Source organism: Lipophrys pholis (genome assembly GCF_963383615.2).
Source record: "Lipophrys pholis genome assembly, chromosome: 9".
NCBI lineage: Eukaryota > Metazoa > Chordata > Actinopteri > Blenniiformes > Blenniidae > Lipophrys > Lipophrys pholis.
In genome coordinates, this window is record NC_137639.1 from 17,448,424 (window position 1) to 17,518,029 (window position 69,606).

At 41.2% G+C, this 69,606-nt stretch overlaps 4 protein-coding genes across 6 annotated transcripts; 3 read left to right on the forward strand and 1 right to left on the reverse strand.

Moving 5' to 3' along the window:
• Nucleotides 1-3,072: 3,072 nt before the first annotated feature.
• On the reverse strand, nucleotides 3,073-21,635 carry ago1 (argonaute RISC component 1). Its single transcript, XM_080471234.1, has 19 exons — nucleotides 21,154-21,635; nucleotides 16,899-17,085; nucleotides 13,211-13,331; nucleotides 12,431-12,612; nucleotides 11,798-11,934; nucleotides 11,374-11,508; nucleotides 11,041-11,128; nucleotides 9,966-10,113; nucleotides 9,726-9,845; nucleotides 9,478-9,600; nucleotides 9,249-9,382; nucleotides 8,444-8,628; nucleotides 8,144-8,303; nucleotides 7,622-7,712; nucleotides 5,375-5,569; nucleotides 5,143-5,277; nucleotides 4,958-5,059; nucleotides 4,604-4,803; nucleotides 3,073-3,583 (listed from the first exon to the last, which is right to left on the reverse strand). Exons 1-19 carry the CDS (start codon nucleotides 21,176-21,178, stop codon nucleotides 3,475-3,477), a joined length of 2,577 nt encoding a protein of 858 aa, XP_080327360.1. The 5' UTR covers nucleotides 21,179-21,635; the 3' UTR covers nucleotides 3,073-3,474.
• Nucleotides 21,636-26,278: 4,643 nt separating this feature from the next.
• dhdds (dehydrodolichyl diphosphate synthase) lies at nucleotides 26,279-34,632 on the forward strand. 3 transcript variants are annotated; one of them, XM_080471235.1, is made up of 9 exons: nucleotides 26,279-26,425; nucleotides 26,720-26,800; nucleotides 28,471-28,587; nucleotides 28,681-28,823; nucleotides 31,666-31,782; nucleotides 31,988-32,089; nucleotides 32,172-32,286; nucleotides 33,241-33,348; nucleotides 33,843-34,632. In XM_080471235.1, the coding sequence occupies exons 2-9, from the start codon at nucleotides 26,738-26,740 to the stop codon at nucleotides 34,083-34,085; spliced, it is 1,008 nt and encodes a 335-aa protein (XP_080327361.1). In that variant the 5' UTR covers nucleotides 26,279-26,425; nucleotides 26,720-26,737; the 3' UTR covers nucleotides 34,086-34,632. The 3 variants fall into 3 exon arrangements, with proteins under 3 accessions (XP_080327361.1, XP_080327362.1, XP_080327363.1); XM_080471236.1 differs by having other exon boundaries at nucleotides 26,279-26,335; nucleotides 33,843-34,580; XM_080471237.1 differs by having other exon boundaries at nucleotides 26,279-26,323; nucleotides 33,843-34,580.
• A 796-nt stretch (nucleotides 34,633-35,428) lies between these two features.
• Nucleotides 35,429-40,181, forward strand: LOC308115107 (uncharacterized protein; the record flags this gene model as incomplete). Its single annotated transcript, XM_080472456.1, has 7 exons — nucleotides 35,429-35,546; nucleotides 36,814-37,009; nucleotides 38,350-38,367; nucleotides 38,548-38,577; nucleotides 39,004-39,054; nucleotides 39,236-39,292; nucleotides 39,538-40,181. 7 exons carry the CDS (start codon nucleotides 35,429-35,431, stop codon nucleotides 39,572-39,574), a joined length of 507 nt encoding a protein of 168 aa, XP_080328582.1. The 3' UTR covers nucleotides 39,575-40,181.
• A 9,696-nt stretch (nucleotides 40,182-49,877) lies between these two features.
• LOC308114386 (putative transmembrane protein ZNF593OS) lies at nucleotides 49,878-53,944 on the forward strand. Its single transcript, XM_080471238.1, has 3 exons — nucleotides 49,878-49,949; nucleotides 50,159-50,266; nucleotides 51,282-53,944. Exons 1-3 carry the CDS (start codon nucleotides 49,938-49,940, stop codon nucleotides 51,426-51,428), a joined length of 267 nt encoding a protein of 88 aa, XP_080327364.1. The 5' UTR covers nucleotides 49,878-49,937; the 3' UTR covers nucleotides 51,429-53,944.
• The last annotated feature ends 15,662 nt before the right edge of the window (nucleotides 53,945-69,606 follow it).

Genomic DNA, 69,606 nt, shown 5'->3' on the forward strand with positions numbered 1-69,606 from the left:
ATGTTCAGTGTTTATCTAAGAGGCCCACTTGCTACTAGCTTTAAAGATTGGCTAGAAGATTATAAAAAGATAGAAATATTATTTATAAGCCAGTACAACCCCCCCCATAAATGTCTATACTTCTAAGTTAAAACTTTTTTCCAAACAAATTTGCACTTTCAAGTAATCTTTCTGCAGCATTAGAAGATAATTAATCTTAAACTATGATTCAAACAATTGCTGTGTGTGCTCCGATTTAGTTTTGATTACACCCAAAGCATAAATCTGATAGTATGAATGTGGAATTGGTACAAATTGTTAAAATGGCTATGGTGCCATTTATAATAGTGGCAAAATGGCCGTTAATTCGTCAAAATGGATTACCCCTTGTTTGACTTTCTAGGGAGAACTCCTAAAGAAAACCTAGGTATCGGCGAATACAGCTCCATCCAGAATGAAGGGAAAATCAGACTCACAGGGTAAAATCTGGTGGAGCCACAATAGATGTAACTCGACAAGCAGCTTGACAGTGAACAAGAGAAATAGAAAAAGGCTGCAGGTGTAACAGTTGAAGAAATTACTGCCAAAGGGGCAAAATGACAAAACATTATTAAACACTTTTTCCCTGTTGTTTATGTGTTTGGCTTTGCTCGAGCACCGAGACGTGAAACTGTGAATTACTAGAATAAAACAAAAACAAGACAAAGTAGGTCGTTAAATAAAGAGCAAAAAACCCAAGGAGTAATAAAAAACAATTTTTATTTTCTTTAAAAAATAACCCTCCCCAACAGAGTTCCCATACTATCACATACAGAGCCAAAATAATATGCTTCCATGTCCTTTCATCCAAATCTATTGGGAAGTGCTATGGTAAGGACTGTTCTTGATCAGTGGCTTCAATATTGCTTAGTCAGACCGTGAGGCTGTGTGGAGGAGGAGTGGATTCTCCGGTGTCCACATGATACATTTCCAGGGTGACTGCCATTACGTCTCCCCCCTTTGCAAGGTGCTTTGTGGCTTCAGTGAGTGAAGAACTGCATCTGGTTTCAGTGGTTGCTGGGAAATTCCCCCAGGCTGATTCTATTTTTTTTTTTGTTGTTTTTTTCTTTTTTTAATGCAGCGAACGAGGGCGCGCGAGCCCCCTCCCCCCCCCGAACTGTGAAAGGCCCGTCAACCGCCGGGCCAAAATACATAACAGGTTAATATTATATATTTATATATACAAATCACCTTGGACACAATGAAGGATCAGTAAAACGGTGTACAAAGGCATTTTGATTATGCAAGTTCATAAACATGATTTAAGAAATCAAACTCATCTGATCCGTTATCTTTTGATCCCTTTCAGCTCAAAGGGGCTTTTGACTTCTCAGACAAGATTTGAGGCGCTTAAAGGGCAACTGAGGTGGAATTTTGAGACCGTCTCCACAGTGCCCTCTCGAGGAAACACTTTGACAATAGTCACAATATTCATAATCATAATGACAAAGGAAAAAAAAAAAAAAAAAAAAGCTGTCTTTATAACTATTACACAATCGAGGCAAAACGACCGACAGGCAGTGGTGAGCGCCAAGGCTCCTACCTCTAAGAAAACCAAAGTAAGGTGGCTCAGAATATCCAGTCATAAAAAATAATTACATGCATTTTTTTTTCTTTTTCTCCATAAATCCAGAAAGTGACAAGATGTAAAGGCAGGGCATATTAAGTAGTAGTAGTAGTAGTAATAGAGGCCCACCCTGTCCAATGTAGCAATCCCCCATCTGTGCCGCCCATGCACACAGAGCACCAATAGGGATTGGCTAACACAAGCTAGAGGATTGGGGCAGGGGGGTGGCTGCATGTGAGATGAAGAAGAAAGAGAGAGCAAGGAAAGAAGGTGACCGTGGACAGGCTGATGAGTGATAGTTTGGCTTAAGGAGGGGGGAAAGAAATGGGGGGGGCAAGTGCATCTCAACAGGTTGGTCACTACATGCTAAGAAAAAGGAGTGAGATGGCAGAGATGTGTGTGCGTCTGCTTTCCAGGCTGAGTTGTAAATGCCTGCAAAGAGAAAAAGCTTTTGTGTCACGACAGCACAGGTGCAGTGAAGGTGTGGGTCTTGGTATGCAAAGAATTGCATGGGTGGTAGTGTGGAGTGCACTGGCCTGGCGTCATCTTTAATGGTGCAGGTTGGAATGTGCAGAATGAACGGAGCAAGGTCAATTGCTGAACGTGTGTTCAGCTTTGCAGCACTTAAGTGATCACAGACTTTGTACTTGGTCTGTTTTCAAATCTACAGGATAGTGTTGACCTTGCCGATTGCCTTTGTTCTGACAGCTCTGCAAAGTGTGTGTGTGTGTGTGTGTGTGTGTGTGTGTGTGAGAGAGAGAGAAATCTTCAGAGTTAGTCTGTGCCGTGACTCAAGAACGACGAGTGTCACTGTGTCGGAGTGAAATAAAATTAAGAAGAATCTAAAAAGTGCCTCAGAAATCCTAAAAGAGCAATGTATACAGAAATGGATCATCTTCCTGCTTAAGTGCCCCTTTTGTCTATTGGTTGGCATCACTTTTGGCTGGTTAATAATGCTGGTTTAGGTGCATGGGGTGCAAGTATATTTGATACACTCTATGCAAATGGCCCCTCTACTGTTATGCTAAGCTCGCCTCTATAGGCTGACTCTCTAAGGGACTGGCCAACCAGCACAGAGAGTGTGGCGGGACCGCTCTCCGGTATCTATGATATGCTACACCTGCTCTTTGTGTCTCTGCTAATATAAAGAGCAGAGGGCTCGCCTCACATGTACTAACAAACTCCATACGTGCAGGACTGGTGGCACCTACATGCTATCGCTAAGTGCTAATGTACCATACCTCTGATTCCTCGAGGCCGTTTTAAAAAAATAACATTATTCAAAAAACATTAAAAACATGAATGTAGTTCATGACAACATTAAAATGATACATGTAAGTGTGCGTGCCCAGTACCACCGCTCTGGAGGATCCCCGTACTCAGGGGGCTTGGAACACTGGCATCCGGCTCTCGGATGGGTAAAGAGGCAGCATTGTGGTGGCAGTTAAAAAAGTTGTTTTTCTTTGTTTTTTTTCTTCTTCTTTTTTTGTCTTTATCGCCTATTTTTCTCCCATCCGTATTGCATACTTACATATAGGAGTGTGAAGGTAGCGTACAATACAATGACATAATGATACCCACGTTTTCAAAAATCAACGTAAAAAGAGCAAGAGTCCTGCTAAAGTAAAAACAACAAAATGACAACAACAATAATAAAATTCATAACCTTTTGAGTGCATGAGTCTGTCGAGACTGCCTGTGTTTTTAACGGGGGGGTGGAGGGACTTATGACGATTGGAGTTGGGTGACTGAGTGGCAGGTCTGTGGAGTGTGTGTAGTGGGCAGTCGTTGGGAGTAAGGGATGGGGATGAGGTGGCAGCGAGCAATCTGGCCCGCCGAAGTCGAAATGAGGTGGGAGGAATCGATGGCGGTGATGGTTTTGGAGGAGCTCAGGCGAAGTACATGGTCCTCAGGGTGTCATGGTGAATCTGAACAGCTTTGGCCAGCGCCTGGGGATCCCGACCGTTGCTCTGACCGGACACGTGGCTGCCCTCTCCACTGCAAGAGGGACGACAGGCGCAGAAGACATGGAGCAAAGAGCAGACACATGTTTGAGGGAATAAAGTCACCAGCAGCTTGCTTATAACCAAGATAAGAAAAACTCATGGAATTAAAACCATGGGGGGAGTCGACCTCCAGTTTGTTTACATACGCTGATTGAACATGGCGAAACAACAGGTACGACAAAGAATGTGAGGCATGAGTTTCATTATACTAAAGACACAACGACAAAGCCATCGAACCTGAAGCAGTAATTGAACCTACAGTATATTTTGAAACGACATCTTAGTCAATTATATTTAGTATTTCTGCATGAAAATGAACAAACTTGCTGAAGCGAAGGATTTAAATTTCTTTGGGCATTAAATAGATTCTTTTTCTTTCTTCCATCTCCATTTCTTTGTTATTTTGTTATTCAACATTAGACTTGTTTCATGTTGGCGTACTGTAATCCATTTGTTGAACTCCCCCCCCCCCTTGTCCTGTATGGCAGCAAACACCTATTTAAATTAAGACAATAACATTTTTAAAATGTCAATGCTTTTAGAAACTATTTGGATATCAGCACCACACAACAGAAGAAAAAAAGGAACTTTTTATATCTTAGAAGTTGTAATGTCAAGAATTAATTAAAAAAAAACCACTTTGAGAGTCCAATGTAAAATAAAAAAAATTTAAATAATGGAGCAATGTTGAGGATAAACTTGAAAACTCAAAAACAAGGACACAAATGTGAGAATCTACCACAATGAACAGAAATAACAGTTTTATGTTCATCAGAAAATCATTTTCAATCCCAGGATTTAGAAAATTCTGTATTTAATGTCAAAGATCATAAATAAAAATCCTCATTTTCCTTTTTCGCTGCGTTTCTTTGTGGGCGCTCAATACACCAGTGGAGAACAGAATAAAGTCTGAACCACTGCATTTGCAATGCAAATACCCCCAAACTGTTGTCATTTGTGGCAACTCCATGGACAGAAAATCCTACGTTGTGTATTTGATAAGCAGACTCACCTGTCATGTTCTTTGTCCACCAGGTGGTAGCGGGCACGGAAGGCCACAAGACGAGCGTAGTAGGCTGGCGCGGGGATGGAGACTGAGCGGGTGCAACGCACGTAAGTGTGGCACAACTGGTAGGTTAGAATCTGCAGCTCGTCAGCCGTGAAACGATTGTCGTCCCACAGGACGTAGTAATGAGACGGCCGGCTGGTACCCTGGTGAACCGGAGAGCAGGCGGGTTGCAAACGAGATGAAAAATAGATGCAAAAATGGAAGCTGCGTAAGCAAAAGGTCAGCGCGGGGCTAAGAGGTGTTTATGAGTTAAACTGGCTGCAGGACACTGAATCATTTAGTTTGTGTTACCAATACCTGGATGCCTGCGTGGCTGCACAGGTAGAAGTCAAACTCAAAGGGATGAGTGATGCTGGTGTCCACTGTAGTCCCTGCAGGAATATTCCCACTCTTCCCAATCTGTTAAAAACAACCACAAAAACAGTTAACAAATACATTAAGGGCAACGAGAAGAGAAACTGCGACTAGGGAGAGAAACGGACCCTTTCAGATTTGTCTGCACAGAAGAGGCGTGTATGGTGGCGTTTCTGTACCACGATGTAGGTGATACCAGGCTGATAGTCTTTCTCCAGCTTTATACAAGCGTCTCTGATGGCCAGGAGCTCATAGTGGAGAATCTGCACAGGAGGGCAACATGTATCCGCACTCCAAAAAAATAAAAAATAAAAAAAGCAGTAATGTTTGATTGCAATGAGGCTTGAAGACCTCACATACCTGCGGCAACTGGCCCTCGGGAACGCCGTCTCTGTAGAAGATGATCCTGGTGGGCTTGAAGCGGGTCGACTTGTAGAACTGAATGAGAAGTTCACGCACCATGTAGGATAAGTCCTCGATGATTTCCTGCCTGGGTCTCTGGACGCGCACCGTGGCACAGTATCTGCTGGGATGGGCATCCATACTGCCTACCACCTGGAAGGCGGTTAGACGGGTCAACATCACACTGGAAGGTGTTTTCTACAGAGAATGCACCTGAAAACGTGTTTCTTTGCCCTCAATCATAGTCATTTAGGACAAAGCCACAAAGAAGATGGATGGATATGCACAGTATTTCATATGAAGCATGTGTCAAACGTATACATTCGAATACATATAAACATTGCCTCACACACACACCACCTTTTTTGAAAGCATTTGCCGTTGTCATGTACAATGAAACAGGCTGCCAAGAAAAAAAAAAAAAGAAGAAAAAGAAAATACTTGCTAAAGTTTCAGAGTCTCCTCACTTCTCTGAGTCATTTCCCCTGCAGTGAATACTTTTACATGAGCGTCCCCTAAAGGCCACGACTGAGAACGGTGTCAGACTCATCATCCGTTCTTTCTTCTTCTCCCCCCAAATCCTCGCACCAAAAACACGTCATTTTCCCCATTTTCTCTCCGATGATCGAGACAGACTCTCTCTCCTCTGCGACCCTCTTGTCTGTGTGACTCAATCGTTTGTCATGATTGCTAGGCAACAACACAGCCAACCACAGGCGAGCTGAGGTCAAGGGCGGATGAGAGTTGACATAATTTCCTTTTTGAATGTGACTCAGTGACAAGTCGTTTGTTAGCCTTACGTATTGTATTGGTCTCCCTTCTTTCGGCCTCATTTCGTGTGCAAGCGGGTCGAAACAGAACGCTGAATCAACCGTGGATGTTTCTCAGAGTCAAACTTCACGAGCAAAATTAATGCAACAAAAAATTATCATGTTGCTATATTACCAATATGAACACTAAAGGATACAAAAATGACCATCTGATACAAGAAAATAAAAAAAATGAATCACAAACGCTTGATTAACTCAAGAGTATAACAACTCATCAAAACAACAAGTCCTACCCTAATCTTTTTATGCACTACTCCTCCAAATTAGTTCAACTAAAAAGACTTACTCACAGGAAGAATTTGCCATTTTTAAACACAAAAAAATGTAATAATAATCATAACACTGTTGTGTGTTTTCACCTGAGAAGAGAGAGTTTTCCTGCCTGAGAAGCACCATCAATGGCCGCGCTTTTTCTTTCCCTTACATTAGCATGCACAGTGGCCACGGTCACCAAGCAACCACAATGGTGTGCGTTTGTGAAGACATCTTGAGGCCATTTGCAATATGTACATGCCCATGCTGAGTTTTGATTTGCCAGTAAAAGGAGAGCCCGTGAGGGAAAGGTTCCCGTATCCATTGTGTGCATTGTTGTTCTCGGTAATGATCCACCTGATAAACGTGTGTGTCTTTTACATCCCCCTGCCGCAGCTCACTGATCCCAGCTGTGTTTGGTGCTGTGAAGGAACTCCCTGAACTCAAAGCATCATTACTTCGACGTGTTGACGCATCTACACCAGTTATGTCGAATACATTTTACAAAAAGGCCCCGTGGATAAACAAGCACTGCTGTGGAGTGTTGAACCGGAGGTCGAACTCAGTTCTACAAAAGAATGAGTGTTCCACGCGTCTGATAAGCTCCTCTTCCTGATTTGATCAGTCATCTTCTTGTATTCTGTGAATGTTTGGTTTGGTAATGACAATTAATATAGTAATCCTTACACACAGCAATCTGTTCTTTACAAACTCACAACGTATCCATACAATGAGGCTGGTTGAAGGTCAGCATGACCAAGGAGAAAAATAAAGCAATCACCTTTAAAATAAGAGTAAAGCTCTTGGCTTGAATGCATCGTGAATGCTAATTTTCATTTGATTGATCCAGTTTCATTTCCCTCTGGAGGACAACCAGGTCTGATCATCACCAACATGGAACAAAAACCTATTCTTTAAAGAGCATTTCCTCCCAGAAACTCAAAACGGAGTCCTCTGCGGCTTCCCATTTGGGAGTTTGAACTGCCCACCCAGATCAGGCCGAGCAAGCCTCGCTCTGTGTAGCGAACCGCAGTCTCGTTTTCCCTCCTTTTCCTGAGATTGTGTCCAAGGTCAGTGAGTATTGTTTAATAATGAGCGGAATTGTTTCTTTTCAGACACTTACAGCAGTAATGGAGGGCTTCTTGCCATCTCCAGCAGGTGGGTGTGTGACATCTGCTCCCAGGAAGATAACTGGCTGCTGAAACACGGCTGACCTGAGAGAGCAAACGGAGGAGGAGATGCAAATTACTCACTATCATTAATGCAGTGCGTGGCTCCTTTTGAAGAGTTATATTTCCATCACTAAGTGAAATGCTGCTGGGCCAATATATCATCCAGCAAAGACTTCAAACACTTCAAACTGTCAAGGAGATGAAATATAAAATGATCAACTAGTAAAATGTATATCACATTTATTATGCTGAAGCCATCAGCACATTTTATTCTGTATATAATTCTATTGATTGAAAGTGGCATTTATTAGCGTTCCACCTGAAGTCTTATGTAAACAAGAAAAAGAGCTGTGTCAGTAGATATGAATGAATGAATGAATGAATGAATGATTAAACAAGTGTTCAACAGCAATACATTCAGGTCGGCGAAGAGGAAACGTTGTGCGGCTTATTCAAAGCGGACAGAAGCTCACCGTTGGTGAGGCACCAGGATGTTGTTGATGCCTCCCAGCTTCACATTGATCTTGAGGCAGAGGTTGGAGAGGGTCTGAGGGGACGTCTTCACCACGTTCTTCACCTGGACACACTGCGTGGCCATGCCGAGCAGAGTGTCTCCAACACGCTTTACCTCGGCTGAAGGGGCCACATGGTAAGAAATAAATACAGGTATGTCGTCACATGGTTTTGTACAACATGTGTTTTTCACGGCTGAATAAACAGCAATTTCCTTACTGGAACAAATCAAATATACCAAAGTTAATGTCTAGAATTACCATAGACTGGGGTTTTTCCCGGCAGGATGACGATGATGAGCTGCAGTCCAGAATATGTGTTCTTCAAGTGTCTGAACATGGGCTCCACGCTGTCCGCTCCCTGGGCGTATTTACAGAAGCAAGGCTGGCCTTGAATGGGCATCCCGGCATCTTTAGAGATTTTACGGAGCTGGTCTGTGAAGTTCCTGAGATTAAAAAAAAAGAGTAATTGAAGCTTCGGGGAAAAAAAAAACCCAAAACAAACAAACTGCAGTGTATCATGTTTTCCTGTGCAATCTTGACTTTGATCGAAAATGATTGTTAATTAGAATGGAATAGAGTTAGTACTCAGAGCTTTGAAATCAACATTATTACAATATTAAAGAGGGGAATGATTAATCCTGTGAAAAAGGGGAATTTTAAGTGGCCCATTTGTGTTATGAGTGAAAACGATAGAGGGCGCCACCTCATGGGACCTTTTTATGACTCACATAAAGACAAAGATCCTGCTTTACTCTCCACAATAAGATAATACAGTAGTTATACTATCCTTCCTATTCTTATAATTGTGGCCTGAGTTCTTCACCTATTTCCTTTCTATACATCAAGGTTTTGTTTTCTATCTTGTATTCTTTTGTTATTTTGCCACGTCTGACTAATGCTCGGACCCTGAAAGGGTTAGTTTGTCTGTACAGTGTGCTCTTTGACTAATTTGCTGTAGGTATTTTTTTTAATTATAATTGTTACTGTCATTATTTTAATGATTGAAAAATAAATAAAATAAAGTGAAAATGATATAACAACTCCAAAACGAAGCGGCACTTACTTGAGCACCTCTTCTCTGCACTGTTTCTGGGGCGCGAAGCAGGCAATAGCCCACACCTTGATCTCGATGCCGTTATAAAACTGCTTCCCCCTCATATCCCACACTCCCTGGTTGGGTGTAGCTATAGCTCGGTTCTGTGGAAAAGGGAAAACCACAAATCAGGTCACATCTCCGGCAAACCTCCTGTACGCTGCAGTATGCCAAGATGAGGAATATTTTTTCTTTTTACCCGTCCTCCGTACTGCAAAATAGGCGCTGGCAACACTCTGCCTGTCACCTCGGCCATGTCATCCTTCACCTTGATCCCAAACTCCTGGATGTACGGGTCCAGGTTGAAGTTGGCATTCTTCATCTGTCGGGCGTGAAAGACATGGATCATACCTCACGGCCTCTCTAACTTCCACCATAAATAACAGTCGCATATATTATTATGTCGCGGCTGTGGCCTCCAAAACAACAGCCGTCGCTACAACTCACCAGCCGGCTGATCTCCTCTTGTCGGTCGGGTGCAGAGCGAGCAGTGGCTTTGATCATGGTGGAGGTCTGATTATCCGTCAGTTTCTTGATGCATCGTTGACCGGCTACAATGTTACACACCTGCAATGAGCCAAATGAGTTTCCCTCGGATGGTCGCATCGATTATCTGGATCTAAATAAAAGCGTTTCAACTGGAATGTGAACACTGTTTAAGCTTTTAAAAGGAAAACCTTTCCATACCTCGAGGGGCAGATAGGTGTGCTTCTGCTCCTGTCCCACCTGTAGACAGGGCAGGTGGGGGTATTTTAGCTGCAAGTTGTACTTCTGCTTGAAGTACTGGGCCACTGTACATTCTACTGTCTGCCCACTTTCAAGCTGTAGGGGAAACCTGGAGAAAAACAAAACAACAACAAAAATAACAAAGAAAAGGTTATGTGTTAGGATTAATTCTATAATGTATCACTGTCCATGCAGGTTATAATGAGGTTATGATCCTCAGATACAGCAGGTCTCAGAAAATACAGATTGTTTTAATTATTTTTCTTCATCGTATATCCTATCAATGATACAGACACCTCTTCAGACTGGTTGAGAACGTACCACTGCCAAATATTCTTTTCAGATTATATCAATTTATGCTGGATTAAACACCTTCAAACACTTGTTCAAGCAACTATTAAATCATCTCTTTGTTATTCTGTATAATGAAGGTTTCTTTATCCCCCCTCAAAAAAATGATTGTAACCTTTAATAGGAACTGAAGAAAGGTTTACTTACAATTTTATAAAACAAATATAGAATTGAATGTGCTTTAATTTGGAACGTTTTTGGTAGTTGGTTGGTCCTAGTGGCGTCTTCAACTTTCAATTGGATCTGCACCAAATAAAAAGGTGCTGATAATCAATGGCATAAATGTAAAAAACATGACTTTAATAGTTTAAAATCAAATTTTAATTTGGGCAATTCAGGCAGGTGAAATTGAAAGATAAAGGAGCAATGACGTCAAAAAGGTGAATGAGGTTGAAAGATATACTTTAACAACATATAATCTTTTGTGAAGATTTGCATTTTTCCCTATTTAATTGAATTCGAAGTGAATGCAATGTTATTTTCCGAACGTATGATTGGTAATTTACAGTTCTTTGCTTAGTTCCCAAGAAGCTCATTAAGGGAGGCGGACTTTTCCAACTTGTGCAGATCTCTGACATCACGTAGCCAGTTTGAGATATTTAGGTCATGGAGACCATCCAGGGGATTGTAAATTGTACATCTGCTTTATGGAGAACAGTGCGAAAGGCTTTCCGGCTGTGTTTACGTTTGGTGGCTGGCTGGACGTCTGGTGACATTGCATACTCGATACTTTCTCTTCATTTGGCCGCAGTGGGTCACCTCCACCTTCAGACCTGCAGACAGGTGGAATACACAAGCATTTATGCAAAGAGAGAGAGAGAGAGAGAGGTTCATCCAAATAATCAAAACAAAGCAATAAAAAATAAACAAACAAATAAATAAATAAATAAATAAGCCATGTGGAACCATTTTTCCTCTGATAGGAAAAGTAGTAGAAAAATGAGGCTATACGCTTTCAGACAGGAACATTGAGGTGTCATGATGGCGTTTAAACGCAACGTTTGCGTAATAAGCCCACCTTTAATCTCCTTGGTGAAGCGGACCCTTTGTGAGTCGGTGAGAGTCTTCGGCTGCTCATCAATGTTGCGAATGTCCAAAACCTCACACATGAACTCAATTACAGGCTGGGCTTTGTAGAAGGCTGTGGCTGACACTAGAGGGAGACAGAGAGCAGCAAGGGAGTCATCAGTATAGGAGAGCAGCACAGGTACATGAATGTTTCTCAGGGACTCGGCACTTACTCTAGTATAATCTTATAGTACAATCTTGAGCAAAATTGGTGTTGAGCTAACGGAAAGAAAAGCAGGGGCCTAGATTTATGGGAAAGGTTATTAACAGTTTTCAACACGAGTCCCAGTGGTTCTGTCTAGTCACACAATCCCGGTAAAGCCCGGCTGACATCACTGGATGACTGCACACATTCTGGTGATCCCGTGACTCACCATCAATGTTAAGCATCATCTTCCACATGGCGGGGCGCACAGACTGATGGAAGCCAAACCAGACTTCCCTCCCCCCACCCAGAGGGTGGTAGTATCCTTCAGGTGGGGAGAAAAACGAACGGCCCACAGGAGTGTACCTAATTGGAGAGGGGGAGGAGATGTGGAAATGATGAATAGGCAGAATTCTGAACATGGCCTCAGCGTGAGTTCATTTTCAGTAAAGTTGGTGTTTCATGGCGAGTCATTTCTAACCAGAAAGGAACACGTAAGCGATAAAACACCAAACATGGAAGTATAATTAACTGAGCAAGTAGTGGGGTTTTTTCTATGTGGTGATATCTGTGACTTCTTGTTCAACGATTTGCAGGTCAACTCTTCCAGCCAGTTGTCATTATTCTGCAGCTCAGCATTGTTCAGACGACACTTTCACACAGGTTTCAGCTAACAAGCGTCTTTTGTTCAGCGACGGCTGCCTGGAGCTATGGGAACTCACTAACGTTAAGTTCTGCACCAAGTTCAGCTGACAAGCAAACGGCATCATGCCGGCGAAGTTCCAAACAGGTATGGTGGCGCTGTAGTGTGGGCGTTTGCATCTGTACTAGTGACACTAATGAACTGGGTGCAACAGTGTACCTCATAGAGGCCAAGTGACGCATGGCCACATCCAGGGCTTGAACTGAGTCGAGGGGGACCTGCAGCCGCCCGCTGACCAGAGTCTCCTGCAGCAAGCGCCACGACACCTTGGCCAGCCAACGGATGGACACCTTGAAGATTCGATCCTTACCCTCACCGGGGATGGTTACCTCAAAATCCACCTGGAGTGACCAAGGAAGAGAGCACACATTTTATAAAAAAAAAAGAGCGAAACAATACCAAACTTTTGATGTCATATGAGATACTTCCTTACCAAAGTAATAACGAACCATCCTGTTCTGACTGTGACGTTGCCAGACTTGTGTATGCAAAGCTATACTTTACCATCTCCAGTAGTTATAATTGTCGAGCCGATTTATGTAGCTGTGATGGCTCTATGATACACTGAACAGAAGTGCTATTGATTTTTACTCTCAATGCAAAAATAGTGTAATGTATCAAAATATATCAAACTTAAAAAAGCAATGCCTTTCAGACTGAAATACCCATGTGTGTCCAGACAGGAACTGACTAATCAAACATGGACAGTAATGTTTGTCCTTATTCTTAAAACACAACTATGAACCTCATATGCGCTCTGGTGTACATAAAAGGTACTGCATGCTTATTGCTCGACTCAAATAGCTCCTTGTCTCCCCGACAAATGTTGCAACTCCCGTCAAGACGGGGTTTTAGACTTTACTGACCCCTGCGGACAAATTAGTCCCGGACAACGACATGGTGTAAAAGTGAAATGTGAAACCACTTCAAGACAGTTACCTTCTCACTCCCAATGGGAAGTGCTAACACTGTGTAGATGTTTTTCTTGCCATCGTACACTGGCTTCCTGTCGCCAAAGAGCTGGGGCTTGAAGTGCTGCACCATGTACTCCACCACCTCTCTGCCAGAAACGACACGCACAAAAAACCAACGTGGGATTAATGTCACACACTGAAAGAGATCCCTCGCTGCCAATTAAACCCATTGTCTCATCAGGATGCTCCATTGTGGCGGAGAGGGAGCGCTCTAAAGATGATTGAATATTGATCAAGCAGGATACAGCTGCTGGGGGCAATATCTCATGGTCATGGGGGCGAGGGGAGAGGACAAAAAGAGTGAGGGTGCAGGTGGTGGTGGGGTGCACCGCTCAATGCACGGTGCCTTGGCCTTCATTTAAGTGTGGGGGGATGTGAAGTCGTCGTGAAAAGAGGAGGTCAAAGTTCTTGACCTTTGCATGCCTTTTTGGACCCTTTGTCTGAAACCTCAAACCCCCCCCCCCCCCCAAAAAAAAGGGGGCCTCAAGCTCACAGATCCCCCACGAACTCGGTTTTCAAGGATTTTTCAGAACGTCAAGTTTTCCGATGCTCAAACAGGAAATTGATGGCTCTCTGAATTTGTTTCTGTTTTCACAACCTTGAGAATTGAGGAGCGAACGCCGCTCAAGGACTTCCCTCGAGAGTCTTCTCAGCTGAAATCCATGAGGCTCCACAACAAAAGATCACTTGTTCCGTCAAAGACCGTGTTACACGAGGACACCGGTTCCGTGTCGGGATGATTTCAGGACACAAGAGATAAACAGTGTCAAGTTACTCCTTTTAAGTTTTTGGGAGACGAGTAATTAATTTGACTTCAGGAGACGCAGAAAACACATGAATTATTTAATCCACTGAAATGGCACGAGGTCCAACGAGGAACGTGAACAGTAATGAGCGCATTCATGTCAACGTAAAAACAAGTGGCTTAAAAATAACCACTCTGGCGAATGTGTCTTTTGCTAATCGTGTGTCGATGGACTGAATCACTATCGGTGATTATCTAACAACCGGGGAACTTTAGTGAGCCACTCTGGGATATTGAACTTTATGCACTTGGCTTGTGCAAAATAATATGATGGAGTTCGCCTCCATACGGTGTTGTATCCCTGCTTCCAGCAGACCTCCTCGCATCAGAAGACCGAGGAACTGAATAGCCAAGCATATTTGGTTGACAGCCACCGCACAGTCACAAGCGTGACACCATTTCAGCTTGTTAACAAAAGAGAACCGCTATTCTCGTTGTCACAAAAGGATGAGTTCTTCTCGATCATCAAACAAGACAAAAATGAATGTATTATGTGGCAAGTTGCCAATTACCCTTCATAGCAGGCTTTTTTTTTTTTGTAAGAGCCGACTCTCCGGGGAGCGATGACAAAAAAAAAAAAATGTCAAAATCCTAAGGGCAGACAAGACTGCGCACTATTCCCCACTGAACTTCCAAAGTCTTTTTAATGTGCTGTTTAGTGCATGGATTAAAGTGATGGATGTGAAGTTATGTCTGAAAAATGGCTCCGAGCCAGCGATAACTGTAGTGGAGCTGATACTCAAGTGTTCAGATACACTACCAGTCAAAGATTTCGACACACCTTCTCATTCAATGTTTGTTTTTTTTCCTTTTTCTTTCTTGCCTATTTATTAGTTTGTAGATTCTAACTGAGCACATTGCAACTATGAATGAACACATATGGAATTGTGCAGTAAATGGAAAAAGTGGGAAACAACCGAAAACCTGTTTTATATTTCAGGGATCATCACCTGAAATGGTATTCACTTCACAGCTGAGCCTCGTCGGGGTTCAGTTGTGGAGTTTCTCGCCTTCTTAATGGGACCATCAGTTGTGTTGTGCAAGTTGGTACAAAGCTGACAACTGTTAGGATTCATACTGTGGCGAGAATCAGCGAAGTAAAGAGAAACAACAATCCCTCATTACTTTAATAACCGAAGGTCAGTCAGTCTGGAAAATTGCAAAAACTTTGACTGTATCCCCAAGTGCAGTGGCAAAAACCCTCAAGCGCTACGTCGAAACTGGCTCACGTGAAGACCGCCCCAGGAAAGGAAGACCAGGAGTCGCCTCTGCTCCTGAGGATCAGTTCATCTGAGTCACTGGCCTCAGAAATGGCAAGTTAACGGCAGCTCAGATTGGAGCCCAGATCGACACCACACAGAGTTCAAGTAGCAGACACATCTCTACATCAGCTGATCGGAGGCCTTTATGCTCAAATAGCTGGTAGGAAACCACTACTAAAGAAAAGCAACAAATAGAAGAGGTTAGTTTAGGCCAGGAAACACAAGGGATGGACATTAGGCAGGTAGAAATCTGTTGTTTGGTCAGATGAGTCCAAATTTGAGATCTTTGGTTCCACCCGCCATGTCTTCCTGTGATGCAGAAAAATGTGTGTTTTTATACACACGGTTCCCACCGTGACGCATGGAGGAAGAGTTGTGATGGTGTGGGGGAGCTTTACTGGTGAAACTGTTTTAGGATTGATTCAGAACGGAAGTCGCACTGAACCAGGATGGCGGCCACAGCATTATGCAGTGACCTGCCATCCCAGACGGTTTGTGTTTAGTTGGACCCTTTATTTATTTGTCAACAGGACAATGGGCCCCATTGACAAATATAGCTCATTCGGAGAAGACCAAGAGTGTGCAAAGTCATGATTATAAAGAAAAAACATTGAACGAGAAGATGCGTCCAAACCTTTGACTGGTAGTGTATGTAAACCGGTAAGATTTAGCCGCCGCTACAACACAGTACAGTGCTGATATGTCAGTGCTCATTTAATTCCCCGTCGCTTTAAACACACTTTTTAAATGAGTGATTTTGTCTACGTTTTGAAACAAGCACCATTCAGCCACGTAATTCAAGTGCTTATTCAAGCATCCTTCTGCAGCATTAACACCAACCAAGGGGAAAAGGGTCAGTTCACCAAGATTCACTTTTGACTCCACCATCTGTCCAGTCTGATCACTTGAGTGCAGGCAAAAAGAAAAAAAAAAAAGATTACCTACTGCTTAAAACTGGACAGGAACGTATGCAGACAAGATGCTGCATCTTTTCTAGATTCTGCTCAGATGCAAGCACCGTTTCTTTTTGAGTCATAGCTGAGTATGATTTTCATTGCAGCGTAGCTTCCCGTATTGAGCAGATCATGTAACATGATTTAATCTTGTGAAAAAATGTCTGTGGTAAGCCACAAGGTACCATTAATCAGACTGTGATTTAAGGAAGTTATTCATTTAGTGTCGCCGCATATTGCTCCATATGTCGGTATTCCTCTTGCTATGAAAATGATTACGAGCAGGCAACAGTAAACTTGAACGTTAAAGATCTTTGGTTCTGCAGCAACATTTGTTTAAATTCTCTGCCTCGCAGGAACACGCTAAATAGTTGTTATATGCATTTGCAGCCTACTAAAGGACTGACAACCCAGTAATTACTGGTGGCTGTGGGGCTTCAATTATCCAATTATCAAGCTGTACCACACAGCAGACACGTTAAACCCTACAAAAAGCGCGTCTCGCTGCCACTCAACGGTTAATAACTGCTTATGACACAAAACAAGTGACAAGTTCTGATCATTCAAAATTTATTCCAACATGGGGGAAGAGAAGTGAAACAGACTGCAGGGGCTGCAGGTGCGACATGTTACCTGTTGACTCGTCGCGGGCACTTGTCGGGTTTGATGTCCACCTCATAGTGATAGACGTCCATCTTTGGGATCTCCACTTCAAAGTAGTTGGCCAGCAGCTTGATGGGCTTGCCCACGGTGCCCATACCCGGCCGGCGGGGGGCATGGAACACCTGCTGCAGGGGTGGGGGGAAGACCCCAATGGGCACTGCACAGAGGAGAGAGAGAGAGAGAGAGAGAGAGAGAGAGAGAGAGAGAGGAGAGGAAGCCATGGACAAAGACAGGTAGCGGAGGAAAGGAGGGTCAGAGCCAAGAGGGTGGAAATGAGGTCGGGGAATGTACACGGAGCAGTGGTGGGAACAGAAAACGGCCAGTTGAAAGGGCAAAGCGGGCACATGAGGGATGGAAACAGTTGTGAGAAGCAGTGGTAAAGGAAGTGGTTGTGACAAACGGCAGAGGAGAGGGCAAAGAGGGTGAACATTGTGGGCATGATCCAGGAAGGAAGGGTGGGCAGGCGACATGATAGGTGGCCACAGGAGTCAGTCAAAAAGTGACAGGAAGGCAGGCAAAAAGAAGATCGGAAGGACGAGGAAAAGGTGAAGCAACATACGGTGCGTGTGGGGGCCACGCAACAGAAACAGGGTGGTGGAATGTAATAAAGGTTGGATCAAGACAAGGTATGAGGAACAGAGGAGAACAAACCAATTACATCAAATGACAACAGGACGACAGGAGATGGGGGGGAAAAAAAGAGGACAATGAGAGGAAAAGGAATTGGTTAATAAAATCTTCAGCAAAGAAAAATATCCGGTTAAACTGTCACATAAATGTCAATTCAATAGTTTGGATAATAATCCTGCCAGGCGACACATTGAATGTCTTGGGGCTCGTTTTCTGTGTAGAGTTTGCATGTTCTGCTTGTGTATGCATGTTTCCTAACTCTGGAGTCTCGATCTCTCTATGTTTGACCTGAGTGACCTGTCCTGGACGGACCCTGCTATAACCCACAGTCAGAATCAATTCCGGCACCTCGGACCCAGAATTGAATAGAAATGAATTGAATTGAATGGCAAAAGAAGATGGATGAATTTCAAACCTCCGACACATATTAAAACAATGCTGTCAGAATAACTGATCACACAAGCTACCTAGAATTAGGTATTTCCAGCTTGTTGCAGCTTTATTTATTTGTTGTTTGTTTGTGTCCCAAAATTATGCAAATTCAGAGGCATCAGAGGGCTCTGTAAACATGTAACGCATCCCACTGATTTCAGTCAATATACCAATTAGGCTCTGAATCAGAACAAAAAAATTATAATAGGGCTCAAGTGATTAACTGCTTCGTGAAAAACTAATTTTATTACTATTTTGAGACTTAATTCGTTCACTCAGCGGCTTGCCAGTTTGGCACTTTGAAAATAAGCCTTATTTCTGCACCCAACAAACTCCTCATATGGGTTAGGTTTTAGCATTTCCTAGTATGATCCATATCAGCACTACACAGTATGGAACTAACTCCACTGACTAGCAACAACTGCTTTTCATACCAGCGTCACATTTTCAAAACAGGACTGATTGAGTCAGAAGGTCTTATATCAACTGGGTCCTAGACTGGGTGTGAGGTGCGAGATGCAAGACGCGGTGACTCCTGCCTGAGAGGGCCCCTCTGCCTTAACCTCTGAGTCCCCAGAGACCAGCCCTCCTCCACCACAACAAAGACCCCAGCTGCCCTGCTCCTCCATCACAGACGCACACACACACACACACACACACATATATACGGGTGTACGGCTGAGGGATCGCCCTTGCTACGACGAACACACTCATATACACACAAACACAGGGGGCCCCCCTCTACATTCCCAGCCTCACCATGGAGACACCACGGCAACACAGCATTGTCATGGATATCAGGGGACCTGTGTGTGTGTGTGTGTGTGTGTGTGTGTGTGTGTGTGTGTGTGTGTGTGTGTGTGTGTGTGTGTGTGTGTGTGTGTGTGTGTGTGTGTGTGTGTGTGTGTGTGTGTGTGTGTGTGTGTGTGTGTGTGTGTGAGGGTAGGGCTGTCTGTGAAGATGGGAGAAGGGCGGGTGCTACTACGGTCATGCTGGGGAGACCTTGGCCTTTTTGCTCCTGCGATGAACACGTTCCCACATCGGACACAAGGCGCCCATGTATTCTAAGATCGAAAAATCTAACTTCTTTCCAATGGAAATGTTCAAGTTAAACATATCACTCAAACATATTTTCACGGGGTCTTTGTGAAATGTCAAACTGACGGGAGGAGCGACAGCTACAAAACCTAGAAAGATACTCCACTATGTGCACGTATGTGTATATGTGAAAAAAAAAAAAAAAAAAGTCACACTTTTCTCAAACCCCGTCTGACAAACAGCATAAACAGACACTAGGCATGTGGTGAGCACATGCACTCCCTGTGCAACACAACATGCGTGTGCGAGAGTGTGAGCATCCCAGTGCGTGTTGTGATTGTTGCACAATCATACACACAATGACACACACACTTCGCCCCTCGTGCCAGTGAAGGCAGATGGTGAGAAGCGGAGCCAACGCTCTCACATATCCAAACACAATAGCCGTCTTTCCCGGGCAGTGGGACTTAAATCAGAGCTTCAGGGCAGCATCACAACATCAAGGCGCTCAGTGGTTAGTGTCGTTACAATGACGTAACCAGCAGTAACAAAAAGTCACACGAGAGTGAGCATTTTAAAGTTTGGATGTTTTGTGAACTTTGTTTTGGTTAATTGCCGACTAGAGGACAACTTCAAGCCATTTACAAAATCTGTTGGTCAGCCTTGGGGTGTGCTGAGTTTTAGTACATTTTAAAAAGGTCTGATATTGAATTACTTGTTATATATCCGAGACCAGTATGAAAACTTTTTAACAATTTAACTTTTAAGTCTGTGAAGGAAGCAGGCTTTTAATTTCACATCTTTACAAAAACATGACTATATAAAAAGAAAATGTAGCGCTGGGTAATAGACAGAAGATCTCATCACTTATCTCAACAACAAGCCAAGTACACAGATGAAACAGAGGGGCTCAATTATGTGTTTAATTGTTTTTGCCAAATTAGTTGTGTCTGAATATTTGGCTGTTGACCATGAGATAAACATGGCAATCAGATTAATCGGAGAAAATTGTGCACTGAATCATCACACTTCAAACACAAAAGCAGACTTTGAATTGAGGGGCCCCTAGGGGCCCTTCCCCCCATCCCCAAAAAATAAAAACAAGCCTATTCAACTGAATTCAAGGTTCAGGATTAAGAACAACAATGTGATTTCAATCTTGGCTCGAATTCGCCAATGAGGCCAGTTTTAAGAAATTCAAAGACGATCTGGAGCTCAGAAGTTATCAGAAAGTTCTCAATTACATAGATGTAAATCTGCAAAAAGTTTTTTAATTTCTTTAGAAGATTCAGGGTTGCATTTTTGTTTTAAACAAGGATTCGAATTTTGCACAAAAAAAGATGCGCTTTAGCCTCAGATATGCAGGCTCACACTACCTGCTCTAAGTGGTTGCTTCCAAACATCACAGTCAACCAAGGAAACAGGAAAAAAAAAAAAAAAAAAGAAGAAAAGAAAAGAAAAGAACAAGCCTGGCTCTGGCACTGATAAGCACTGGCTGCGAATCTGAAAGCATACAGGGCGAAAGTGCTTCTGTGTCCAAGTCTAAAAACAGGATCAGTCAAAGTCCACATGTGCAGATATGACAATTGAGAATCCTTTTTTTTTTTTCCTTCCCTGCAGATGATAGGCCTGAGACTGTTCTGGGTGTGTGCATAGGAGGTAATGGTGTTAAGCAGTATGTGGACAAGCTTGCAGAAGCTGTCAGTGGATGGGGAGGTTGTGGAGGCTGAGAGGGCTCTCTGAGGGGAAAGCGAGGTGCAGCCAGCTGCTGCTGCTGCTGCTGCTGCTGCTGCGAGAAGGCGGGCTTCATCTCGTCCCTCCTCACCGAGATTCCCACGACCTCGCTGGCCCCACGCAATGGCTGGGGATATTGTCAGCTTCCCAACAGGCTCGTCCTCGGCCATGAATCTGGATAAATAATGTGCTTTTCTACGATTGTCATGCAGGCAGACTGCAGGAGAGCCCTCTCCATCCCCTTGCTCGTACGTCCCCCGCCCCCCCTCCCCCACCCCCCTGACGCTAAGGCCAGGCTCCGGTGTCCCGTTATTTCAGTCGCAGTCTGCGTCTGCAGCGATAACCCCGCCGTGCTCGCATTTTCAGACAACGGAGGTAAAAATCAACTTACCAGCGCCAGACGGTCCCGGCTCCATCCCATTCACTTAGCCGCGCGGGTACAAGCTAGCTAGTCCTGGGTGCTGTGGCCAAACCGCCGGCCCCTTCAGGCTGGAAGCGTCTCAGACTTCCAGCCCCCTCCTCTCGGCGTGGAGTCCTCTCCCTTCTCGGTGTACCCCCGCCCCCTGCCCCTACCAGAACCCCCCCAGACCTGCAGAGGAGTTGAGGCTAACGGCAATAGCTGCCAGCCGCTCGTCTGCCCGTTGACCCTGGAGCTGGTAACGGCAGAGCTGCAGGGCGATGACCGTCGGATCTCCACCGGCTCCTGCTTTGGCGGCGCGGCGGCTCCCCTCCTGGCGCTGTGACTGTGGCCGATGGTCCGCGGCGCGGGGCTTTCTGCTCGGTCTGTTGTGCTCCTGCTCTCCGTTCAAGCAGGATTCGCCAGCGGAACAAAAAAGGCCAGCCCCTCACCCCCCAAAAATCTCAAACTTCTTCTTTGCCATCAAAAAGTGCACAGGAAACTGTTGATGAACTTGCTGTCACACCCCAGAGGTCAACGGTGGAATTACACTGCAGATATGCAAATCGTGCGCTCAGACATGTGTCAGCACATTGAATGTGCGCCCACCTCTATTAAAATTGTTCTAAAACGTTAAATATTGGATGTATTGTGTGGATCCGTCCATATATTTTTTTCTTGTTAGGTGTTATGGGATGCTGGACTTCAAATACAGAAAGTAACACACACATACACTAAATACACTTACACACTCAGGGGTAAATTAGGGTAAACAATTACCTTGATATGCATCTTTTTTGGACCGGAGTAACTAGTGAATACCCATGTAACCATAGCGAGAACATGCAAACTCCACCCATGATATTCTTGCTCTGAGATGAGAGTCCTATACACCATCTAGCTCTTTTTAATCATATTTATTAGCCTTGACTTGCAGAGCTTCAGCTAAAAAGTGCTTCTCCGCCTTAATTTCCTTATGTTTTTCCTCATATATTATTGTTAACATCTGTTGGGAACTATAAAAAGCATAACTGTTGATGAATTTAAGTAATCTCTTCTTTGCAAAAGTTGAACATGAAGAACCCACAATCAGTTTGGGAGAATTCAATTCAATTCAATTCAATTCAATTCGATTCAATTCAATTCAATTCAGTTCGTTTATTTATATCACACCAAAAACAACACAATCATTTCAAGATACTTTTACAAATTAAAAACCAAGTATTCCACATTAGCCAGCTTAGGTGACAGTGGAAAGGAAAAACTGCCATTTAACAGCAATAAACCTACAGAACCAGACTCGGAGGTCGAGACTCTCTGCTGTTGAGGTTAAAGAGGTCATATCATACAGCTTTTCAACACTTTCACATGGGTCTTGTTGGTCCAAAAACATTGTATTCAAGGATTAATGCTCTAAATCCAGCTTTTCCTTGATTTTAATTTAAATTTTGGATCATATGAGCTGCATTCAGAATCTCCTATGTCTGTGAGAACTCGACTATCTCCCCCCACACATGTTCATCTTGGGAAGAGGAAGTCCTTCCCCTCGTGGTGCCATGTGCCAGAGCAGAGCTGCCTAATTGTGGGAGGGTCAATGAGAGGGCCTACCTTAATTAGGAATGGCTAAACCCCTGAAGACCCTAAATACGGTTTGATTTGTGATTCGTTGGTTGCGACACACACTTTTTAAAAACTGAAACAAGCCAGGGAGAGAGATAACAGATTTCCTTTATTTCTGGGGCGTATTTCCCAAATATGGAGACGCATATTACTTTTGGAAAACCATTGGAAAATTTATTTATCATAATATGACCCCTTTAAGAGATCGACACAGAGAGAAAAAACAACAAACAGAGAGCAACAATCAACACACAGATTGTCATGAATCCACTTGCTGCAGGAGATTCAGACCACGAACTTTCTGTTCCACTGACATAAATTCTGCAGGCAGAGATAGATGGATAGAGAGCACAGACTACAGGAGAGAGAAAGAATGTTTGTGACATGTAACAGTAAAACATCACTGTATGTGACTCAGGAAAGCTCAGTGTAGTAAAAGTCCCCCAGACGTCTAAACCTAAAGCAGCTTAACTAGAAAATGGCACAGCGTGGCCCAGCTGTAAGTTTTACTAACTTAAAAAGTCTTAAACCTAACCTTAAATGTAAAGACTGTGTCAGCCTCCTTAACTGAAACTGAGATCTGGTTCCACATGAGAGAAGCCTGATAGCCGAAAGCTCTGCCTCCCATTCTCCAGTTGTAAAACCCAGGAACCTTCAGTGAGCCAACACTGAAAACGAAGTGTTCTGCTAGGGTAACATGAAACTAATATTCTTTAAGCTTTTTTAAGTTAAAAGAAGGATTTAAAATTCTATTCTAGATTTAACAGGAAGCAACAAGGAGAAGCTAATATTGGAGCGACGTGATCTCACCTGCTGGTTGCAGTCAGGACTCTCGCTGCTGCATTTTGAGTGAATTAAAGATTTCTTAAGCAGTTATCAGGACACCCTGATAATAGGGAATAACAATAGTCCACCCTGGAAGTAAGAAATGCATGGATTCATTTCTCAGCATCACTCTGAGTCAACATGTTCCCGATTTTAAAGACATGCCCTCGAGATTAGAGAAGTGGATTTGGAATTGAACATTTGCAGGTTTGAATCCCATTGCTAATGGTTCACTATTGTGGGTCCCTGTGGCAGCCCACCCACTGTAACATGACTAGGATCAGTTCAATGCAGCAAAGTGATTCTCCAGCAGGGGATCGATGAAGTACATTTTCTTATTCATTTCTAGCATGCTTTTCCTATGCATGATGGATGATTTTCCTCCAGTTTCCCCTTGTTTCCTCCCACAGTCCAAATAAATGCATGTGAGGTTAATTGGTGATCCTAAAATGCCCATAGGTATGAATGTGGGTGTGTGGTTGTCTGTCTCTGTGTGTTTGCCGTGTGCTAGACTGGTGACCTGCTGAATTGAAAAATTACAGAATGAAAGTTTGAAACTGTGAGTTGAAGCAACACCAGTCCAACAAACACCCCAAGATGGTGTTGTAACCCCAAAGTGTTTATATTCAGAGTAAAGGAACACATTTTTACAGAATATAATAATGAAATTCTATTTTACATATAGTGTGCTATGAGGTTCCTTCAACTTTTTTTTTTTTTTTGTGTACTGGGTGTTGTGGGGTGTCGCCTACGTTTACAATGGTAAAAATGTGGGTCCCTCAAGATAAAGGTTGGGAATCACTGCATAGAAGATGAATGGATAGGCAATATTCAATCTCATATTTTCCAGTTATCAAAGCCTGTCATGGAGGGCCACTGTCAAACATGTGTTGAATGTCTCTCTGCTCCACTGTATCTAAATCTAACAAATTTGTTATGATGATTCATTATAGGTTAGTTACCACATTGGAGTGGAGAGAGATTAAAAACCTAACTTTGGCCTCTTCAGAGCCAAGAATAAAAAGTCAATCTACAATCAAACATGTAAAATGAAAAATGAGGACTGTACACATATCAGCCATAACGTTATTACCACTGACAGGTGACGTGAGTAGCAATCATCCAATCATCATTGCATCTGTCATTGGTTTTGCTATATATGCATAGGAATATTTTGTGCTCAAGTTTGATGTGTTTGAAGCAGGACATATGGACAAGTGTAAGGATTTGCCCGTCACTATTACACTTGTGGTTTTGCTCTGAATGTAGTTTATCATTAAAAATAATTTCCATTCCATTTATGAAAAATGTCCACATCATGGTTCCTTCTCATAATCAAAAGGGAGGAAAAAAAACATGCAAGGAAAATGAACCTCTCTGACCCACAGTATTTCCAACTGTGCAACCTGTCTTCAGCTCTCTGGCGCCCCCAAGAGGCGACCAGGACCGATACAGCCCAAACGCACAGTCCAGTTCTTGTCCATTATTCCATAAAATTGCTCGAATAGGCATAAAGACGTTTTTTTTTGTTTGTTTGTTTGTTTGTTTGTTTTCTTTGGTGTATGCAATTTCTGGTATAGTATTAATGCAAATGACAAGCCTCATCACATAGTTACCTTTTGCCTTGTTGATGCAGACCAGACACTCAGTTTTTGTGTTATTCCTCCTAAACCTTTTGTGTGTGGTATTTATTAAAACTGCTGTTGATGATGATGTTGTCTAGATTTTTGTATCCCTGCAAAGCACAACTCATCTTGTCATGGTCACACTAATTCTCGTGGTGACATGCATTTCCTTCTTTCAACAATTTAAAATCAACATAACAAAATAGTTTATTGTTGTCCAAGCTCGGGTCGTTCAAGTTTAATCATTTAGTTGTAAGGTAATTTACACAAAGCGTTGAAATTTAACTACTTGCATCAAGACATGAAGTAAGTGCTTACTCTTATACTAAATCGTATACTAAATCTTAAAAAAAACAACAACAAAACCTCAACAAACTAAAACAAAGACATGGAAGCATTGAATCAGGAAAATAAATACATAAAACCCTCTCACTGAAACTACTTTTACTCAATTAAATTGGGAGACAAATCTAGAGTGAAGTTTCAGGAATGACCATTTATCAGTTTGTATAATTGTGATTTAAACCTGGCCAATACTTATTGTTTCTACTCATATCAGAAGAAATCCAGAATGAAAAACAGATTATGAACGTGTTTCATAGGGATAAATTCTCCTGCCTTTGTAAAACGTGTACAGAGCAGACGTTCACAAGTTGAAATGTGGATCTTGTTCCTCAGTGACAGCTTTGGGACCTAAAAAAGCCTTTGAAAAAATGTTTTTGTTATATACCTCGGGAGGTAGATACTTGGAATTAAAAATAGTGTTCTGTATTCGTTCACTGTTGACTTAAAATATAAATTTTTTGCACTACTTTTGTTTATTAATTGACTTTCATTATACCAAATTTTTTTTGCTCTTAAAAGTCAAAAATGTACCCCTTACATTTTATTTTATTTTATTTTATTTTATTTTATTTTATTTTATTTTATTTTATTTTATTTTATTTTATTTTATTTTATTTTATTTTATTTTATTTTATTTCACAGTAGTCCATCATCTTCTTTTGAAAATCTTTCTCTCCTCTGGCCGGAAGTCGTCATCGCCGGACAGCGTCACCTGACTCTGATGCGGAAGTAGTCGTCATCGCAAGGCTGTGAGTTGGAAGGTCTGTGAAATGTGTTAAAAAGGGAGCAAAATGCGCAGAGATCCGCTCTGGCTTCAATAGTTTGAATGAAAGAAACAGTTTCCTTTGAGAGTGAGTGTCTCCCGCTCGGTTCGTGACTCAGTTTGTGTTTTTCCCCCGCCTCGGAGCAGTTTAGTTCATGCCATGTCTCGTGTTAACGGTGAAATCGATCAGAGGCTCATCTGGAGATCAAATATTTCTATTAACACATTGATAACACACTCTTATCAATTCGCAGTTAACGCAGACATTTGATTGTCATTTTTTTTTATCTCTCTGATTTACAGCAACAGTTTCTCGGCGAACATTAAGAAACCTTTTTTTTTTTTTTTTTTTAATTTAAATCGTATAATAAACCTTTTTCAGATCAGTCGAAGCCTGAAGATGTCGTGGATAAAAGAAGGAGAATTAAACCTCCTGGAAAGGATTTCTGCTAATGTCCTAAAGGTAAGCCTGTATTTGTGTATTTCAGATGCTTGCCAAATAATGTGTGCCACTCGGGTTATGTCAACACTTCCCCGAATAAACTGATTTTTATATCAAACAAAGATCATCGCACATTAAAGAGCACCTAATGAAGTTCTTGTTAAGATAGTACCGAGAAATGTTTTTCCCTTTTTGTTCAATCGGTGTGGCCTGAAGTGAACCTGTTTTGATTTATTGCAGTATTGCAAGTCGTGTTGATATTTCTACACAAACAAACCTGATTATTGCAACACTTTATTGCATCATTTTCTACAGCACATGATCTTTTTTTTTCTCCTTCTGTCTCCTGTTTCATCCTTCCTCACACCAATCGCCTTCACGTTCTTCCTCTCTGTGTCCATGAACCTCCTCACCAGCCTCCCTCTTCTCCTCATAATTCTCCCCACATGGGCTTTATATGTCACTTACATGCATCACCAAACCATCTCAACCTCTTTCGCTTTCACACCTTCAACTTTTGACATGAGCTGACCCTCTAATGTACTCATTTATAATCCTTTCTATTCTGGTCTCTCTCTGTGAAAACAGCTCTGCCGCCTCCAGTTCAGTCAAATTCAGGCTGCAAGATATTTTCCATAAATTGTGACGCGCTAAAAGATGATTGATTATTACACCTTTCACGCAATATTAAATGCTCATATTTGTTAAAGATTTAGGGAACTGAATTGCTATTTGATTGAATAATACAAATATAGTTTATCATTTGATTTAATAGGGTTAATATACAACCCTTCAGTTTCCTCTTGATGTTCAACTGGCATAAATTCTCCTACATTACTCAATAATCCAGTACGAATGAGTTCTTTAGTAGAAAGAAGGACATATTTTACAGCCCATCACTGAAGTTGCCCATCCCTGCTGCAGAGCCTTGTCTAGACCAGAGGTCTGCAACCATTATGAACCAAAAGAGCCATTTTTGTCACTTTCCACCAAATCAAGTTCATCAGGAGCCACAAAACACGTTTTAACCTTCAAAATAAGGCCGACAGCTTCTAAAATTTCATGTAGAGTTTAGAAGCAAAAACTGCTTTCATGAAGTTTCAATTACAATTCAGGATGGTAAACATTTCCTTCCATTTGACCCTGTTCTATCTGATTTGAGCAGCTTCAATATTTTATAATTTTTTTGGGACATTTTAGCTGTTTTTCCTCTTTTTAAGCAGTCTTTTTTTTTCTTCTTTGCTTTAACAAATTCTAGTCACTTCAGGGTTGATGTTTTATCCCTTTTTTTCCCCCCTTTTCCACGACTCTGCTGCTATATCCAGCAAGAGAGGCATTCAGCCACAACAAACAAAGCTTTTTCTTAAACCACTGTGTTCCTCTTTCAATTAAGGAAATCCGCGGATTCATAAAAATGCTTGTAATTGATGGAAACTGTTCATTACAATCACCCAAGGGTCAAGCTGAGATCTACTTTGTCATTTTTTAATGGAAAATATCTTTTTTTCTGAAGCTTTTCTTCAGTTTTAATAGTAAACTGGGAGTCGATTGTCAAAATTACTATTAGTAGTTTGGATTGTTTTGTCAACTATTTTTCAAATTCAATAGTCAAAACACTTCTTCTCTGTACTATCAGAATAAAGTGACATGTTTTTCTTATATATATATATTTCTATTCTTGTTTTTCTCAGGCGGGACCTATGCCTAAACATGTGGCCTTCATCATGGACGGAAATCGACGCTTCGCCCGTAAGAAAAACATGGAGCGCCAGGAAGGACACATGCAGGGCTTCAACAAACTGGCAGAGGTGACTCGAGACTTGAGATCTCAAACGTACACATCGTTCTAAACATGGCCCGGTTCCTCATGCGTGCGTCCGCCCTCTTCTCTTCTGGCTCAGACACTACGCTGGTGCAAGCACCTGAACATCCCCGAGGTGACGGTTTACGCCTTCAGCATCGAGAACTTCAAGCGCACCAAAGACGAGGTGGACGGCTTGATGGAGCTGGCCAGGCAGAAGTTCGAGAGGCTGCTGGAGGAACGGTGAGTATCAACCTTCCGCTCCGCTGGTATTTGTGTGGGACAAGTCACATTTTGTGGATCATATGATTCACAGCTTCCTTAAAGTAAAGCTGAGAGGAACAAAGTGCGGTTTTCAAGCACAGCGGCACGCTCAAATCCGTTTTCCACAGTCAGACTTGAGTTTTCAGGGTTGGTTTTGTCCTTAAGGTCACTGTTGGCGTTTCATTCTCAGTATATTTGAATTTCTAAACATCCACAGAGATCTTTTTCCAAAACCACTAAGATACCGAAACACTTCTCCCTACCCTCAGTCAGATTCGATGTAAACTGTTGGCTGGAAGGAAAAGCTCAATAGGAAGGGACAGTATTTGTTGTTTCCATTGGTATCTCGAATGACGTTGACTTTCTGTTTAATTCACAAGCAACAATTTTGGCTTTTTGTCTTTTCCTTCTATTTTTTTCAAAACTGTTCAAACAAAATATTCCCAAATCTTATTTTTCTGCACTTCCAAAAAGCGCCTCTAGATGTTGACCAAGACTTTTATTTTTTCAAAGGATTTCCCCATGCACTATTAGGAATAGTTACTTTTGCAGAAAAAAACCCCAATGTTGCAGTCATTTATATTTCCTTTTAGCGAAGCTATACCATTTCGGACACACCCCGGACCAGCAGCCACTCCGTACATAACAGAAAATTTACAGTCGCCAGCCAACCTAACTTTGGATTGTGTGAGGAAGCCCCAGAGGCAAACAGTCACACAGAGAGAATATGCAAATTCCGAGAGGCCCCGGCCTGGGTCTGGTCCAGGCAACAGTCGCTTATTTGAATGTCTTCCACCAGAGGCCATTTTTTTTTAAATGTGGATTCAGCCATTTTTCAGTGACGCTACTCTACAGCTTTTACTTTGTACAAAAACATGTCACATGTATTGCGCATAATCACAATTAGCCCCAGAATACATGTCTCGATATACTGCGTTACATCTTCAGGAAAAGGGGTGAAGTCGTATTGCAAACCTTATGAACATCGTATGACGACCATCAAAGACGTGGCTCACGATGTGTTGGGACTCAGTGGAAACTGGTTAAGACGGCTGTAGAACACATCAAGACGCTTCCTCTTCACTGTAACAGCCTGACGACATTCATCCAGATTGTTCAGCGACTGATCAACATCGTCTGAGCAAGAACTGTGATCTGGTGGCACGTCAGCAGGCGACAAGAGAGGCCAAGGTAAAAGGTGGCGCATCCAGATTTACTGGTTTTCATATCCCACCACGAGCAGGACTCTAGGGGACAAAAACGGCTTCAAAAGCTTGGAGGAGCGAAAAACCACTTAGGAATCACATGCAACCTCAATGACGTTCCAACCAAGTAGGTCATTTCATTGATTGATTTATTTTTGGGGAAATGACACTTTCTCAGCACAATACACACGTTTACTTGAAATGAAATATAGTAAAATAAAATCAAACGCCACATTTGGAGTAAATTTATTGTTTGACTAAATTTTGGTGACTTCTGCCGAACAGGATCGAAACCCACCGGTTATGAATCCCTGATTTATTATTCACTTTTTTAAATACTTCATTTCAAGAAGACATAATGAAGTAAATAAACACCTTTACATGCTACTTGTATACAATAATACCTATTTGAAAGAGTAAAACTGAACACAATCGAATATGTCAATAGATTTCGGTATATTTTTTTGTTTATTACCTGCATACTTTATTTTGGGAAAAAAAGGGAACCTGTTCCTACTTACAGTATTGTAGCGTGTACTGTATTTAAACTGAGTTTTAAATGGTTTTTGTCTCACAAGGAAAATGTTGCAATCCGATGCAGTGCAGCGCTTACTTTGAGGAAGGGAGGCTTTCCTGAAGCAAAGAGGGACAGACAGTCCGCCGTATGCGATTATGAAACTCCTTCAGCAGAAATTTGGTGCGTTTCGTTTTTTTTTTTTTTTTTTGCACAATCTTCCAAATTCCTGGAATAAAACCAAAACAACACCCCTCCCATTCGAGAGCAAGAATATTTAATAATCCATCCTGTGACGGGCATTCATTTGTGACACATGGTTTGAAATAAAAAAGAAGAAGAAGAAGAAATGCTTTGTTTCCAGAGCGATCTGACCAATATAGCAGCATAGTTACAACAATACACACAATTCATAAAAATACCCACTTCAGACTCGTTGGGAATTTCTCCTGGGTCGTGAGTTTTGATGGTTTTAAGGAGGGAAAGCCTTTTGTGAACCCGCTTCACTCCTGTGTATGTTGGGTTTTCTCCATCGACAGTCCAAAAACAGGCACTGCAGTATCATTTCCAATGCAGTATTAATGATACTTAAGACCAAAACGTAAAAAAAAAATGTCACGTAGAAGAAAAAGATAGGCGTGTTTTTAGGTGAGGAAATACATAAGTCCCAAAGCAGCAGAGGTTGGGAGACTATCCCAGTCAAATGTAAAACCTCATCCAATTTTCTTACAAACAAAATCAATGAAGTGGTGGAGAAGGTGGATGTGTGGGTGAGCAGCTCTGACTCCTGGGATCTGCACATGTGCTGAACCTGTCCACCTCATCTCTTGCTGTGGGACCGTTGATCTTCAAGAACCTGAACGACTTGTTCGTAAGGCTTCAGACCTTCTCGTCTTTGTTGAGACGAGCTTCCTCAAACGAATGTGACTGGACTAACCGCCGAGATGATAAACGGCAGCGCGGGACCACCGAGTGTTTGAAGGGACGAACTCACTGATTAGTCAGTGGAAATCCCTTCGTGTCCACAAGTGCGGATGCAGTCAATAGCCGGTTCTTGTTTTTGTTTCCTTTCCTCAGCGTTTGTCTCCTCTTTGTCTTGCAGGGACAACCTGGAGAAACACGGCGTTTGTGTCCGGGTGTTGGGCGACTTGAATATGTTGCCGCTTGACCTCCAGCAACTTATTGCCAAAGCCGTGATCACAACCAGGGATCACAACAAGTACGTCCGTCGCCGTGCGCTTCTGTTATGGCACAAACAATAAGGCAACTGACACACTGCGATAGAAGTCTCGATACATTTATTGTAATCGGTCACGAGGATGCAAATGTGAATGTGTTCAGTGCTCTCTCGCAGTCGACACACTTTATTATGTTTTGATGTCGATTTACGACCGCAGTGGCCGCGAATTTCTTGCTTTTTCCAGATGTTTTCTCAACGTGTGCTTTGCCTACACGTCGAGATATGAAATCACCAATGCAGTCAGGGAAATGGCCTGGGGAGTGGAGCAGAGCTTGATCAAATCCAGGTAAGACCCGGACGAAGCACCCGTAGGAGAAAAAAGAAAAAGCACCCGATGACGAGCCGCTTGTGTTTCCTCTGATGCTCAGCGACGTCTCGGAGGCGTTGCTGGGGGAGTGTCTGTACAGCAATAACTCCCCCAATCCTGACCTGCTCATCCGCACCTCCGGAGAGGTGCGCCTCAGCGACTTCCTTCTTTGGCAGGTGAGGACTGAGGAAAGAAAGAAAGACAAAGACATTTAATGAAGACGCTTTCTTCACTTTGCACATTTCCACTTTCCATTGTGTCAGATTTATGCGCTTCGTCAAAGGAGGAGGAGCTTGTTCCAGATTTGATTCACATTTTCAGCAGCCTTGACTCGGAGGCAACGTCTGCCTCGCCGGAGGTTCCTTTTTAGACCCCGAGAGATGATCTTGCAAAGAAAGAAAATCTTAAATTAATGCTAATTTTAGTTTACCTACTCAGGTTTTACTCAGGAACAGCTGCAATGACAGAAAGAAGAGCCAGTGCAGACGACAGGATTTCACATCTTTTTGTAGATTGACCAGAGAAATGTTGAAGTTTGGAAACAAAAAAAACAAAAAAAAATGAAGCTACAAATAGAAAACATGACTTTTTTTTTTCAGAATCTTACTGCTGTTTGCACCAGTGGGCATCATTTAAAAAGAATTAACTTTTTGTCAAGTGGTATTTAAGTGAGTTGGTGGGAAATATTGAATATAACTCCTCTCTTACATAGATCAAGAAGCAAATGGCCAATAATAATACAGACTATCAATAAACCTTAAGCATCTGTGAGAATGTATTGAATAATTTCACGAGGATTTGAAGTGATGAATTAGTCCAGAGATCTTTACCATTTTTTGGGGGGGGAAAGTCTGAACATTTCCCTTTTTTAAATGGGAAAGCATCTGTCAAAAGATATGGGTTAAAGTGATCAGCTGTAACAGCCTGATCTGCCTTTACCGATACTAATACAGGATTTCAGAGTTTTCTGAATCGCTCCCAGCTTTTAAAAATAAAGAGTTTTCCCGCAGTTTGAGGGTGAAATTTATGACAAAGTGCATTAACCCCTTTAACGATAACATGAGCTGTGAAAGCGCCTTTCAGCGAAACACTTTGACGCTTCATGTTGCTTTTCTCTCCTCCGTCTGCAGACCTCTCACTCCTGTCTGGTGTTTCAGTCGGTTCTCTGGCCCGAGTACTCGTTCTGGAACCTGTGCGAAGCCATCCTCCAATATCAGTTAAATCACAAATCCATCCAGGTGAGGCGCATTCGTCCAGCTGTTTTCTCAAAGTGAGACCTTCTACATTCGGAAAGTGCGAGAACGGTTTCAGATTATCCGACGGGAAATATACATTTCGAGAAGATCAATGTGTTTGTCTGCGGCCTCGTTACGTGTCGACTGAGCAACAATTCTGTCCAGTTTAGGACTTCAGTGTAAAATCTCTTTACTCCGTTTTAGCTCCGTTTTGCTGGGAATGATAATCCCTGCTGGGATTATCTGTGAAAACGGAAAATGTTTATTGTTGTAACGAAGTGGGGTCTGAAAACAAACCTAAACATGCTCAGCCTCATCACAGTTATTTCTGCAGCTCCATTAGTGTTTTTATTTTTTGTTTGTTTTTTTACATAGTGTATTTTCTTCAGGTTTGTGCTTCTAATTGTCATTTTCTTGGTCTGACGAGTGTATAACACGGGTCACGCTCATAAGCAGCGACCGGGTGTTGACAATGTGTTCTTGTGCGCGTGTTCCAGAAAGCTCGAGAGCTCCATCGAGAGCATCAGGCCCTCCAACAGCTGGAGGCAGACCGAGCCTGCGTCGCCGAGCACTTGCAGCATCACGGGAACGGAAAGCCCGCCGACGCCCAGAGGAGACAAGAGGCGCTGCAGCGCTGCGCCGCCTGCCGGGAAGAGCGAGTCCGAGACTTCCTACAAGCACTGAAGCACAAGAGAGACTCCTTCTTTAGCGACTTATGCAGTGAAACCGTCTCGGCCTAGGAAGGCCAGGGAGAACAGATCCTCCGTTTTGAAGTGGGGATGAGACCTCCCCTGTCCTCTTCCCAAAGAGGGTTTTTGTGTGGAAAAGACGGACGAGCACATCAGGAGCAGCTTCATCTTCACACAAGACCAGAGGGAGATTTTACCCCTATGGGGCTGTAGAGTAATCGTGATATTTATGATTGTAGATTTAAAAAAAAAAGAAAAAAAAAAGTCTAATCCGTGGAGATGTCTGGTCAAGATGTAGTTAAAAAAAAAAAAAAACTGTAACTTGTGAGTCAAATGCATGCTTTTGATTTGGAAGGTCAGCTTATGAGAGTGAAAGCTTCTGATTGTGTGTTTTCAGAACTTTTTCAAACGCACATCAACAGAAGCGTGTTCAGTTTCGGTGAACGAGGCGAGTGCTGGTGTCGAGTGTGATCTTGGTGAAATAACTATATTTTGACCAGCTTTCATAAGCAGAATAAAATGATAACTATATGTCAGCTATGATTGAAAGATGTGTGCATCATTCCTTTGTCTTCGTACGTATTAAAGTTCTTAATTCAACCATCTGGACAATCGGGTGGGCAAGAGCGGCACGTTAAAAAGAGTAGGCACGTTAAAAAGAGTAGGGGAGTAAACTAGGTTATGTAGAGGCAGGCCTGCTGCCAGTGACTGAGTATTGTCTTTAAGTTTGAAAAAAAAACAAATGCACATGAGACAATATCGTAAGTATCACAGCTTTAGGTGAGCTGGGACGTTGTCCTCTAACTGGAGGTAATTTCATGGTTGGTGTGGGACAAAAAGAAAATGCACAATTCAAAATATGTGTCGTTTCATTTCAAATATTGTAGAACGATACGAAACGGTTAGTGTTGCTCGTTTTTCCACATTTGTAAATGTCTAATTGAAGCTTTTGAATGAACTAAGAAACGATCAAATTGCTCCTGGCTTCTGGCCGGACATGACGGCAATTATGATCAGATTCACTTCAGGAAATAGAAGCAGTCAACAGGTTTTTGTCTGATGTTTATTCCCTGTGATACAAGCGGAAACATATTGCATTGGCCTGATATGACGACCAAATGTAGACGAGCAAAGTAAAAATGTCGCTAAGGTGATGCTGTTCAAGCAGCCAATGAGAAGAAAGTGTGGGACCACCTTGAACTGGTGGAAGTTATGTTCATTCTCATCATTTCAGCAGGGATGTGGTAAAAAAAAACAAAAAAACATTGTGTCCTTGAATGCACTTTCATGGGGGAAAACAGTGATTTTACATAACTTTATCTGCTAGAAGAAGCTCGGAGATACATTGATGAAAGCAGCAACGCCACAGGATCAAAATCCTCTTTCATCCCATTATGACCCGGGACTCTTCAGCCACCCATTCATCGTCTAGACCCGCTTTAACCAGATTAAGGTCGCGAGGGTCTGGAGTCCACACCAGTAAAGACTGGGCCCAAAGGCAGGTCATGCCCAGTATGGTGCTTTGAAAAGCCGCCGGAGACAGACGCCGCTCACTCAGTCTTTGCAAAGGGGAAAGAAAAGGCTATCCAAATAAAATCCAGACCAGTGCAGAGGGAACATGCAAATACCAAACTGAAAGAACCAGAGCTGGGAGCAGTGCTTAAGTGTGCGCGCAATTCTTACCCAATTTCTTTTTTTTTTTAAATAACCAGTGAGCATTGAAATGCAGACACATACACACAAAGGTGTGTGTCAACTTTCATCGCATCCTGCAATAAAGGGAGAAGAGTGAAAGGATGGGGATGCAAGTGTTACCTGAGGGATTAGACATAAGCTAAAAATAAATCAAACGTAATCCCATCTGTCTTCCATACCAACAAAAACCATGCTTTAACCAATGGACAGGTCGGCAGGGCAACACACACACACACACACACACACACACACACACACACACACACACACACACACACACACACACACACACACACACACACACACACACACACACACACACACATACCAGAAAACACACATGGAGAACATGTAAACTCTGCAGTACTCCAGATGTTCTCGCTGGGACATTGCAGCGCTGACCTCGCTTATTTGTATTCAGAGATGGGAAGAGTGTGGAAAATGTCTACTCGCATATAGCTCGTTATGTTTCTTAAATTGTACTCAACTAAAATGACTGCTCCCAAACAATACTCAGGGAGAAGTATTCAAAAACGGCGTCGTTTCTCCATCCATTGTCGACGGAAGGCATTTGATTTAATTTGATGGTCTGGAAAATAACAAAAAATGTTAAATGGTGGACCTTGAAAAACTTTCTCAAATATATAAATAGTACTTCATGAAATGTAATGTGAATAACTTGAAGTTGATACCTCCAAACCCTGACAACAGATCAGCTCTGATTACTCATTAGACAAACTAACTGCTGTTTGATGTATGTAAACATATCCACTAATTATGCAGCTTCCATTAGATAAATAGAATCAGTAAATAGAATCAGGTTGTACAAGAGAATTGATAAGTACTTGAGTAGATTTACGTAGTTTCATTCATGTACTCGATACAACAGTAACTTCAACAGGACGTGCTTCTTTCTGCACGAGATCTTTCAATGACGAGCCTACTCACTAGAAGCTGTTAAACACAGCGCCCCCGTGCGAAGCCACGCGGTACTGCTCCACTCGGTCCCCTGCCTCTTTAACAAGTGGGTGGCGCCTCAAGTCACGTGACTCAGCCCCCTCCAATGAGCGGTGGTCGAGTGCAGAACCGGTTCAGACCGGTTTCGTTCTTATATTTCACTGTATAAACTACAAAAACATTCGTTTGCATTACACATTCGCCATTTTACGTTCAGACCTGTCGCCTGTCGTCGGTTTTCCCTCCGAAAAAAAGCCCGTCTCACGGTTATATTTTTGTGAGCTTTTTGTTCCTTTTGCAGCAGCAACATGGGAAAAACAAAGGTAAGATTTTTTTTTATTGAATTTATTCCATGCTCGGGGTCTTGGTTTTGTGGGGAACTGGCGGGGATGAATGCTTTTCTGCGCCGGATTTTTTTCTGCATCAGAGGAACGTCATCATGCCTAATAAACGCTGGAGCAATGGCGCCTGATAACGGCGCTCTCTACGAGACCTTGTTGGAGGGGGGAAAAAAAAATAAAACATAAAAAAAAAAAACCGTAAAGTTTATTAGCAGGTTGAAAACGTCCGTTGGATCGTGTTGAAGTTAACCGTCAGGTCACGTTAAGCGTTGCGCAGCCGTTGACATTGCGCTGCGCTGTGCAGCGTTTCTGTCACCGTGTTTTCCCTCCATGGCGGGAGGCTGGGCGAAAATATTGACAGCTTTTAAACGCAGCAGCGACGCTTCCACGCGCGCCGCCGTTTGTGGTTTTAGTTTAAGTCTTTGCCTCAACAGAATTGCATAACCTTCCGTTAAAAATGCGTTGGGACCTCGTTGGGCGAACGCTTATCAACATATTAAAATAGATCTGAGCGGACAACCTGCGAAATAGAGGAAGGAGTTGGGGGAGGGGATTTTTTTTTTTTTTTTTTTTGTAATCCGTTTTGAATCGGAAAAGTCGGCTTGTCCGTGCATGTTGCTTCAAAACAGGGTTTTCGACCCAGATTTTTCTTTTAATCTCGAGTTGATGCGACACACTTCAAAAGGAATCGAAAGATATATTATTTAATGATAATTTCATTCTATTTAGCAGTTAATTAAATAAAAAAATAATTTAATAAAAGGCAAAATTGCAGAGCGATTATATTGTGCAAATGCAGAGACGTAATACGACTCGTGTCAGTTTGCATAATTAGCTTTTTTGTTTTAAATGATGCACATCATGTCGATGGGTTTCAAATGCATATTCGACGTTTTATGTTGCGTCATCACACTAAATGAACTATATATTTTGTGTTTTAATGTAAAATGCGACCGTGGTCGTCTCCCAATCTGGGCAGGCTCGCGTATCGCTGCATTTATTGTGCAGCCACAGATTAGTAACGTCCTAATCTTATCAGTTGGCCCACAGCTGTCTGTCGGCGCGCACTGATACAAAACAAAGGAAGCTGTCAGGGCGCCAAGGCGTTGTCATGGTGACCGCTCTGCCCGAATTCGAATTCAAAAACGCGCGGGAAGTTCTTTGTCGCCTCAACAATCAGGAGGCCAGTTTTCTTTTTTTACACGCAGATGTTTTCAGATCATTTTCGCTTGTGCAATTAAAAACACGATTAGGTTGTTACTTTTGGTTTTTGTAATCTTATTCACAATGTAATTTTTGTTTTTCTTTTCTTTCTCTTTCAGACAACTGTGCCCCCTGAGGTTTGTTGGATATCAATTGACTGTTTAATATTTATTATGAAAAAAAACTAAACAAAAAAGATACAAAAACAAATCAATTTAGTTGTGATGTTTGGTATTATTCATGCATGTTTATGTAAACTAAAGCTCTGTTGTTTCAATGCACAATAAAGCAAAGTCTATTTTCTCTTGTCCCCATAGAACCAAAGACGCTCCCCCCGAGTGGCAGCGGTAAGTTACTTACAAAAATGTGAAATAATTCAAATGGTTCCCAAATTAATCCAAAAGTAGTAATTCAATAATATATTTAAAATGTATTTTCTGTCATTAAAAAATATATTTTACCTTGAAGATGCTGGTCTCGGTGAATGTCGTTCATGTTTAAATACAATGTAGGCAGACAGAAAGGATGGTCCAGATAAAAACAGTGCACTGTGATCTAAAGTGCAATCAATTCGAATAGTTCGTCTCTATTATCTTTTTTAAATAGTTATTCAACTGCTATCCATAGTCTATATTTCAAGGATTCTCTTTAATACATAACTCCTCCCTGTTAGTTTATTCATTTTAGGAGTCAGTTCATTGTGCTAACAGCCAAAACACTTGAAATAACAACTTTTGTTTTCAACTGAATGTATGTATCTCTTTTTTCTTTAGCAAAAACCTAGAGCTACTGCTGTGGAGACCAAGAAGAGAGCCGCTCCCAAGGTAAGAAAAAACTAACAAAGAACACCGAAACACCATCAACCACTATATAAAGCAAGAATTTAAAACCACCAAGTTGATGTCCCAATGTTCGAGTCAGTGTGGCTCATTGAATATGCAATAACTGAACACTAGATGGCGCTGTGATCTTTTGGTCTGGTCTTTGTGTTGTGGTTTTCTGCAGAAGGCAGCCAAAGCTAAGAAGGCCAAGCCAGCTGAGAATGGAAGCACCAAGGCTGAGGTTTGTACTTTCAAAGAGACTGACCTTCTGTTGTAAATGTAAAAACTTTTTTAAATACATTTGAAAAATGTCATTTTATTCAACTCAATAAAACTGAAGAAAATATTCAATTACAAAGAAAGTAAATATGCACATTAACTTTTTTTTATACATCTTAAAATTGCAGCTACTGTGAAGTTGTGGTTGCGTCGACATAGTGAGTTATAGTCATCTAACATTACTTGTGTCTTGCTTTCTGCCTCCAGGAGCCCAAGGCTGAAGCCACTGAAGCCAAATGAATAACAGCTCACATGCTCACTCTGTGTACTTGGTGATTGTACAGTTTTAAATAAGTATTTTTTACCAAGTTTTATATTACAAATGTCATTTATAGGTTTGTTTTCGGCTTGCACTTGATGTAACAAGTTTGTTTTCACGTTCATATCTCATTTTATATCCATTTTAAAAACAAGTTCCGTCCATATCTTGTAGACGTGGCATTTATAGATTGTCTAATCCAGTTTTTCTTCTTTTTTTGAACTGCTGATTAATAGTTATATTCCAACAAGTTGTATTTTGAGTCTAATTTTAAACATAAGGCAGCTAAAGCAAATAAAACTTTGCAGGAGAAGAGAAATTTTGGCTTTGTATCTTCTTGTATTTTGATGTTGAACTAATAAAAGAGTTGCTTACCAAATGTTTTGAAACACTGTATGTCCATATAAGACTTAGTGAGTAAAGAAAAGAAAAATGCCACGACAAACTGTTATTAGGTCAAAAGTTTGCATCCCAAAATCATGTAATCTGTAAACCCGGTCCTCTGAAGGAAGCTTCTGTTAAGTTATGTTTCTGAAAGCTTTTCTGACTTTAATGGTTGATCTAAGTGTTGAATAAAAATGTCAAAACGTGACACGGTGATCTTGAATGGTGTCATCCCAGACTGAACCTGAGCTGCTCCATTTTGTCTGGAGATCCATTTTAGGTGGTAGAAAACAGGTGGGTGCTGTCAAGTGTTCTATTGCAATATTTCTGCCCTCGAGAGGTTTTGATTAAATTTATCTAGAATACTTGTAAATGCTTAAAAGTCAGCTAAAGGAGCCATTTAAAGTGGTAAAATACATGAATTAACAAAGCATTTAATTGCATTATTTGGAGTGTGCAGGATTAAAGTGTTGCTCATTTTGGTGGCAGGAACTCATCTTGAAGTTTGAACAGGAGTGACTAAAGGTTGAAAAAGTAACTGGCACAGACTTTAAAAAAAAAAGAAAATGGAGCAGCAGTTGATAACTATTTGTAAAAGGTTAATAACATGACTGTAAAGCAGTGTTTTAGAAAATGGAACAATATGACCAGAACTTTTCTCGGTGTAAAACTACAAAGAAGTAAATCCAGATCAGCTGTTCCCTTCTGCAGCAAAAAAACATTTTAAAGTGCCATTTAAATCCAACTCTAGAATGAGCAATTGACCTGGAATGAACGTTTTGGACTGAGGAAACCAAAAACAGACTCAGGACAGGGATGTTCTCTGAACTACTCGGACCAGTCGGGTCAATCAAACCTCCACCTTGATTTGGAAACCACAGCGTTCAGATCAGAAGCCTTGAATTGCTGAAGTGACAGGGTGATGTCAGAGCAGCATACACATCAAGGGTTAACGCTGAAAAGTACATTTGGACTTTAGTGAAACATGTACTTTCATCCAGAGGCTGCATGTCAACCTGCTGACATTTCGGCTGTTTTCAGAAAACATTTGCTGCTTGATGGAAAGAAATATCTCAGAATTGAATAAAACTTTTCCCCCGCCAAACCCCCAACAGGTTCCATCACTTCCCGGACTGTCAACGCGTCCCTGTCACTAACATTTTTGACAGGTGTCGCTCCTATCAGATTCAATTTAAGCTATTATTTCCCAATTATTGGTGAAATCTCTCAGTTTCAATATCTGATATCTTGTGTTCTATTAGAAATAAAATGGATACTTTTACATGTAGTACATGTAATTGATTTGGACTTCAGGAGGAAGTATTTGGGGATATTTTCCTGTAATTCCACCAGAAAGTATCATTAAAAACTGCTTGATATTGAGATCGTAGTCATTTTCTGTTGTAATGTGAAACTAGACATTTTCATCATGTATACTCTCTGCAGCAACAAAGAAAAAACTTTAAAGTTCAAATTTCAAGGTTATAATGGCTCTATTTTACAAGTCCATCCCACTCAATATGAAATTGAGAGATGTGTGGCTCCTGGACTAAAATGTGTTTGACGCCCACGTGTTAAACACTATAAAAGTTCTACAAGCTATGGAGGTTAATTAGAGACGTTATGATAATAAATAAATACTGTGCTGTATCAAATATGTATGTGAGCACTTTCAGGTTTTTTCTGTATTGAAGATGGAATTTTATAGTAAAATAAATATTGCTATTTGGAGCTTGGTGTTGATTGCGCTCATTTAAATTGAAGCCTTGGCTCCTCCTCGGGATGCTCCTTGTGCTGCGTTTGCTTGATGCCACCAGTAGATGGCAGTGTCTCATTGCCACAGCGGGATGAGGTTGGGCTTTCAGCTGAGGTTTCCCTCTTAACGTCTACAAATTCCTGGAAGTAGGTCAAATATGACGCTCAGTGTTTGCAAACACGGAGCGCAGTTTATGGATGCATTTAACCTTTTTATGAGCCTCTATAAAGATTCGCGTCGGACAATAACCATGGTATAAGGGGTCAAATGTTACTCAAACAAATGGATTGTTCAAGTGTAAATTCATTAAACACATTCATTAACTCAATTTATATGACTATTTTGTTATATTCAGACAAGAAAGGTCATGATCAGCTTCACATCTGTAGAAAAGTAGTTCTTAAGGTTTTTTTTGTTTTGTTTTTTTTAAGTTTTTTTAAAGTTTTTTTTTAATTTGATGTGATATGTCTTTAGACTGTTGCTGCACATCACCTGTTCAAAAAAGTTTGTTTCATTTCTGTTCGTCTGTTATAAATCTATATTGGACCGACGTGTCAAAGTATGACTTCCTGGATGGAATTATTGGAAAATTACCGAATTAAAATTTTGTTGAAGCTCAGTTTTTCTTTATCTTCGGGAGGGGCTTCATCACCACACATCACGAAAACCTGCGATACCATAAAGTTTGTAAACTGCAACTGTCCCATATTACTAGGATGATTTCAAGCAAGCAATTTTGGAATACCTCCACCTTGTTTAATAGAATCAGAGAAAGTCATGTGGGAGGGCTATCGATCATGAAGCACCAGGTGTCTCCCATCTACAACACACCTGATTAAAATGAATGGCTTGCTGGTGATCCCTTCACAAGCGTGGGACTCTCCCTTTTGAAAGGGTGTGTTCAAGCTGGGATATGCTCGGCAGTAAATTCCTGAGAGTTCAGCCAGAAAATGCTGCTGTCGAGGAAACACATGCCCATGAATGTTAGGACCCTGGACGGGGGAAGAGAGTTACACTGACCATCTGAGCTGTAGATATTGGGTTGTTGGAAGCATGAATGAAAGACATTAGACACATTGGTTAAAGAACACAATCAAAACATCAGGAGCCACTAAAAGATTCTTAATGGAGGTCGACTGGTGGACCAGCAAAGGCGTAACAAATCAAGCTCAACGAAAAACACGGATCTCTTGATGATAAATCTGTTGAGGAAGACCGAAAGCGAGAGAGAAGGATTTGAAAATGTCACAAGTTCTCCACTAATATCATCGGCTTATAAGCCAACCCGACCAAGAAAAGTCCAGGAGATCTCAGAAAAGAATCTAAGACTTGCATCCTGACTTGGATGTAGCGGCATGATGCATCCTGAGGATGAAACAAACTGACCTGCAGTTTCCAAACGTTCAATCTCAGTGAAACCTGTTTTGGAAATCTCCCACAGCAGGATGATAGAACACCTCAGCAACAAAGAAAACACAATGCAACAGCTTCTGCATCAGACCTCTGCAGACCTTGACGACAACTCATTTCGTGGAGCTGTGGAACATCTAACATGCAGGCAGGAGCAGGACTGAGAAGCACGGGTGGGTCGAAGCAGATTCAATTCCCCGTCTCCCATTCCCCAAGTGTCCTTGAGCACCAAAATGCCCCAAGCCGAGGGATCGGGAATTCACAAGTCTGAACCCCACAGCTGACCACGGATCACTGTAATTCCCTGACTCTTGACCCCCCTGACCTCAGCATCCTAGAAATAGGTTGGGTCAATGCAGGAGAGAAAAAGGAATTTCCCAAAAGAGATTCAGAGAGCATGATGGTTTCTAGGACCATGAGAGTTCTGTTCTGACCGCTGCTCTCCTCAGAACAGTGGGGATTCATCTGCAGGGGGAAGAACAAAAGCTTCACGGGAGAAACCTTAAAACATCAAGAATGAAAACATGCAAATGTGTCAGGAGGACTTTGAACTGTTGAAATGGCCAACTTTTCGCCACCGGCATTGCCTGTCTCATCCCAATTTGACAAAGATTTCTCAACTGGACCATCAACTGAGAAAGATCAAACTGACTTCTATTGTTTCCATCATCAGATATTTTCTTAATATGCAACACCTTACAAAAAAAAAGATAACAATAGAAAAACAAAATACCTTCTATAAGCAGCAGTAAGGAAGGCTTGACCAACCAGTCCCCTTTTTCTTCAACCTTCCTCTACCAATTCTCCAGATCCAGGTTGGCTGTTAACCTCATACCTCCCTGCACATGACACGTGTGGACATTAAACATGACAACATATAGTGAACGAAGACAAAATGTTCCCACACGTGAAACCGTAAAGCGGACGAGCCCATTTGTGAAGATCGTGGGGGGGTGGTGGTGATCCGTGGCGTTTTACACGCTCTCGAGCATGCCTCCTCTGTCTCGTGCAGTGGCAGCAGTGCCCCACCCCCTTTTCTCCATATAGAACATGTGCGGGTCGGCCTCCTATAAAGACTCTACTCAGTGAACACAGTGTACTACTCACCCAGCGCAGGCTCAGCGCCCCCAGAACTGCCCCCGGACCCGCTGCTGCTGCAGGTAACGCTCACGTTTTACACTTCAGGTACTTTTGGGGGGTTAAACTGTACTGAGAGCTGATTATGAAGCGAGCACAGCTGGGCTGTTGGTCATATAGGAAGCGTTGCATTGGCTGTGCTCGAGAGTTGTTTGTTACTTCAATTTTTTTTATTATTGTTACTGGAAATTAAAAAAAACCCTAAACTTTAATTGGAAACTTGTCAGTTTTTACTTTTTCTGCTCAATCAAACGGCATTCTTTTTCCTCTTTAAAAGCTGAAAGTGTCTGATCACCTGATTGGTATTGCCGGTTATACTTCTGTAGTTTTTTTTATTTATTTATTTTTAAACTGTTGCATTTATCTGCCTCCTATCTGTTTAAAAGTTTCCTGCTGAGCTTTGAACTAGGAAAAAAACCCAACAAAACTTTAAAATGTAATTTGGAAACGGAGGGGTTTTCTCTAACGGAATAGCTGCATGTAAAAATCCGTCAATCATGACTGAAATAAATGGACGTATTTTCTAATTAGTATTTAATGAATTCCTTTTAATTTGAGGTTTTACCTGGAAATAACGTCAATTTAAAGCAGACCTCCGTGGTTAAAGCTTTTCTTTGTTCATTTTTCTGAAACAAATCGTCTCTGGTGGATGATCAGCTTTTGTCTCTCTCATAAACAGCTTATGATGTGTAGCTGCTAATTTCATTTGAAATAATCAGGAGAATCCCAACAATTAAGTGATGTATGTGTTTGAGTAAAACATTTTTTAATTACTTGTACCAGGAGTGATGAAGGCATAAGCTCAAATCCAAGTAAGAAAGCACGTTTCATTGCTATAGGCGCCTCGAAATGTGGTTAAAAAGTAGTATAATCACTTTAATATTCTTAATTATGTATAACATTGTGACTGACTTGGCTGTATTACCCGCTGTTGCCGATGTGATCTTCTCTTGGATAGCCTGTGTGATTGGCAGGTGATCTGAACATTTTGTTCTCTGACACTAAAACTGAAGCATCTTTGTTCTTTTGGTGTGTTTTCTGGGAATTTGAGTTAAATGTGGGGTGGAAATGGTATAAAGAGGTTGTTTTTTTTCTTCTTCCTGTATTTCGGAGGGTGGTCTATTGACTCCAATTTGTGTCAGCTGTTGTGACACCAGGTTTGGTTTAAAGCGTCCGCTCCTTATTTAGAAGTTTCTTTTTACTTGGTTATTCTAACAGTGCGCATACGTAATCGTACCTAGATTTTTAAGTTATTAAAAGGGTGCATGTAAAAATCATAAAATTAGTGTGACTTTCAGAATATACCCTGCAGATCGCTTTTATAACTGCACTGACTGCGTTTTGTCACCTTCTTTTGACTATTATTCAAGGTGTGGTTGGTGAACGGGGTATCGCGATGCTCGTGCACCTACACGACGTTTTGCAGCGTTTTTTTTTTACAGCGCTAAAGATTGGATACTTGATTTTGCATTGTAGATCTTTGTCGATGCACATTGCAGGATCACACCAAAAGCGTCGCGAAACCTGTCACGGTCGACGTGTCTCGGAGAAACCATGTTACCAACATGCCATGACCATGAATGTGGAGGATGCTCAGACTGGTGTGGATGTGAGACCAGACATTCAGTTTAATGGTTATGTAATCCTGCTGCTGCTGCTGGAGGATTTAGTCAATAGTTCGGCTTCAATTGCTGATGTACACGCAGAGTGCATGCCAAGCTGCAGAGTGTATGTGGCGCTGGCTCCAGCAGCACTGACACAAGGGGGCGGGGCTTAGGATGGAAAAGAGCATTTGTGGAATTTCATTGGCCGTTTGGAGCAGAGGACACTATGTACCAAGATGATGTTTCAATCCCAGTGCATGAAAAGCTCTATTGTTGGTACGTCTCAAACGCCTTTTATATAGGGCACTTCTATTTTTTTATTTTTTTTTGCCTAATTTCAATTAGAAAAACATGCATTTTCTGGATAAATGAGAAGACGTGGTTGTCTGAATGTGTCATGGGTGTGTAAAGAGTCATGTTCTCACCTCATAGCAAGAATGTTCCTTCAGGTCCTGTTGGGAGTCATTGTGTGTCAGTTTTCCTCCAACAGTTGACTCTCCATAAGGATGACTGGCGACTCTAAAAGTGGCCTTATTTAAAAATAAATAAAATAACTGCTTGGTTCAGCATCCTGAGACTTGAAATGACATCTAACTCTCATTGCATGCAACTAAGTATGCCGTGCAAGTCAATTTAAATACATGAATGGTCCATGACAAAAAGTAAACATTAAGATGGATAAATTAAATTCATTTGATTACAGACAATTTTGACTTGCGTTGATGGCCAAATGGATACACCGTAGACGGATCACCAGTCTCTCACTTGGAAAACACATCCACCTATAGTCAATATGAAGACACCAACGTGTTTGTCTTTGGACTGTAGGCCACCAGAGTACCTGGAGAAAACCCACTGACACACTGGTCTTGCAGACTTCACACTGAAAGCACCCAAACCAAACTCGTTGTTTCTGTGGGGTGACAGGGGAAGCCACTAAACCACCCTGCCTGCATTTTCTAAAATAATCTCAGCTGTTATGGAACCAGTCCAAGATTATCAACTGACTGACTTATGAGCTCAGTGCTTGCACTGAGTCAAAACCAATTATGCCGGTGGCTTTCAGCTGTTCCCTTTTGAGGTATGATCGCAAGCGAAGCGTGAATGGGTAAACGCCCGGTTGTTTTCATGGATGGCTCAAAGGTAAACATGAATAGTTTTCATGTGATTCACCTGGACTCTAGTTTAAGCCTGCTATGTGGGCCACACCTTGATACAGCCTTAACTCAACCAGCAACCACAAAGAATCTGCCGCATGCAGAAGTTGCCTCCCACAAGAGAATGGTGTGATGCACTGCACACATGATCAATACACAGCTGAGGGGAAGACTGTGGAATATCCTGTGACTAAATGGAAAATCTGCAGGATTTGAGTATGACGCTATTTCCTGTACACGCTTCAATAATGTTTTTGGCCAATAATGCAATTATAATTGAAGTTAGGCATATGAAGACAGTTGTTCAGATGAATTTTTTTATTTATTTTCTTTTGCACTCAAGTTTTCAGGCCTGATTCAGCATCAGGAAATCAACTTTTTCTTTTAAGAATTACAACAATGACTTCAAAAGCACTGGCTCTATACATCTCACAATGCACCACAGCGTTGTTCAAAAGAGCCGTCATGTGAAAAAGCAAGCTTTGGAAACCCAAACCCTGAGTGTACAACATTCTTTTAGTTGAGGAACTCGGTTTTGGAACAGAAAATTGTATACTGAACCTACTCCCTTTTATCGAAAGAAAATTCTGTATTCCTTGTAATGGAAATATGTGTCAAGTTTTTACAAATGAATTCATAGTTCAAACTTTAAAAGTTGCTTAAACCTAACTGCAACTTTATTTCAAGCATACCAAGTTTAGTAGCAGAGATGCTTAAGTCAAAATGACTTTTCTCAACCTTTGCTCTCTCCTAAGAGCCTCATGAGAAACAGTAACTGTGCATCTCAGATGTTCAGTGTCCCTTTAAGAGAAATGTATAGCGACTCTTTGGTGTGGTGACGGTTCGCTTCAGTTCCATTACGACGGGTGATACCTGAGCTGACATACAGTAGGGAGGCTTGTGGTTAACAGAGCCCAAGCATTCAAACTATCTCCAGTGTTCTCCTTGTACTTTCACAATGTTTGTTTTCATCATAGTAAAGACCAGAACCTCCAAAAGGACCCCTTGCTGGACTGAAGACTCAAAAGTCTGGGTTTCAGTGTGTTCATGGAACATTTATATTTAAAAGACTTGGAGGAACCAATGGTCGTTGAACCCCCTCTTTAGCTTTGACCGTTCTGCAGGTGGTTGATGTAACTCCCAATAATGGTATATTAATGAACCACCGGTGGATGATTTTTAAGAAAACCTCAAGTGCCCCTTAAGAAAAACCTTAACAGATTAAGGTTTCCGCCTCATATGGGGTCATTGTTGTTGGGATCGGTATAACAAGCTTTGGCTTAATCACTTAATTACTGACTTCCAATAATGGGCTTACCTAGTTGTTAATGTGGCTCAGTCACCAGTTTGTAGCAAATGTTTGGAGGGTTTTGAGACTTTTTCCACTTCTGTCGGCTTATCTAAAGCTCCTTATTGGCAGGTCTGGTAAATGGTATATTCCAGCTTAACAAAGTTTTTTTTTTTTTTTAACCACTATGCTTGCTTGCATCTACGTCTCTTGGATTGCACGGTTGTGAACATGTTTTTCCCACTGACATTAGTCAAAAGGAAAGTGGTTATGTAAGACACACATCCAGTGTTTATTTAGGTTTTTTTTTTTTTTCTAAACGCAAACCTGAAATAACCAGATGAGATAAAATAGTTTAATATTTCGAGTCTTTAAAGGCTTTTGATGGACCTGACAGTTGTTGACATTTAATACAGCAGGTTGAGATTAAATGGGAACATCCTCATGGTTATGCAACACTTGGCCATGCAGAGTATGAGAATGTCTCTCAACGTTGTTTGTTTCCTTCACTCATTTTCTCACCTTGTGTTGGTTAACGCAGCAAGTGGTATTGGACAGTTCTTGTTTTGGGGAGGAGTGGATTTGGGGAAAGCGATCCACTGAGAGTAATGCATTTCGACAACAGTGTGTGTGTGTGTCAGGAAGTGGGCGTGCGCTATGAGTGAGCCTGAAGATCTGGTTGGGTGAGAAGAGGGCAGTATAAAAAGGCGGAGCGCAGCACTGAAAGCTCTCAGTTGTTCAGGTTCATCACTGTTTGGCATCGGTTAGGATTTTCAGCGTGGCTGCGAGGTAGAAGGTCCTCCCCGGGCTGCTGGATTGACATTTCCTGCCTTTGCCTTTTTTTTTATAATTTTTTTTTTTTTTTCCAACCTTCTATTGTAAGGTGAGAAATTACAAGCCACAGGTCTTCAGAACTCAGGCCGACTTTTTGACGTGTGGACCAACTTTAAGTTTGGATTATGTTTCTTTGCTCTCCTGAGGCGTGTAACCCCAACCAGGTCAACGCGCTCCTGCCTCACACGTCTCGCATTGGCCACAGTCCTCTTCCTCACTTTTATATTGGAGCCTTCATCTCAAATGCATCCCAAGAGACCCTTAATTCCATGATATAATTGGAAGCAAACGCAAAAGGGTTGCATCTTTGCACAACTGTTTGTGCATCATCTAATTGTGTTGGGATGCTTTTCAAGATGACCTCCTCTAATCTGTTCCCATCCTGAAACCAATAAAGGCAATCTACTTTAAACTGTTAAATTTTGGGTTTCAACGTGCTGGGTACATTTGAAGTAAAAGATGGATAGCTGACCACCCTTATAGATTCTTTCCATTGGCGCTCTCGCCTCTATATTTAGTTATGTAAAGCGCCACATTCTTGCTTGGTTGCATATGGAGTTGCCCAATGTGCGGATGAATGAAATGGTCGTTTTCTGCTGTGTCGGCGGATGACGCAGCTTGAATCCTTGCTCTGCTGCGGTGGTCCAGATCTGGTTCAAACATGATGATTTCATAAGATAGAAGGGAGGAGGGGCAAATCTACCATTGTTTCAGATGTGAGATATTCAACATAAGCACGGACATACTTGGTCACATTGAATTTAGTCATAACGATTTCATGCCAAGGAAAGTAATTTCCTCATTTTTTTTTTGATCAGATGGTTCTGGTTTATTTGTAATCCAGCCTCAGCATTTCTTCTTCTTTTAATATTGAAACTTAAAATCGATTTTATCTGTTGTGGTCTGAAAGTCAGTTTCTAATCCCTCCAAAGGGAACGCGAAATGCCTTCAGAATCTGTTCTGTTATTAATGATTGCATTCTTTTTTTTTCCCTTGCAGGTTTTGAGGACCACCTCAGTTCCTCTGTCAGTTTTGAGCCACCTCACATCAGCAGATATGATCATCAGACTGGGCAGACTGACACCCGGATACTTCCGCCTCCTCCAGGTCTGTACAGCCGCTTCACACTTAATGTCTTGATCGCAAAAAAACATTAAAAATACAAACTCCAGATTTTGATGCATTTGTCAGAGAACTGAATGCCAGATGTTATGTCCTACCAGAACTTAATGGCACCTTCACTGGTTTGAAGGAAAGGAGCCCCCAGCTCTCTTCAGTGCCCCTTAAACTGCTTTCATTCCCAACATAATTAGGGGTGACACTAATCACCATCAATATCATCTCCCCTCAGCTTCTTTTGATCCTTCTGCCGTCATCATAATCTGCTCATCGGTTGTGACCCGCCATATGTCTGGCCATTGTGTGAAGTTTTTGTTCGCTTAATTGCACTAATGTGGAGACAAAGACTGTCCCTTTCTATAGATGTACAGTGACTGAAAAGCTCAGCAGACCAGAGAAAAGTGACTCTTGTTACATAAGATCTGATACATTGACTTAAACAAGCCTGAGTAACTGTAACTTAAAGCTACCGAGGGTTACGATTACAGTTGAATCACTTTTAAGAAGAATAGGTCAACCTCTTCTGGGATATTTACTCGATATTTTTGCTTCAGTGAAGCGTTGAACAAACAAATCCTTTTAACGTTTGTTGCCTGAAGCTGAAGGGTATTTTCTACTGTGGGCAACGATCATAAATTCTTGAGCTTATTAAATGCCGACATTCCCATCTCATCTCTCCAGGCCTTAAGGGAGGGGCTGTACATTCGGAGGGCACATGCAAACCGCTTCAACTGAAGCCATTTTTATGAGGCAGAACTTTCTATTTTTTTGCCTGTGGGTGCATAGCTGTTGCTTTATGCTCCATTTTGCTTTTTCCCTCCTGCTGAAACCGCTTCTCCTCCTGAAAGTTTAATCACTGTTCCTGCAAACGGCTGTGGAACAAGACCTGCAATGTTTGGTCACTTTGTTTTGAATACGCCGTGAATGTTTGCTCTCTCACAAGTTTGACCAGAGATTGGCATCTTTCTTGACCGTTGTTTGTATTTTGCTTGTGTCCCTGCAGAGGCAGGTCGCCGGCGAGGTGCAGACACAACCACAAGACCGTGCCGTCAATCAGATAGCCATGATGCTGGCCATCATGGGACTGAGTTTGTCCTACTACAGTGCCAAACAGATGACGGAGAAGGTCAACGCCCAGCCCGCACCCTGAAGAGACGAGGACCCTCTGGTTCACAGATGATGGACGAGCCGATGAGACGTGGAGGAGGCGGAGCGAGGGAGCCGACGTGTAGACACGGCAGTGTCTTTCTGGACCGCACTTTTCTCATCCCGTAGTCAAAGTCACACTCGGACACTAAAATTCTGGGACCCCTCACCTAACACGAGCGGAGCTGTCCGGGTCTCTGCTTTGTGTTTTCTATACTTTCTGTTGTCAGGGACTTCGGGGATTAGTGGGGCTCACTCCAGTCGTGGGTTTATGGGCAGGGTGGATGATTAAAAGAAACGTGCCAACTGGGTCTGAACATTAGTTGTTAGAAAGGTACGGGTTTGCAAGATGTGGTCAATGCTGTCCTCGGCTTGAAAAAGGCGAAAACACTTACTGTGAAAACTCTTGTCCGGCCTTTTTCAAGTTGCGCTGTACCTTGTAACGAAGTGGTGACAGGCCCATAGCGTGGTTAAAGTAGATGGGGGGGGGGGGGGGGGAGAAACGTTTTCAGTAAAAAAAAAAAGTTCCTCCTTCAGCAAGTGAACCTTGCAGAGCCTCTAGGACAGATGTGGAGCTGTATTTAAACAACTGTGGGTACATATATAGATGTAGACTGTATCTGTCAGGTGTCTTAAGGCTCAGTGATATTTTGCACAAAACTCCAGAAATGTTTTTTAAGAACTACAATGGCATCTGCAAAGGGACTTTAAAAATCACCTCCTCACTACTGTTTCTTCTGGTGATTTCAATTCAACATTTAATTTACTTTAGTCCGGTGTGTGTGTGTGTGGCGACCCCGATAAGCACTCAAAGAACTCTTTTTGCAGAGAAATGTAAAAATATTTTACTTTGAAATGCATGAGTGTGCAGATTTTTGATCCAAACAAAAGCCGAGTCTGCTTTTATCTTGTTTTTATTGATGAATGTAAGTTTATTTTGTATTGATTTAATAAAGCTGTGAAATACTTTTGAAAGATATAAAGTGAGTGTTTGAAAGTAGAGTTATTGAAATCTGATTTTAAAAATAACTCTGGATTAGTATAAGAAGAAACTCTTTGATTGGGGGGGGGGTCAAACAGGCCTGAGTTGGCACTTTATGCACATATGCCACATTATTTCCTGCATCAGCGAATCTGTGGTCTCTTCAACAGGATGCAGTCAGCCTGTTGCATGTAATCCTTTAACTGAGGCGTCGGGTTATTTATTTTTTCCCCTACATATTAGCGAGTCCCCTGTACACGCGAGCCCGAATTTATAGTGAAATTGCAAAAAAAATGTGGTTGTGTTGGGCAGGTTTGAGTGTCTCCGTTGGGCGTTAAAGCCTTTCAGCAATCGGCTGATGGCAGCTGGCATGTTAGGAAAGGAAACTCGGTTGTCAGGAGATCATCTTCAACTCTGTCGCTTCCAAATTTGAAGGATTAGGTTAATTCCTAACGTAAGACAAGAATATGGTTTTCTCATCGTTGTGAATTCATATTGCTTCAAAAGTGTAGAAGACCTTTGCTGGTCATACAAACTTGCTGTGTTTCATTTCCCATCTTTATATTAAAAATAGGTCTGCGGCAGATTGGCGAATGTATTCCTGCACGTCCTCCCTTTTCTTATGTTGAGGTTTAGAAAGTGCGCATGCCTGCTCACAGGCTGATGCTGATGTCCGCTGACAAGCTGAGACCTTGTTGGGCGCCACGTGGCCCCTCTACCCACACTGCAAGCTCCTCCCATTCGCCCACTCTATTCGCTTCTCGCATGCATGGGGGGGGGGGGGGGGAGAGCTCAGTGATGCTAGCATCAGGACATAACCCTTAACGAAGTGCGCCTATTGGTTAAGCGGTGATGCGTCACCAAAATCGTCCTGTTTCTGAGCCACCGAGACAAAAGAGTGGAGATAAGGTCATTGGTGGGGAATGTGGAGGGGAGGATCACCAAATGGGACAAAGGCAGGGGTCTTCCTTCTGTTTTGTTTTAATATATATCAACTAACGCACTTAAAGAAGTGGCCTGACCGGTCAGATCCATGTGAGATTGTTAGGATGAGGTGGGTTCGTGAAGGTTTTTGAAGGCACAGCAATCTTTCATTATTGCAATTTTTTTTTCTGAATGACTCGTGCTGGAAGCCACAGACGGCTTACACAGACTGTGGGGTTCAATCTCGGATAGACGCCACCTTTTAGTCAACCACCGAGTTACAGATTCTCCGAATGAGCTTTTAATAAGACTCTTACTCACCTTGCAATCATGCATAGAAATCATTGTTTTGTGGGAGACTCTGCATCTCCCTTTTTGTTAATTATAGGTTCAAAACATTTTGTGCGGTAGCAAAAGACAAAATTGTCTTCAGAAATGTTTGTGTGCTGCTGTGCATTGTATAAAGCAGCTTCATTTTCTATCATAATACTCTGTGTTCCACTGTATGAGGGAGTGATTGAGTCTCATTGAGCATCCCCTCTTGCGTGTCAAATTCATTTCTATCTTTTGTGCTGCTGAAAGATCAAATAAAAACAAATAACAGCAAAAACCAAGTTATTGTGTTGTGCTTTTCTTTTTATTAACACATCTAAATGAACATTTGCATTCATAGACATTGTCTCCTAACGTGATACTAACTTGGACAGAAGTAAAAATACAAGATGGATATAAACTGTGATTGGTTCTGAAATAGGAACAAGTTGCAACCTGTCATAGTTATTATTTTCTGTACTCATGCACATATCTACTTCTCTCAAATTTAAAACCATGATGCAGGTCTGCTTAATGCTAATTACCACTTGGGCAAAGAAAAGATTTTAATCTCTAAATGTAGAGAAAAGCAGGTGACATATAATCCTCATCCCCAATGGTCTCGGGTGAAAGAAAAACAAACTGGCATTTATCTATGGTGGAGAAAAACAACAAGGAAACACATCTACTATCTCTTTGCTTTATGAAAGCAGTAAAGAAGTTACCCTCCATGTGTGATGTCCAGAATGATTATGTGTATATAACCATTGTCAGGATAGTCTTTATGTTCTAAATCTTCTTGCCTTAAATGGACATTTCGGCACATTTTCTTTTTTTTATTTTAATAATAAATAAGAAAGTCCATGGGAATGCAAGGTGAATATGCTGATTGAATTTGGTAGATAAATAAACATACTGTATCAATTCTGAATCCAGAATCCGATGCTTGAGGGGCCAGGGCTTCATCTGTTAGGCCACTGGAGTTTGTCTGGTAGTTGCAAATTGCAAAGCATCAAATGACACGCATTACACGAATCTATATACCTGCACATGGTTTTTGTGCAAGTGAGAAGTGCATGGCAGCAAGTAATTAGGGTAATTGATTGAAAGTGTGGCAGTCAGTATTGAGTAGAGCCACACACCTCTTTGACCTCTCCATATGGTTCTATTTTGGGTATCAGGATTGTTGGAGGACATTTGTGTTTAAAAGTACCAAGTAAACAAAGTGTGAGAATTATCCTGTGGATTTACTTTGATTTTGGTCATATGGAGGCTGATTTAACAAAGCGAGAGATTAGAGAATCAAGCTATGGCTTTATATTTCCATTTGGAAACGGACACACATCAATACTGATATAAAATAAAAGTACTGACATCAGAGAAACTTGGTGTGTGTGTGGGTTAATTTCATAGCATCATTGTTATGTAGAAAAAAAGAAATAAAACAAGCTTCTTAAGTGTTTGTACTTTCAGTTTTTTCAAATGCTCATACAAAAAGGGTTTTGCAGAGGTAAAATGCTCATACAAGATATTATAAATCTACCTTATCTGCTTTGCATGTTTTGCCTCCTGCTGTTGCTTTGCCCCGACCACGTCAGGTCACTGGGCGGAGGAGATGGCAACCGGGCACGTGCCTGGATGGAGCATGTGCTGGATGGAGGGGGTTCAGACTCAGGGAGCCTCTGTTGTGACCGGTGTCCAAAGTGCAGACTAGCGAGAACACGGTGTCGCTCACATCCCAGACACTCCCTGCAGCACAATGTGCCACATCCATTTTTATCTGCATCAATCGATGCCCCTCATCTTTAACCAATACATCTTTAGTTTACAGGTTTACAAGAGCAGTTATGGGTCCATATCTTTTAAACGGCTGGGTCAGTGATATAGGGCACCATGTTCTCTCGTTTCTAATCACAGTCTGATTTTTTTTCCTTCTCTCCCTATCTCCCCGTGGGCACTTTTTGTAGGGATTTACTGAAAAGCTGCTTATCTCCAGATTTGATGGCTGTTTGTTTCTCTGTTTATGGGCCCAAAGGTCCCTCTCCCACAAGGTTTAGCACAATTTTATTTAGCTCTGTTAGATGATGTCATCCCTTCACAAAGTAGGTACAGGTCCCTGATCAATCTGTAAGAACTTCTTTTAAGGAAATGTTTTTAATTCTTATGCTCTGGTATGTCACCGCCCAGGGGTTATGTTCCGTACTCTGTGTTGAGTCTTACCAGTTTTTATCATGTTTTTACTGCCTTGTGGTTCAAGACATGCATTGTTCTATCTATCTATCTATCTATCTATCTATCTATCTATCTATCTATCTATCTATCTATCTATCTATCTATCTATCTATCTATCTATCTATCTATCTATCTATCTATCTATCTATCTATGGTATGTCCCCTCCTCGAGTGTTTTATGCGTCTCACCTTCATGTGATCACCCTACATTATTTTTCGCTGTGCCATGTTGTCTCTTCACTCCCTCTGCATGTACAGTACATTCCCACAGAACAAAAGGTACACTTTGCTAGTATGAGGTGCGACAGCGTTTACAGTCACAACTGTCTTCATTATATGGTGGCAAAGATTCAACAAGTTTCTAAAAGCCCTCCTGAGATTTTGGACCATGTTGAGGTGTCAGCATTGCAAATTCAAAGATTTGTCTGCAGAACATCCATGATGTGAATCTTTTCCATTATCTCACAAATGTGCTGTTTTATGGACGATGGAGGCCTTTTGAGCCTGGTGAACAGACCGTCAGAAAAAATAAAATAAAAATCTGTGTCCGAGAAGGCTGGAAGTTAGTGTATGTATATGTGCCAACTGTCTTGGCAGTTCCCAGTTCATCTTCTTATGTTGTGTAACTTTGGGCAATGATTTATTCTGACTTTTTGTTCCCACATCTGCATGTTTTCCTCCTTGCTTTTACACCCCCCTGGCTGTTTCGGATATTGTGTTTGTTTTTGGGATTAATCTTTATTAAAGATCGTCTTTTGTGAACACATCTTCTGCCTTTGGATCCTCCTTGTTTGTCGGTTTATTTTTCTTTGTCTATATTTCACTGTTGAACAACAATAAGACTTATTGTTATGTCATTTCAAATTGAAGAAGGTGCTCAATTTGGCCACATTTAGTTAAAATACCAAAATGTTTCATATCACATTTCCATCCATTAATCTTTCGTACGGCTTCATCCAACTTAAGGCCACAAGAGGCTAAAACTGATTCCACAGGGTGTATTTCAGATTTGGTTTTAAAATACACATTTATCTGAAAAAATCCTCCTCGTGTCTGGTTGCTGCTCCCTGCCCTGATGTGTTTCACCTGTGCCTGAGTGTGTGATTGTCTTCACCTGGTGGCTGTGGTATATACCGGCCGTCTTTTGTGTGTGTTCTGGTTGTTGGCTCATCCTGTTTCACCGTGTCGCTCGCGTTCCTGCGTCCTGTCCTGCGTTTCCATCTTTTCTGACTTTTTTGTTTTCCTGTGAAAGTTTTTGTAACTGCTCTTTGTTCATCTTTGGCTCTTTTTAAAAGCCTGCAATGTGACTTCAAACTTCCTCTGTCTGTTAATCAAAACCCACTGCCTGGGAATGTTGTTTTAGATCCACACATGGTTTTGATGGGCACAGATTCTGCTGAGCCTCCTGTATGAGGAGAGCGTTGACGCTGAGCTGCTGATTTCCTGTCTGGATTGTTGAGGAATGCTCGTGAGAATACCAGCGGCAGGGAGACAGAGTTGCAAATAGGCCGCGGCTTGGGAATTGCAGACTCACCCACTCTCGCCCTCTGAGAGTTTTGGTGATTGTATATAATAAATAAACAGTGCTCTCATAGAATTCTTTTTGCAAGCTAAAGGTGCTGAATTTAACTGCCCAAACCTTTGTACAGGAGATATATTGAGGTCTTTGCATCAGACAGCCCGTCTACTTCTTTTCCAGCGTGTACACTTTTACTTTTTCTTCCATTTAGTATTCTCTTCTTTTTAGTTAAAGATTACCTGACCTACATGTTTGTCATTCTGCAAGGCGAGATGACGTCTCCCAGCTACATGTCATTATCACGCTTTGACATGTAACAGCCAAAGGGGCAGGCCTGCGGTCACATGGCCTACTTTCAGGACAGCTCTGGTTAACATATTGCAAGTTGTCACATGTTGAAGTTTGCATATGCAAGTGTCCTGTTTTCCAGTGCTGCATCTGTTGATTCCTCCCAAATAAACACAAAAACCTGCTTGATTGAGTTTTGAAGATTCAAACTTTTACTCCCATCTTAAACAGAACCACTTTTTTGATTTTTAGTTGGAATAAACAAAGTCAAGGACACTGTCCACAAAGAGACATAACATAAGTTGCACAAATAGCCATGGGACACAGAATAAACAGAAATACATAGAAAGTGGCCTCACACAGACTGAAAGAGGCTGAAAACAGAGCAGGACAAAGCCAGACCAAACTCTAATCTCCTTTATCTTATCACTAGTACACAGTCCTTAATGGAGTTGTACCCTTTTTAGTTGAGTCGAGACAAGTGAGCCCCTGCACATTGTCTTCCAACACTGATTACTAAACAACTTGGTAAATATTCCACTGATAATTAAGTGTAAGAGCCAATGCCAGGTTTTATGGTGTTGGACATCCATATTATATATTATTAAACAAAACATTTTCAAATTTACTGATCGGGTATTTATGACACAAGAGGGTACAATTTTTTTATTTTTTTTGCACACTTCATTCAATGAGCAAGTCAAATAAATATCTTCAGTATCACAAAACTGCCTAAATGATCATTATTAATTAGTAATGAATGTTTCAGTCATTAGGTTCAGATAAAGTTACTGTTATTTGGAGGAAGACGCTCTATAATCTGGCATTGAGGTCCCACAATGTGATGACAGTGAAAGGAAGCAGCAACAAAACAGCTGTACGAAAATATTAACATGCAGATAGCAAAGGTAAGTTAAAATCTTAACTGTGGATACACGGTAATATTCAATTTTTACTTCATATAAAGTGAACAATTGACCAGACCTCAAAATATTTTTTTGGACAAAAGAGAACATTTGGTCATCTTAAGGCTAATCGGACTGAGTTAAGGGTTAATGAGGTGCTGCCACTTCAGTAAACAGTAGTTCAGTTGAATAGTAACCTCGCTGCTCTTAAATGTAGACAATGGCTCTGTCAGCTACAAGAGCAGGATAAGAGAGAAACTTGGCAGAAGTGGCTTGGCGGTTGCCCAACTATTTTCATAAAGAAAGGAAGTGTACTTCATAAGTCCCCTTGGGTAAATTATTTATCGACACTTAACCCATCACAGTCATGGTAGGAGCAGAGTAGTGTGCTGCTGCAGTGGGAAGCAGCCAGGGTGAAGGACTCACAGCCTGTGGCAGCCTGTCAGCAGTGGGATGACAAGTTGCCACTGCCCAGTATTGTGCAGCCAATAGTTGGAGCTGCTCATCTCTCAATTGGAAGGCTGTATGTTCGATCCCCCGTCTGTCCAACAAAACACTGAACCAAGCTGCTCCCAAAGAATCAATTGAACGTCCTGCAATGGTGTGTGAATGAGTAAATATGATTTACACTGTAAAGTGCTTTGAGAACTGTTCAATCCGTGGAAAAGCACATTATACAGTAAGTCAGATCCTCATACGACATAAAATAACAAATAAAAAGCCTGACAAGCTAAATTTCAGTGGTTGCTATTATGTTTTTAATTTGAAAACAAGAACCAGTTACTAATTCATTCAAATATTTGAAAAATATGGTTTAGGGATTTTCTTTCTTATACACTTAGAAAGCTACGTACTTTTCTACTACCTTTCAATACTAACTCATGTGCTCCAGCTGTTCTGAGCAGCAAAAATGTGCTTGAAAATCTCTAGTATGTAATAACTGCCAAATTTTAACCGGACGGAAACCTTTCATCTACCAAACCGGGGATCATAAAGGTATTACAGCTCTTAAAGATATAAATGTAGCAAGCACGACACTCATCCAGCAGCTCGTCTCCTGATCTAAGGTTGGTCAACAATTTCAGAGTAAGGTCAGCTTGTACAGTGTGCAATCCAAATATCCAAGCTTTATACTTATTGTACGCCTTTATGCTTTTGTTTGACCTTTGACATGCTTTGGTTCTGTGGAGGGAAACACTATTTTGGCCTTGTCTCACTTTAACATTAGCACTGTGTCAGCTGCTGATACCTGCATGTTAACGCGTCTCATTGTGTGAGCTTGCACGCTGGAGTGTGTATACAGAATACATGTTAATCTCAAAAAGCACTTGTAAATTGGTTTACATAATACAGATTTGTTTACTACTATCTCCATCCGCAAAACATATCTCACTTCCTGTTCCGTCCCTGTTGTATCACCCAACACCTAAAATAAAGTAACGGCAATAACTTCACACCAGAGCCTGCCGTCAAGAGGATTTAGTAATGAATCATAGCTGTTACCATCCAATCTTCTTTTTTCATCTTTGACTTCTCAATCTTTGCTTGGCAGAAGCTCATGGTCTCATCTTTACTTACCAACCAGACTGGTGCAGGGTAATTTTGGAGGGGACGTTAGAAGACAGGTGTGGACAGACAGCTGAGAGCCTCAGGTTTAGAAAGAGTCGCTGCCGAGCCATGCACGAGGTCGTAAAACTGTGCAGCACCGTCCAGTTAAAACTGGCAGGGGGCTCGACTCAACGTGAGAGAATTTACTGCCAAACCTGAACTTTGCTCCAAAAAGAAAGAGGCTCCTCATTGGTCAGACGAGCCGTCCGAAATGTGAACTATGACAGACCGGAGCTCGAGGAACGATGAGGGTTCGCCACCATGGCAGAAACGGACGACGCTATAAACCTGGAAGGTCAAGACGAGCTGGAGTTACTGTCTCTTTTTACCTAACAATATTTTTTGCCCTTGTCAAGTTTCCAGCGGTGTTGCTCTCACAGGATGCACACGTGTTGGCCGTAACATGTAATCATGGTGGATGACATTACGAATCCTGATCATTTGTACTTCAGGACTGTTACTGAATGTGTTTGGTGTCCCTATGATGAACGTATGAATGTCATGCTCAAATGCAGAGGGAACAAACTCCTGGCCCACGGCCCTCTTCCAGCCCACGCACTCTCCACTTCCGGTTCACGGCTTGAAGCCAAAAATATAATGCAATTTGGTTACGTTTTTCCTTGTTTTCTCACTCACAATTACATTGACCACTCATTTGGCAATTTCAAAAAATTCAATATAACTTTAGAAAAAAAGTTGACTTGACAGAGACACAAGTCACTTCTACAAAGAATGTATTTTTTTAAACAAACTAGTAAAAATCATTTAAATTGTTCAATATCAATGTTAATTTTCCATACCTTGTTTAAAACGGATTCAAATGTCTTTTTTCTGACTTGGAAAGCACCACAGCATTTCTTTGTCATGGAAGCCAGGTTAAGGCAGTTGTCATGAAATTTACTTTTTTTTTTTTTTTTTTAATAATGTATGTCCTTTAATCATTGCATGAGCATTATTTTGTGTATATAGTGAGTGTGTGAGATTTTTACATGTGTTCAGCTACACAGTTAAATTCTCTTCATTTTGTCGCTGTCCGTGCATTTTCCTCTCGATCTTATATAAAAAAAACAAATAGAAAAAAGGAGGCCTCCAGCCGGGATACTGCCTCCAGCTCTGCAATAATAAAAACCTGGTTGTTGCTGCTTCACAACCGGTTTGAACAGGTCAGCCTGGGAAAGCATGCATGTACATACAGTTTGAGAAAGGGGCAGGGTTGTTCATGGCTGGCTTCTAGGAAATAGCTCCTCAGTTTCCTGAAGATACCGCCTGACGGTGCAATAATGGAAACTGGTGGATGTGCATTAACGCAGAGGCACACAAACACAGGTAAATACAGAAACACGGCTTTTTTTGTTCATATGGTCGTGCCTTGTGTTTAGCCTGGTAACCTGTGCCACCCACCCACGGTTCGTTTCCCGCCCTCTGCGACCCACGAACTCCCAGAAGCAATATAGAAGATGGCAGGATGAAAGATTGTAGCCCACCTTCAAACTTATGTGACCCCCGATTCTTCCAACCAAAATAAACCAACTGTGTCACACTGCCAATATGGCCCATCCAAAATGCCAGCTACATTTCGACAGCGTAAATAATCCTGGCGTGAAGACAATCTGGAGCTCTGAAAAGATTAATGCTTCCCTAAACTGTAGTTAAAAAAAAAAGAAGCAACGCTTTTGATGAAAATAGTTTTATTGTTTCATCTTTAGTATTCACTCACCTCTGTTCTTGTAAACAACCATCCCATTTAGGGCCACAGGGGGTGAAGTAGCCAGGGAAAAACATGCACAGGGGAGAACATGCAAACCCCTCATATACCTGCACCTCAGTCGCAAACTACTACACCAAGCTTGTTTATGGTAAAGACACTGATAAAATCTCTGTCTCTTCATGAAGTGCCAAGACCGCTGTAATTGTGCTATAATTATGTGGAAGCACCAACTTGTTTTCCAGAGTGCAGCTTTGCTGCCGCTCGAAAGTAGCTGTTGTGTATCAGAAATAAATGAGAAGAGTCCTGTGGTCCAAGGGGAAGTCTCAAAGACACACATTCACTGCGCTGCCTTTGTCTGATCATGAAGGTTTTCCTCATACATGACTGAATACAGAGTATCTGAGCAGAGTTATGAATGTAACAGAACTCTGCTACCTGCCTTTTTAATCAGACCTATCAAACGCAATCATAACACTCCTGTTTCTTCACATTCTCATTATGTCTCAGGATAGATTTTTAAGATTTCAGTGATAACATAAAGCCCTTAATGGCTTCGCTCCTTCTATATATCACCGTCCTGTTAGCGCCGCAAGGTACACAGGATGTACTTTGACATCCCTCGGGCAGAGGGCTTTTGACTCTTCTACACACCTGGATAAAAACTAAGCGAGGCCTTTTCAGATATTGTCCCCAGGCTATAGAAACAATCGGTGAGGAAATCAGATCAACTAGGGCAGTCGTCTCCTGTATTTTCTCCTTTTTATGTTCCCAAAGATTCTTAAAAAGACGTTCTTGTGATGTTTTGAGGTATTGTGATTAGTTTGCTTTAATAAGAAATCTCTTTTTAATTAATGAATAAAGAACAAATTTCACTGTTATGTCGATCATTTCTTTCATTTTATGGGAGATTCAGTGTCACATTTCGGAAAATTATGAGAGGCTGGATTGTCTGACTGTAGCCAGCACTAAATAGTTTGATTAATATATTCATTCAATCACGTCAACTACGAGCTTAAACTGACTTGAACTTGCCACTTCCGTGTCACTTTGTAATCTCGCAGTATAAAATACATGTTTTCATGTATTTTTCTGGTTCATTTTGTTTGGATGGTCGTGGTTAAAAAGTGAAAAGATACTGCTACTCCTGACAGATACAAAAGACATCAGGATAAACAATGTTTTACATCCTGTTATTGTTATTTGTACTTCACTCTAAAGAGTGTCCAAAAAAACAACTTAATTTGCTCAAACCATTTGGTTCCTGTTATTACAAACAAGCTATTTTAAGAACAGCATTGCCTAAAAGAAGTGTCTGATTGTTTGTGGTCGTATCAAAACCAAGTCTCCAGATGAGGCCTTCAGCTGTGTGTGTGTGTGTTTGTTTCTGCATTGTACTAGGTTGTGACTAATAACCTTCAAAGCTCTTATGTAAAACTTGAGCCCGAAGCCCAACATGGTGATGGAAACAGGGCAGACTGTTTTGGACGTTAAGAGGAACTGGGAATGTGCCTTTTTATTAGGAGTTGCGCAACACCATGCAGGCCAGGATGCAGCAGCTCCGTAACGTATGCGTCTGCAGGGCCTCGTAAAACACGAGAAGAGTATAGACGATTAAGCGTAAGTAAGCAGGGTTGTTTGTGTATCGCCCATGTGACAGCGTTACGTATTCCTCACTAACGCAAACACAAACGGACGAAGTGCTGCAGGTACTAGTCCTGCTCGTCCCAGAGGTGAAGCGCAAATGTCATTATTAAGTTGTGCATTTCATTGCAAGGTGGAGTTAAATCATAGTATTTAAAGAGATGCAGCTTGACACACCTTACCCATTAAACCCTGTGCTTGAATTTACATTCAGTCTTCATTTCATTTGTATGAGTAAACAGCATGCCTCGACGTTAAAGAGCAAACACACCCCTGTGCAGCACTTTTTTCTGCTCATTGTTCACTTCATTGTTGTTGAATCTTCTGTTCCAGTCTTCGGGGCCTTTCTGCATGGAGTTTATATGTTCTCCCTGTGTGTACTTGGGTTTTCACTGGGTACAGTCCAAAAACATGCATATTTGATAACAAAGATGATGCAGTCATGGTCTAATGACTCCCAGATAATCACTGTATTTTATCTCGGGCTATAACAACAGATAAGAATAGTATCAGCCTACCATGTTGCTTGTAAGCCACCTTTACTTCTCTGTTGGGCCAGTAGCCTCTTATCAATGACGTGAAAAGCTTTAGGCCTATGGCGATAAGTGCTCGGGACTTTAGTCATCATTTTAACAACGAGTCTGCCATTTTGGGGTGTATATGTGTGGGTGTAATGCACTGATTGGTCTTCAAGGGGGAATATTGCACTGAATGGAACCTCCGTATATTGGTAGGAACCTTTGTAGCAGCAGGTGTTGCTTGACAGAAGGCGCACATGTGGTTTCTACGCAACGCAACACCACAACAACCAGACAAACTGTAAGAAGTTTATGTGCATCGGATTATGGATAGTTGGAAAGGACACTCAATTGTGTGAGTAAAATAAAAGAAAGAGTTTTGTACGATTCACAAAGTCCAACTTCATCTTCAAGACAGCGCAGGTGCCCAGCGAGCGCGTTATTTACTATCTCAAGATAGTTGTAGCATTGTGCTGGAGCTACTACAGACTCCTTTGGTTAAAGTAAGGAAAATACTGCTCAGTGGCTTGACTATACCATAACAAGACAAATGTCCCTCGTTGTATTGTCGGTTTAAATTTCATGATCGGCAGCCAGAAAATATTAATCTCCATTTATGGTTAAATGTCTGTGTGACTAAAACCATTTGAACCTTCTGGCTGGTAGTGGAAGCTGGTGGACAATAGATAAGAAATAGAAAGCCAACCACAGGAGTGGAAATAAAACAAAAGACAGGCAATGAATCGTCCCGACGAACATTAGAAACAGGAACTGCTGTGGTTGTGGTTTTAAAACTGCTTTCAACAAAACAAACACAAGGCTATGAGTTTAGTACGAGGGTCATCGATCTCAGTGAATAAGGCCCCGATAACACACCAACAAATTTCAAGTGTAACCGGAAAACTTTGGTTATGTTTTAGGGCCTGTTTGCACGACTTTGCTGGGAGACACTGAAAACGCAACAATTTTGAAAAGGTGGAACTTTTCGAAGAAATGCTGTGACTCCGCCTCATTGTAAACGATGCACACGCACGAAGGGAACAACAATAACAACTTGGTAGTTTTATAGTTGAGACCTGTAATAGTAATAGTAATAGTAATAGTAATAGTAATAGTAATAGTAATACTGTGGCGATGTTACAGGAACCAAAGTAGGAAATGTGTTTTGGTTCATTTTATTTGATATATTTATCTGACACTTTTTTTTTTGCTTTTCAATGATATTTTTCCACTAAGCTACTTACATTGTGATATTTTACATTATATTTATAGTTTTATCTTGTGGTTTCCTTCATAATGATATGTTATCTTACTTTGACCATTCTTTTCAATAGTTTTTACCTCATTTTGATGTTTGATCTTGTTTAGATGTCTTTTATAGGTGTTTTTAATCAATTTCTTTTATTTTGATATCAATTTCCGCGCTTATGAGCTTTTCAAATTATTTTAATCCTATATTCTTATCTGCTGATTTATGTTTTCTTCTGTCTGTCCTCGATTTGTCTAGTATCAGTGTTGAAACACTTTCAATCGTATCGTTAAAAGTGCAATATAGATAAAGCATGATTTAGATTTTAGTGTACAATCTTTTTCACCTTTCCAAAGATATCGGATTCCAAAGATGAACATTCCGGAATACTGTAATCTAGAGTATCCAACCATGTGAAACTTGACCCAGTGTGTTGTATAAACCTATAGCATGCCCTAGTGACCCACATACTGAAATCTTACACAGCACAATGACTGATCAACAGACTTGCAGCCGAAACGTCACATGATTTTAAGCTGAAATATTTGTTTTTGCCCCTCGCCGCCACAGCATGACATCAGCGCCTCCTCATGCTTCTCACAGTGGGGGAAACAGAGGCTGCTGGGATTTATGTTGCATGCAATTGAAGAGAAGCCAGTCTTCATCTCCACATGGCTCAGTCTTTACATTCAGGTCTATTTTGGTATGGAAACTTTTCGTCTGGTAAGCATTTGGATCAGCTTTATTAAGCCCTGCCACACATGCATGCACTCACACACTCACACATACTGTGTCACCATAGGAGGTAGAAAAACAGATACTGTAGATGTACAGCTGGATGAAGGACGAGCTCAGTGAGGAATGATTAGCTTGTCGTAAATCACTTCTGGATCCGAATTAGTAATGCATCTGATGTGTTATGGAGAAGGAGTGCGTTGGTTCCCCTGCACTGAACTCTCCAAGTGCTTTTTGTCGCGCATGCTCAGTACACATGAAGCAACATCAACCTTAATTCAGGACACAGAGAACCTGCGTTTGCCCTGTGTTGAACCGGTGATCTATCCTGGGTTTACATGGCAGTTGCCCTTAGCCACCTGGAATCAGTTGCAGCATCTCAGTCCCCCGAAGTTGGATCAAAAAATTTAGAAAGTGAATTGTATCCATGAACGAGTACTGAGAGGATTTACTCTTGGTGGAGTACTAAACTATTGATGTAACTGTGACTTACTGTAAAAAGTTAATGTCTAGTTTGTGTACCAAGATTTGAGACACAAAAATCGACTGAATGAAGAAAAACCCATTGATATATTGATCAATCCATTCTTAGATGAACATATATTTTTTTGTGATACTAATATTAATAATAATATATTTATTATTAAATGAATGATACCATTAAAAAAGTACAAAAATCTTTTTATGATTTAAACAAATCTTGTAATTTATTTGTAGTTTAATCTCTAAAACTAAACTTTCTCTTAAATTTTGTTATGTTTCTCCGGATCTTTTTTAGTACTTTTTTATTTGTTTTTAGACTTTACTTTTAGCCATACTCTATATTCATCAGTTTATATGTCTTGTGCATTTTTGTTCTTTTTGTGTATTTTTGAAAATGTGATATATATACTTTTAGATATTTTGACACATTCCTTGTTTTGTACTGTGTTGTATCTATTCAAGTAGTAATGATTCTATTCTATTCTATTCTATTCTATTCTATAGGGCAATGGTCACTACAGTGTTTCTCTCCACACAACATCTTCTTTGCCTTAAACAAACAAACAAACAAACAAACAAACAAACAAACAAACAAACAAACAAACAAACAAACAAACTTCACACCCAAGAGAGGGACATATGGTTGAAACTTTTTTTTATTCAAGCCAGGAAACAGTTTAAATCTCATCTCTTAAAATAATAATTTGTATCCAAGTTATTTTTCATCCAATGAGGTCAAAAGGCCAAATGAAATGGTTTTAAAAGAAATGAATAAAAGATTATTCACAATATTAGTTGGATGGATCAATGATTAGGGAACGTGAATGATAGTTGCATAAGGACAAACAAGGGCAAATGGAACTCAAATCCAAGCGATCAGGCCTGTGTGTATATATAACCTTTATGGTGGCATATGCTGGAACCTTAACTACCCCCTGGAGCTCCAAGGCAAGATGAACTCCTGCGTGCAGGAAGGGAGGGGCGAAATTACACTCATGGGGTAATCATCTAATGGCATTTCTTTGATTGTATATACGGCTGCTGATATGTCTACAAGGAGAATCTGTTGGAGAGAGGTGAAGAAAGATGGCCTCCATGTCTACTTGGAGGGAACCAAAGAGGCTCTGCTGGCTTCCTTCAACATTCTTGTGTGAAAACTCTTCATCTTATCTCTAGGACTCCCCAGACTGAAATGCCTACTTTTTATGACAGTCGTGATCTTTGACGTTACAATGCCAAAGTGCAGCGCAGTTAACCCGTCTGGAAAAACTGCACAGCTTTGACGATACATTCCGATCCAATGCCCCAATGAGGCTTCCGTTATGTATGCAATGCCCCGCAGATGTAGATCTTCTCTTGGGACCCTTTGAACACTGTTGAATGTTGATACTGTTGCACTGAGTGTATGTGGTTGTCGACACGATGTACACTGTGACGAGTACATTCTGTTCTTGAGCTGTCCAGGGACACATCAGAGGAGGATTAATTTACTGTCACCCCCCAGTGGTCAACACAGGAAGACCACAGTGATAGGACGACGCCAAAAAAGGATACAGAAGACACCCATGTAAAGGTGACTCAAGCATCTGGAGACATGATTGTTATTGATTATTGATAAAAGACGATGGCAACAAAAACATCATTCCGAAAAAAAAAAAAAAACTACCACGACTACCACTATGACTATACTATTAGGAATAAGAACAAGAACACAAATAAGAATAAGAACGTCCATTATTAGGGAAACATGACTAAATCTATCAAGTAAGCTAAATAGAATTTGGGTTATTATTGTTATTCTTATTAATACTATAAAAAAAAAAAAGATTAATCAGTCCAATGTTAAAATCGATTTAATTGCTTAATAGTGATATTAGTCTCTTCACTATGTTGTAGCAGTCAAAGACTTGACTGATCAGTCTCAAACAATACTAATTCATTTCATATTTATGTGAATTCAGTCTATTTTTGCATCTGAAATCTTGGCATACAAAGCAAATAATCATACAAAGTAGCAATTGAATGAATAAATATTCTACAGGGCACACGAGTAAAGTTACTCAGTACCTCCATCACAGAGGAAATCAGAGTCCCTGGAAAGACTTAGGCACACATGGAAGAACATGCAAACTCCACACAGACAGGACTCAAACCATATACCTTCTTAAAGTAAGTAAAGCCCACTGCTGCAACAAGGAAATCCTAACAAAGATCTTTTGTTTAAATTCAAACAGGGACATAACTTTCCTGGATGAATACTCTAATAAAATATAATGCAATCATTGAAAAGGTGGCTTTTATAATAATAATAATAATAATAATAATAATAATAATAATAATAATAATAATAATAATAATAATACTAATAATAACTGTTTTCAAAAAGGACTTTATGTTAAAAAAACATGGGTTCTTATAAGTGACAATGCTATCTAATCTCTCCAAATAATTATGCATTAAACAAATTCTATACACAGAGAATGATTTTTATGTGGTTAAATAATTTTAAGATATTCTTTTTATTTTTTTTCAAATTTTGATAATAAGGTAGTTACGGTTGCCTCAATACATTGTGCAGCAATATGAAAGACGTTTCCGCCATCTAGTGGCAATCTCAACTTTTGCGCATCAGCTGCAGGACCATCAAATAGTGGCGGAGGTGTACAATAAGGAAGATTAATACACATCATGTTCTCACAGTCTTTCAGAGATTTATTGCAAAGTAAAAATAAATCCTACATTAAAGTTCATAAAGCAGGCAAATACAGTCACAAAATGACATCAAAATGTCCATTTCAGAAGAAGTCCTCATATTCAGTGTATCCAAGCAAGGTTATAACTAATCTCACATTATTTTCCCCCTCTAAAAAGCCCTCCACATGCATCAGGTGTTTACAGGATATAATTTAGCATTTACAGTATATTTGTCATGAGCTAAACTGTACCATCCACTTACTAAAAAAAAAACCAACAAAAACTTGGGTGTGACCTTTCCAGTGTGAAACCTGAGCAGCTCTGGTCACAACCAGACTGGCTGCTCTTCAGATACCCAACATGCATCAGGCTGCATGTGTAAAC

Bases quoted from the DNA above. Each gene is read 5' to 3' on its own strand.
- ago1 (XM_080471234.1), bottom strand. From the start codon at position 21,178: ATGGAGCCGGGACCGTCTGGCGCTG. The intron at 11,509-11,797 runs GTGAGTCACGGG...GTCTCCCTCTAG, and splicing joins GATGATGCTTAACATTGATG to TGTCAGCCACAGCCTTCTAC. The intron at 4,804-4,957 runs GTATTGGTAACA...CCGGTTCACCAG, and splicing joins GCAGCCACGCAGGCATCCAG to GGTACCAGCCGGCCGTCTCA.
- LOC308114386 (XM_080471238.1), top strand. The intron at 50,267-51,281 runs GTCTGTACAGCC...GTGTCCCTGCAG, and splicing joins GATACTTCCGCCTCCTCCAG to AGGCAGGTCGCCGGCGAGGT.
- dhdds (XM_080471235.1), top strand. From the start codon at position 26,738: ATGTCGTGGATAAAAGAAGGAGAATTAAACCTCCTGGAAAGGATTTCT. The intron at 26,801-28,470 runs GTAAGCCTGTAT...TGTTTTTCTCAG, and splicing joins TTTCTGCTAATGTCCTAAAG to GCGGGACCTATGCCTAAACA. The intron at 31,783-31,987 runs GTACGTCCGTCG...TGCTTTTTCCAG, and splicing joins ACAACCAGGGATCACAACAA to ATGTTTTCTCAACGTGTGCT.